Source organism: Ochotona princeps, chromosome 27 (genome assembly GCF_030435755.1).
Source record: "Ochotona princeps isolate mOchPri1 chromosome 27, mOchPri1.hap1, whole genome shotgun sequence".
In the NCBI taxonomy this organism is placed as follows: Eukaryota; Metazoa; Chordata; class Mammalia; order Lagomorpha; family Ochotonidae; genus Ochotona; species Ochotona princeps.
Genome location: NC_080858.1, coordinates 4,167,325 through 4,237,646, shown reverse-complemented (window position 1 = coordinate 4,237,646; position 70,322 = coordinate 4,167,325). Strand labels below are relative to the sequence as shown.

The 70,322-nt window shown below is 52.7% G+C and overlaps 1 protein-coding gene across 2 annotated transcripts; it reads left to right on the top strand.

Annotated features, from left to right (window-relative positions):
- Positions 1-37,402: 37,402 nt before the first annotated feature.
- IQSEC3 (IQ motif and Sec7 domain ArfGEF 3) lies at positions 37,403-65,912 on the top strand. Of its 2 annotated transcripts, none has more exons than XM_058655833.1 (11): positions 37,403-38,592; positions 40,237-40,398; positions 50,843-50,965; positions 51,251-51,417; positions 54,808-54,947; positions 56,105-56,230; positions 57,259-57,358; positions 57,529-57,690; positions 59,641-59,733; positions 61,910-61,959; positions 65,012-65,912. In XM_058655833.1, exons 1-11 carry the CDS (start codon positions 37,418-37,420, stop codon positions 65,477-65,479), a joined length of 2,766 nt encoding a protein of 921 aa, XP_058511816.1. In that variant the 5' UTR covers positions 37,403-37,417; the 3' UTR covers positions 65,480-65,912. The 2 variants fall into 2 exon arrangements, with proteins under 2 accessions (XP_058511816.1, XP_058511817.1); XM_058655834.1 differs by lacking the exon at positions 65,012-65,912 and adding an exon at positions 62,043-62,196.
- Positions 65,913-70,322: the final 4,410 nt, after the last annotated feature.

Genomic DNA, 70,322 nt, shown 5'->3' with positions numbered 1-70,322 from the left:
TGGGACCTTGGCCTAAGCATGGCCAAGTCTCCGGAAATGCCAGGTCAACCCAGCTGTCTGCTTGCCCCCAGCCAGGGATACTTCCCATCCCAGGCAGGTGCAAAGGAATCTTCCATTTCTTAATGATAAGCAGTACCACAGTCTATCATTCAACGCTTCTTCACGCGACCATTACTTCGCAAAAAGGAAACAAAATTCTGTAAAAGCAATTGTCCAAGCCGAGCTTGGGGGCTTAGCTCAGCAGCGTTTCCTGTCGTGGCCTGGGGGGCGATGGCGCTCCCACACATGCTCAGCTGGCACCCTCCTCCATTCTTGAAGCTAATCAATGCGCACAGCCCGAAAAGGGGAGGCCAGAGGACTTTTCAGGAGAGCTGCCACCCTCTGCATCAGCCACACAGGAGCTCTGGTACAGTGCCCACCCTCGCAAGCCCCTCTCCCTCTTCTGGGGCCACGGTGTCCCCTCCCCTCCAACAGCCCGGCTGGGAGGGAGCCCCTGCGGCCTGGAAGGATGTGGCTTAGCAGTGAGAAAGGCTGAGTCGGAGCAGAGAATCTCGGGAGGGGGGCGGGGACACGGCAGGAGTGTCTCAAAGTCTTCTCGCTTTCCAGAACAACTCGAGGCAGACCCTGTGGGCCCTTATGCAGAAGCAGGTGGATTCACGTATTTCCAGTTTCCAGAGACCCAGTTTCCATAGACCCTCCCTCTGGCCATGATTACCTAAAACCAGGAAGCAGCACAAGGGGAGCGCGGAGCGCCCCTCGGCCCCCCAAGCGCGAACGCGCCCCCGCGTGCCCTCCCCGCGCGCAAGGGCCAGGCCAACCTGGGAAAAGTCCTGGCTTCCCAGCCGGCCCCTCGCATCCGCCCCGGCGCCCGCTCCGCGCTTCCACGCAGGGGCGGACACTGCTGGCGCAGGGAAGCCGTGAGCCCCTGCGCGCGCCTCCGCCCCCGCGCCGGCTCGCCGCCTGCCTCCCTGCTCAGCTCCAGAGGCCCGGCTCGGTGCCTCCCGGCTTCCCGCCTCCTCCTCCCGCCCCGCACGGAGCGCGCCGCCGCTGCTGCTGTCGTCGCCCGCCCACGGCGTCTGGGAGCACAGCCCTCCCGCAGCTGCGCCCGCAACTCCCAGGAACTGAGGAACACCGGAGGGGTTCCGTGCTGCGTCACCTAAGCATTGATTGCAAAAGCGGTAGCTCCAAGGGTGATCCTGGGGTTGAATCTTCGCTAGGTCCACTGCGGTGATGGGCTGTGTTAATGGGGGGGGGGGGGGGCGCTAGGAATAGCACATGCCTCCTTGGGATATGCTGCTGTGAACTGTTGGAGATCACGCAAGCCAGGCGCCGGTCAGGGCCCAAACCATGATTGTTGCTGTGTTTTGGGGACCCTCCCAGAAAGAGAATAATTGGGCCAGAAAGCACTTGTTAAAGCTGGGGAGCTCTTACTCCCTGCCTATGGCTCCCGGGTGCCCCCTGATTGGACGGCCTTCACCTATTTGCAGAGGGTGCTGCACCCAGCGTGGCCTTGTGGGACACTCAGCTGGAACAGAGGAAGGGGTGAACCTGCAGCTAAACCAGTGTGGGCACAAGGAGGCCCTGCCTTACTCCGTGGCCACCCTGGCTCAAACCTGCGTGTCTGGCCTGCCTTGCTTCTTTCTGATAGCACCTGAATTCCGGCTGGCCAAAGCAGAACCCACACAGCCCCAGGTCAACCCAAATCAGGACTGCTTCTGTTGAATCATGGAGGCACTGACCTCTGGACACTTCTGCAGCGGGGCTTATGCTTTTATACCAGAAATGCATTAAGCCTTCACATAGCCTTGTCTGTGGATTTTGACAGTCCCATTGTATTTCTTACCGGCTGTGTTTACTTTTTCCCAATAGATCACATGTTGACCTGATCCCAGATTTAAAAATGCAGGAAATGAGAATAAAGAATTCCGCTCCCGTTAGCTGACCACACCGCAGCAGCCACTGCTAGCATTTTTTCTTGCAGCTTTGCAGGAGTGGTCTGTGTACATGTCCAGTTGTATGTGTGCACACACAGGGAAAGAGGGGATGATGGGAGGGGAAATTCCTGAGCCTATGGACGTATCATGAACAATCAAAATTTAAAAACAACAACGAAAAAACAAAAAGAGCTGCCCCAGGAGTTGGTTGCTGTACTGGTATTGAATGGGCAAGAGGCACCAGGCAGCTAGATAAGGACCAGAGTTTAGACTGCCCCAGGAAGCAGGCTGAGGAAAGACCACCATCATCAGCCTTAGCAACATTCAGGCCATTGGTGACCCCAGAAAGCACAGTTTTAGTCAAGCAATACGGTGGAAGCTTGGCTGTGTGGCTTTAACAAAGAGAAAGGCTGGTGTTTTGGCACAGCCAGACTGAAACCATTGCCTGAGCTGGCATCCCATAACAAGTCCACTGCTGCGCTTCTGCTCTGATTCCCTGCTAACACACCTGGGAATGCCCAAGAACGTGGCCCACTGCCACCCGTGTGGGAGACCCAATGGAGCTCAAGGCTTCTGACTTTGGCCAGGCTCAGCCATGGCTGTTGTGGCTGGGGAGGGAACCAGTAGATGGAAGTCAGTCTCTCTCTCTCTTTCTCTCCCCACCACTCATCACTCTGCTTTTCAAATAAATAAAATTACCTGCTGGGGGAGGTAAAAACAAATTTGTACCTTTCAAATGTATAATCTAACTGAAATTATAGCATTTCCAGAGTTTGTTTTAACCTGCCCCAGCAAATCAAATTAGGAGGTAGATGATTAGCAAACTGTTTGAAGTTTCCTCAGAGGAGAATGTCAGAAGTGATAGAATGAGGAGAAATGTAGAACAGGAATGTAGCAGTGGCTCTGCTAGGTTTTGTTAGGAAAGGAGGTAAAGAAATCGGGTGATGGGTGGAGGCGAGGGGAGTTCCAGGTGGGGGCAATGAAATTGAGAAAAATCACATCCCAAGGGAAAGTCATGATCTTATGAAGGCTGGTATACTGTGCCCTCACATGGGCTGGGCATTGGACTCGGTGCCTACGTGCTGCTTTGTTTTAAAAGATTTATTTATTCGAGGGCCTGGCACAGTAGTCTAGTGGCTTAAGTTTTTGCCTTGCACATGTCGGGATCCCATATGGGTGACGGTTCATGTCTTGGATGCCCCACTTCCCATTCAACTCTCTGTGTGTAGCCTGGGAAAGCAGTCGAGGATGGCCCAAAGCCTTGGGACCCTGCACCTGAGTGGGAGACCTGGAAGAAGCTCCTGGCTTTGGATCAACTCAGCTCTGGCCATTGCAGCCACTAAGGGAGTGAATCATTAGACGGAAGATCTTCCCCTCTGTCTCTCCTCCTCTCTGTATATCTAACCTTGCAATAAAAATAAATCTTTTAAAAAATATTTTTAAAAGATTTATTTATTTTAGAGAGAGTGACAGAGGGAGAAAGAGAAGAGAGAAATATTTTATCCACTAGCTTACTCCCCAAATAGCTGCAACAATCACTGCTGGGCCAAGTACAACCCAAGAGCCCAAAACCTTACCTGGGTATCCCATATAGGTAACAGGGGCCCAAGCACTTGGACTATTTTCTTCTGCTTTTCCCAGGCTATTATCAGGGAACTGCATCAGAAGTGAAGCAGCTGGGACTTGAACCAGTGCCCAAAGCCAGCTCCCAGAAATTCTCAATATGTCCTAATAAGGCTTCCTGTGTTCAGCTCCATTCTGTATGCTGGGATGCAGGCGATTGCTCATCAACGGATCTGAATCCAGGCAGTACGATTCAGGCAGTTGGTGCTTGGGGCCTCTGCTCTCCACTGCCTTGCTGCAGACAACTGCATTAACACACATGCAGATGCCTAAGACAAATTTGTTCAAAGCGCATTTGTCTGGCTCTCAGCCCTGGAGACTGTCAGGCAGTGGGGGAGTTTGGGGAGGAAAATGACGTGTGCTTTAAATGTGCTCTCGGGGGCTTCTGACGCCACTTGCCTGCTTAAAAATCCATTAGGATGGATCAGCCTGAACCCACTCGTTCATCACAGGCACACAGACGTTGGCATCAGTGCTGTATGCAGTGAGGCCAGTTGGGGCGGCTGGGGGTGGGGATTAGAATAAGGTGAGCCTTGAGGCACAGGAGAAAGAGAAGAGAAGAGGGCGACCTCGGTGCACCACTGTTATGTAAAGCTAGTTCGGTAGGCAGGGGCCACCTGTGTGTATTTAGGTAAGAAGTGTGCACTGGGCACTTGCACAGGAAAGACTCTACAGTAGGTCCTGGGGACTCAGAACAAGTCAGAGACCTGGTTGTGACGTTGCTCAGGTGCAAGAGAAGACAGCGAGTAAGGGCTTCTGACATGCGTGGTGTCAGTGCCTAAGGACAGAAAGTCCTCTGTGAGGGCAACAGCCTTGACCTCCAAGACCCACTCAGGGGAAAGATGAAATAGAACAGAGCCCTGGAGACCATGGGAAAAGCATTCCACACACCCAAGGTCCTGGGACTGGGAGAGCAGAGGACGAAAAGTAATTCAGAGGGGAACGTGAGAGGAGAGGTCATGGGCGTGGGCCGGCCCTCCTGGAGGAGTCTCTGGGGTGGACGGCACAAGGGGACTTCTGCTGAGGAATGACGGGGTCCAGGAACCCAGCAAAGCAGGCTGGGGCACAGAGAAAGCCCAGGAGAGCAATTTGCAACCCCTCCACGTTGTCTCTCTCACTTGTTCAGCCTTCCTTTCAACATCCAGAAATGTTCATTCCTGCAAGCGCTGGGCATTTGTACCAATGTATTATCTCCTACAGTCTCGCCACCCTGAAGCAATCCCTGAGGCTCACCAAGGTCACATGGTTACAGTGGCATCTTGAGGTCCCACGGGCGAGCCTGCATCTTCCACATCACAACACAGCTGTCCCCACTCTCAGGAGACTCCCCTATGGTATGGAAGTTCTTTGCCCCTGGCAAAGCCTTATCCTGGACCAAAGCTAGAGTGTCCATATGACAATTGTTTCCCGAGTTGCAACTCTGAACTTGACACCTGGCCCACCCACCTCTACTGTGTCACGGGGGCCATGCAGCCCTGTGGAGAGCAAGACCGGGAGTTTATTCAAATTCTTGTGCGTTTTGACAAGAGCTCTGAACATGTGCAGGAAATGAAGTATGTGTGTTCAGCCACGTGTGCATGGGTCTGTAGGTGCATGAATTTGTGAAGATTCTTGTCCTGTGTACAAATGTTGCATAACCACACAGGTGGATGTAAGTTTTTAGAGCTTAATCAAGTCCACTACGAGAAGACAGGTGTCTCTACAGGGAGTCAGGTTGCAGAGGGTGGGCGGAAGGGATACCTTGAAGCAGTACTGGTGCTTGGAAGTCAGTTAAAGCTGTTGGCTTTGGGCATTGACCCGGTGAGATTTTGTTTCTCTCTAGCTTCAAGAGTCTGGCGGTGCTGCAAAGATTCTATTCTCAACAGAGGCTACCTTCCCCGTGGGCTACTGGCGTCGAACAATGCAGTGAGAGTGGGCACCAGGGGCAGGTGTGCAACAGAGAAGGGACATGAGGTGAGAGTCTTTCTCAGGAGGGCATCACACCTCTGCTAGCCTTTGCTCCCTCATCAAACGGCACCAATGATAATAACACAGCATCCACTATAGAACTATTAGAGCGTTCCAGCATGTTTTCTAAAGTCAGAAGCACTACAGTTATCACCGATCGGAACATATCTTCTTCCAAGCCTAAAAGAACAATGCATGACTGGCCACAGTTGACTAAGGATAGGAGGCAGGACTTGGGAGGACCCCAAGGCTGGCAGAGGTCTGAGGGCTTGACCCATCCTCACGGGCCAGCGCTGCCTAGGCACATGCCTGCCAGATAGTCATGAGAGCTCTTGAGAGGAAAACTGCCAAGAGGCAGCCATCAGCCCCTCAGTTATACCCTGCTGCCCAGCTTGGAAACCTTCCTGGCTCTGTGCAGGAGGTCAGACAAACAGGCTTCCTGCCAAGCACCTGGATGGGCTTCTGGGGTTGCTGGCAGTTGCCACTCAGCTGGGCTGAAGGGAGGGAGAGAGGGCAGCATGAAGCTTGAGGACTAAAAGGAAGACTTTTTCTGGATCTGGCCTGGGATGGTGAGGCTGGGGCCTCCTGTTATACTCCTGCCCCATGTGGATTCCTGCTCTGAGTCAAGCTTCTGCAAGAGTGCCTGGTAGAAGTGAAGACTGTGTAGTATGAGCAAGTCTCTCGGTCTCTGGGAGACTTCCCTTCCATAAGACAAGGGTCATAACAAGGGGATGCATGAGGAATGCTGGTATCTACGTGTGACATGTAGGACCAGCAGTTCTGTGTCTCCCGGGCTTGGACCTGTGCTTGTGCTTCCATACATGGTCATGCTTCTTGTATATGTGGGTTCCACACTTATGCCTGCTTCATGCCTGTCCCCACTTCATGCAAATGCAGACTCCACTCGTGTGAATACTCCATATATGTGCATACTTCATGCATGTACAACTTCATCACCTATTTCTCTCCAGCATCCTCAGGAACAGGGACGTAGCATTCAGGTGACAGACAGCATGTAGCAGATACGATGGACCAGGCCATGTCCTGTAGTGGATGTGGAGATGAACTGTTCAGATGTGGCTCTGAAAAACCCAGCTGTATAGGGAGACACAGCATTCCTACAAGCTTCAGTGATGCCTGGTAGAAAGTATTAATGTAGCAGCCTGCTAACCTCTTAGGGCAGTTTCTGAGATGAGAACCTGTGGCCTTAGCAGGGCAGAGGGCAGCAAGGTCGGGAATCAGAAAAGACTGTGGAATTAGTGTAGTGTGGGCACTGGGTCCCATAGCGTGGGCAGAGTTTGGCGAGTGGGAACTGAAGGGAGTTTCAGGTCATCTCTGTCAAAAGCTCACATCCCATTTTGTCCACTCCCTAATTGTGAAATGGGGATAGTGATAACAGCCTAAGCTGTATCCACAGTCTTACCGGGTGACTTCTTAATCTGTAGCCCCAAGACTGTGGGAGAGGCCATACAGTGTTGGGGCCTTGAGGGTATGTTAACTGAACCAGACATAGCTCCAAACACATTTATTCATCATAGCAGCCTTCTGAAGTATATTCTGTTGGTATTCTGTATTGCAGGTGAGGACACCAAGGCTTAGATAGATCAAGCTATTCGCTGGGAAGTGGCATAGATGAAACTGTGACCTCTGGGCAGCTCCAGGCCCTCAGTGCCACTCTAGATACAGACACTGCCCCTGGTGCCTGCTGTATGCTAGGCATTGCACTAAACATGACATGAGTTATCTTATTCAACCTACACGACAGCCTCAGGAGAGCACTTCTTTTATGACTTCCCCCCTACAGCTGAGTAGAATGAAACGGAAGATGGTCAAATTATCTGCCTGTGACGTTGCTGCCATCCTAATGGGAATACAAGGGTTGAGTGCAGGTCTTCCCAGGTGGACAGCTGCCAGCTTTGCTTGGAACCACGCTGTTGCCTGGGCTTTGAGAAGGAGGCTCAACGCAGTGCCTTCCTCAGAGTACCTGTGGCTCCCACGCAGCTCCACCTCCCTGCAGTCCTGTTGCAAGAACATAATGCAAACACCACAACACACTCAAAGAGCTCTCAACATCTAGCCCAAATCACAGAGTCTAAAACCATACAGAACTCCAAATAGGAGTACAAGGCTGTTTGCTTAGAAACATGCCATGTGGACAAGGATTTATGGGGGCAGCGCCTTCCTTAATCTATCCCAGGCAGCATCAGCCAGGAGAACCTGACAACAGCTGGAAGATTGTCTTTTAGGGTAATAATCAAATGACTGAAAAGGTGGCATTTGCTTCCTTTTATGCAGGCCTCTCCTTAGTGTCATCCTTTCATTATCGGGAAATACGAGGAGGGTAGAGGGAGAAGACAACATCACTGACCACTTCCCAGGAAACCAGTGGCAGAGACTATTTCAAGAAACGTTTATGTGGTTTGGGTCCAGAAATGCTGCTTCCAGGTCAAGTAGGTCAGGAGCTGATGGGGTTCCTGTTGGAGTTAGCAACCTGGAGATCATTGGGACCTCCCCCTGGGTAAGGGTCTACTAGGGCTGTGGAGGATGAGCCCTGGAAACCAGTTGACAGCAAATTAAGATACAAGGAATCCCATGCAAGTAAATGTGTGTGTGGTTCTGGGAGAAGGTAGACTTGTAACTAGGGGAGAAGGGTTGTAGAGGAAAATAAGGTTTCTAGGGTGAGAGATTTGAGGCTACTTTTTTTGTGCTGTGAGCAAGCAGCTGTGAAAATAAGACCATTGAAGATCAACAGAGGAAGAGAGACCAAATAGGACTTGGAGAGGCAGTGAACATCTTTTACTTGAGATCAAAGGAAGAAAGCCAGGGTTAGTCTGATGTGTGCCATGCTAGCTACTGCTAGTAGTCATTAAGCCAGGTTATACTGGGAGTTTTTTAGGTGTTTTGATCCATTTCCCCTTCATGCAACCCTTACAAATTGTTCTGCTAGTACTATGTTTTGAGTGTGGTGTGTTCCAATCAAAACTCATGCTGAAGCTGAATCCTTGAGTAGTAAGTAGTACTGGAAATGGTGGGAGTGGAAGTATAAGAGGTGGGGCCCAATGGGAGGGGAGGGATGGGGCCACAGCCAGCCTCCTGCAAGGACCCCTGCTGGTCTTGTGCAGTGGATCTAGTCTGACAGAGTGGATTAGTTCCTCCCAAAAGAAGATTAGAGCTTGACACCTTCCTCACCATCTTACTTCCTGTCTTGGCATGTGAGCCATATAGCACACAGTCCCATCATGAATACTGTTTCAGGGAAACTGACACAAAGGATAGAGGCAGCCACTATTCTTGTCTCACATGAAGGAAGAACTTTCATGTGAACAAATCAGTGAGCAAAGCAAAATTTATCAAACTAGAAACCTCCTGCCACAGCATCAGGAGGGGGCATCCAAGAAAGGAAAGATCTGAGAACGTGGTGGAAGTGGTCCCTTGTAAGTACAGTTTGGGTGAGAGTAACAACTAACAATCAATCAAAAGATGGAGACACAAAGTCCCAGAATCCTATCTAGCTTGCTCAAAGTAAAAAACGCTCAGCAGGGTGTGGTTGGCAACTTCTTGCTATTGCCATGATACGCTACAAACTCAATAAGGTGGGATCACTGCTTCCTTGCTAGTCTCATGATAACATTAAAAACTCAGGCGTGGGAATAGTATGCTGCCTTGCTAAATGCAGCTTTGGGAGAGAAACACGAATCTTGTACATGTTTGAAGGAACTGCCACCTCCCTTTTTCATTCCACCAGGAATGTTACTCTAGTACCTATTATCCCATCTAATTCCTGACAATGCCATGTGCTGAGTGAGATGCAGCCTGGGGAGGTGGGTGCCCCTGGACAATTCCACCAGAATCAGGGGTCAAATAAGCTTCTTGTCTTCATCCACTACCTACCCGGCACCAGATATTTTGATTTGCAATACAAAACAGACTAAGAGACAGTAGTCAACGCCATTTTTCAAATAAGCAAACAGGCAGGGTTTGTGCACAGAAGGCATCTAGAAAAGGAAGGATGAGAAGGGTCATTGCCAGTGGCTCTTCTCCAAGATAAGAATGACTCGGCAAAGTAATAGGAGTGGGAGGGTTGGATTAGGTAAAGGTTTCTTCCACAGTTAGTCAATTTTTTTTTTAAAGATTTATTTTATTACAGAGTCAGATATACAGAGAGGAGGAGAGACAGTGAGGAAGATCTTCCATCCGATGTTTCACTCCCCAAGTGAGCCGCAATGGCCGGTACGCACCGATCCGAAGCCAGGAACCTGAAACCTTCTCCAGGTCTCCCACGCGGGTGCAGGGTCCCAAAGCTTTGGGCCATCCTCGACTGCTTTCCCAGGCCACAAACAGGGAGCTGGATGGGAAGTGGAGCTGCCGGGATTAGAACCGGCGCCCATATGGGATCCCGGGGCGTTCAAGGTGAGGACTTTAGCCGCTAGGCCACGCCGCCGGGCCCGTCAATTTTTTTTTTTTTTTTTGCACAATTAATCTGATGGGTATTTGCTAATACATAGAAGGGCCCAAGCCAGAGTTTCATTAGTTGAAGTGGACACTTCCATGTTTGGCCTTCTGCACTGTTCCCTTGCCATTAATGTGGTCCCCAGGGCAGCTAGTTGGTGGAGTCCTAGGAGTCTTTAGAGCATGAGAGAAGCAGACTGGGCCTCTGCAAAACTTGTCATCCCTGCGTGAGCATCAGAAGAAGTTTCGGCATGTTTACAGGAAAACTCTCCCTGGAAAGTACAGGCAGACCTCCCTGGCCTAGGACTTGGCCATCCTTTTTTTTCCCTTGACAGTAGGGCCATGGGCTAGAAGACACACCCCATCACCAAAGCATTCCCAAGGGAAAGTATACAGCAGACTGTAGCTGAGCCGATGGAGATTTGGGTTTTGGGGAGGCTTGGGACAGGACATTGAATCTGGCTGGCTATCCTGAGTGTGCATACCAGCAGGGCGACTCCACCCCGGCTGCTGGGACAGAGGCAGTCATTGGCCTCATTATGCTCTTTCTGAAGCTTTCTGCGTAGGAGATTGTGTGAGAGTGCTCCTGCTCCACAGACCCTTAGCCTGGCTCCAGGAGAAGTCCAGGGGCACTCCTGGGAGGGCGGTTTTGTAGCCAGGCTGCCCTGTTGAGTTCCTAGAAAGTTGTCATTGTAAGGTGGTGCATCCATTTTGCATGGTTTATTGGTTTTTCCCCAAGGACATTCAAATCCCCACCGTTCTGTAAGACAGGCAGAGCAAGTAAAGGAGCTTCATCCACCTTGAGCCATCGTCTTCCCAGGGGCCAGCAGGAGGGTCAGGGGATGGAGGGTGTCAAGGCCATTTTCCCACAGCTCTCATTCGCTACTCCCAGGTCTCAAGGTTCCCCCATTCATCCATTCCTCCATTTTCCCAGTTTATGACTCACTGATGAGCCATCTAGTTTCAGAAAATGTAGTGTAGCAGTGGGTGAAAGGAAAAATACAGTGTCTTCTGCTGCTTCTGAGAGAAGCTAAAAACCAGGCAATTTGGGGGGTGGGTTTCTAGACGGGCATTAGAAATCTTTCTAAAACCCCTTGATGAAGTAGCAAGAAAGGAAAAGATGGATACAAGGATTTGTGGTTTTTTCTTGTTAAAAATAATTCAAAATAGTTTAAAATAGTTTATTATTATTATTATTACTATTATTATTTTATGATACAGTTCCATAGGCTCTTGGATTTCCCTTCTCCCCTCTTCTCAATAGTATAATCCTTCATAAACAATCATAAGTCCAGCATTCTGCCACTTAAGTGTATGCTGACATTGTAGGGTTGGACAAAGGCAGAGGGTGCAGCATCCTATTAAGATATATTTAAGAGTTCCAGCAGGAGATCATCTTTGATTTGGAAATAAAGATGCATACTGCGTTGTATCTTCACATCTGGATTTGATAGTCTCCATTGAACAGTTACTATACATTCCCTTTAAATGAAAAGCCATAAACAAAATCAACAATAGAAATACAAAATAGAAAATTTACAACAAAATGAAAATAACATGCTACTGAATGACAAATCTGTCCCTGAAGAAATGAAAAAGAAGATCAAAGCCATTCTTGAAGGAAATGATGTTGCCATATGACCTACATGTCACTGAAGAAATGAGTAAGAAAAAGAAACTTTTTTGAAGAAATGAAAATAAAGACAAAAATATCAAAACCCATGAGATGTAGCAAAAACAGTATTGAAAGGGACATTTATAACATCAGATACTTACAAACAATAGAAATATCTCAAATAAATGATCTAATAATGCATCTCAAAAACTTACTGGAGAAGAAAAAAAATGACAGGAAACAAGAAATGCTAAAAAAAAAAAAATCACAGCAAAAATAAATGGGGAATGGGGGCCCAGCAGGGTGGCCTACAGGCTAAAGTCCTTGCCTTGATCACTCCGGGATCCCATATGGTGCCGGTTTTAATCCCGGCAGCCGTACTTCCCATCCAGCTTCCTGCTTATGGCCTGGGAAAGCAGTCGGGGATGGCCCAAAGACTTGAGACCCTGCACCCGCGTGAGAGACTCAGAGAAAGTTCCTGGCTCCTGGCTTCAGATCAGCACAGTGCCGGCCATTGAGGTCACTTGGGGAGTGAATCATCTCTCCTCTCTGTATATTTGACTTTGCAATAAAAACAAAATAAATCTTTAAAAATAAATAAATAAATGGAATGGAAACTAAAAACTGCAAATGGCAACAAGAAAGAGCCAGCATGACCTCCATAGCCACAGCTCTCCGCTGACCCCTCTCTACGCCCCCCGTGGTCCTGTACTGTTTCTGTACCATTGTCTTCACAGCCTTGCTCCCACTCCTGGTTCAAGCAGTGTCGAGGATTAGGGAGACACCAGCTCTCCTAAATCACTGGGTTGTCAGCAGTGCTGGCTATTAGGTCTGAGGAGCAGTTAGATCTATTTTTGGTAGAACCCGTAGGATGCCAAGACCACACTGTTTTTCCTGTGGGACCAGTCCAATGCGTTGAGCATTGAAGTGAGTTCTCTCCCAGCTTAGTGCAATGGAGCTCACTGTTGTTCCTCCAGCCCTCCCTTCCCCTCAGGCCTTTGCTCACTACACAAAATGGTACCCAACGTGGCACTGGTGGAAGTCTGGGTCTGCTGGCCATTAGGCCAAGGGGCCACCCAGACCTATCTTGGGTGGAACCTACAGGATGTCAAATCGATACTGTTTTCCCTGTGGGACCAGTGCAATGAGACAAGAGGAAATGAGTTCACTCCTGGCTTAGTGCATACATAGCTTGCTATTGCTCATCCAGCCTTCTATAGCCTTTTCCTCAGTGCACAAAAATGTCACCTGATGTGACCCTGGTAGGGGTCTGAGCCATGAAATCTACCCTGTCCCCGCACCCGCCTGCTTGGGCTCTGCCACACTGCTTCTGCCCATGGTCCAGTCGAGAAAATCAGCAAGATGGTCAGCTCCAGGCCTGAGTTCACCTCCCGAGCTCCCAGTGAACTCCCCTTCCCAGCTGGCTGTGGGTGGAGCTCTGATCAGTAACTGCAGTTGCCGACCACCACTAGGGTATCTGGTCACTGCAACCCTGCTCCGCTGTCTCTGCTGCTTCTCTGTATCTATGGGTCTCCAGGTGTCCCTCTGCCATCAGCCTGTCCTCTCCTGTTTCCTGGGATCACACCCTCTCTCCTTCACCCTGGTTAATGATTCTCTAAATGTGTCCTTACTGTATTCTGCGGAGTCTAATTTGGCAATTTTTTTTCTTTATGTATTTCTGGGTCCATCTAATAGATCTGTGTTTACTCTGAAGTCACTGGTATCTTCTAAATACTCTTTGAGAAGCTGTCCAGTTTGCTATGTGATGTGAGGCACACACTACTGCATAGCATTTCAACTTTTGTACATGGTACAAAGCATAGATTGAACTCGATAGTCAACTGTCTCAGCACCATCTACCAAAAAGGTGATCATTTCTTCTGAGTTGTCTCGATACTTTGGCCAAGAAACAGTTGCCAACCTATGCCTGGGTCTGTTCCTAGCCTCTCTGTTTGGTTCAGTCTGTATGTTAATTCTTATGACAGCACCACAACACTTCAGGTAGCTTTATTTAAAGTATTGAAATCATGCAGCATACAGCTTGTTCTTATCTTTGCAAATTTGTTCTGACTTGGCAACCTGGTCCACACTGGGGACTAGAAGAGGCTTTTGAGAAAGTATGAGTACCTTCTTTCCATCATTGTACTGAGGCAAAGAAGGCTTCCTGGAGGAAGTAGATAATAAAGTGGGGAAAAAAAACAAGCACTTAGGTTCTACCAGCGTTAGTGATGGTAACACTAAGATGGTTGGGGGTGTGGGCGTGGAGGTTGCAAAAGACTTGATGATCCCTCTCTTTTCCTGGAGCTCAGGACGGTCCCTTCCCAAGGCTCCCAGAGAGTTCCCTCCAAAACCCGGAGCAGTAAATATGCTGTCTTCTGCTTGGTGTACTGGTGGGCGAGGGCTCCTCCTGTTTAAAAAGGAAGAAGAACTGCCTCCCCTTCCCCTGCACCCCTAGTGTTTTCCTGCTGGGAGACCCCTTCCCCATCCCTCCACCCACGTCACTCGCCACAGCACTGCGCACATCATCAGTATTATTTTTACCATAGGGCACAGGAATTCTGAGTCTAAATATAGATGTGAGACGTTATAGGTGCGCAGCCTCTCAGGATGCTGAGAGCCTGGCCCTGTCTTATGCGTTGCACCTGATGTTTCTTCTCCTTCCAGCCTGCCCCTCCCTGCTGTTTCTCCCCTGGCACCTCTACATGCTCTCCTTTTCCCAACTCTTTAAGAAGTAGGACCCTTTTCTGGCTCAACCTTAGCACCCCCCATTTCTACTGGTGCACACTATCTTTCCTACAGAGTCTTCCTCCTGTCTTGCTTGAATGAATTCTATGAACTCCCTGGTGAGCTATTGCTCTTTGGACAAGAAGCCCAGACTATCAGTGCACTTGTCTTGCATTCCCCAAGTCCCTGCACGTCTTCCCACGTCATCCTCCTGGCAGAAGCAGGGATATGCACGAAGCATGGTTCTGAGTGCATCAACTGCCTCCCATGCAGGTTCTATTGCCTCATTCACAACCCACCAACAGCCATCCATCCCAGTCAGCTTTTCAGGAGTAAAACATATGTGGAAACCTCACTTTGGAAAGGAAAGGAGTCATTGAGCTCACAGTGTATGAGGCTGAAAGCTCACACAGCATGGTGCAGGCTTTGGCTGCAGCAACAGGACACAGGGCAGATGGCAGAGACTTGTGGAGCAAGGAGCACCTGCCAATCCAGAAGTAGTGGGAGAAGACCTTGCCCCGTCCCCAGCTCAGGCTTCTATAATAACCCTGTCAAGGGAAGACCTTCAAGGGCACGTCCTGGTGATCTAATGGTCTCTCACTTGCTCACTTGCATGAATTTGGCCTAACATTATAGGCAAATGCTAGTCCCAACCATCTCAGAGATGGGACTGTTAAAGCCAGAAAAAGATGAATCCCAACTACAGCCACAGATCCTACAAATCAGGGTTCACAAGGGCAGCTTTTGGCCAGGATACCACAAGTTCTCTCTCACTGGGAATTCCAAGAGTGAAGGGCTGGGCTTAATGTGGTAGCCTAGCAGCTAAAGTCCTCACCTTGCATGTGCCAGGATCCCATATGGCAACCAGCTCTTATCCTGGCAATCCCACTTCCCATCCAGCTCCCTGCTTGTGGCTTGGGAAAGCAGTCGAGGATGGCCCAAAGACTTGGGACCCTACACCTGCGTGGGAGACCCAAAAGAAGCTCCTGGGTCCTGGCTTTGGATCGGCTCAGCTCCAGCCATTGTGGTCACTTGGGGAGTCTTTCTCTCTGTCTCTCCTTCCCTCTGTAGACCTGACTTTCCAACTAAATCTTTAAACAAAAGAGTGAAGGGCTAAGAATGGGTCATGTCCCTTCCATTGCCACTTTCCTCAAGTCTTCCCCTACCCTGCAACCCCCATGCCCTGCCTCCCAGCTCCAGAATCCCTTGGACTTCAGCCTGGAGCTGCGCCCCTCACACCTCACAACCTGGTGCACTGATGCTCCATGGTGAAAGGCTGCAATGAGAACATTTGGCCCTGGGTTGGTGTCACCCCAGCAGGGACCACCACAGTTTGTGCTCATTCCAAGCCTCTGATGACAACTACTGTGGTGGCAGTGGCCCCAGGGAGGAAAAGAGAAGTGACCGAGAGAGAAGGGGCTGCAGCTTTGCCACCATGGACCAGTACAGAGGCCCAGGGGCAGCATCAGCCTGAGCCTCAGGCTTGGGCTCATCACAATGCCTTTCTAGCGTCCATCCAACAGGAACTTCCACCTGGGTTCTTGTGGCTCCCATCAGAAGTAAATGCAGCTGGATGACTGGAGTGAGGCTGCCCAGGGAGCAGCTCCAGAGACCACTTCCCAAGTTTTCTAAGTTGTAAGTTGGGTGGAGGAAGTCCTTTCAGCTTGTCCTTTAAAAATCTGACGGTAGTTGCAGCAGTTATTCACTGATGGATTATAAATGTTATGTAACCAATAATCTATTAACAAAAATCCCAGTGAAAAATGCCCATGTCCTGTCTTAAAATGAGATCGATGGTCCTGCTGGTTTCTGATGCTCTCTAGTCCTTTTCCAAAGCCAGGTTCCATTCACTTTTAGTTCTTCCTTTAACAAACAGAAAGAGAGAGAGAGAGAGAGAGAGAGAGAGAGAGAGAGAGAGAGGAGAGAATGATAGAGAAAAGGAGATGAGAGAAGGAGAGAGGAAAAGAAAGAGAGAGAAGATCTTTCATCCCACTGGTTCACTCCCCAAATGGTTGCCAATAGCCAGGGCTGAGCCAGGCTGAGGCCAGGAACCAAGAATTCCATCCTAGTCTCTCCCATGTGGGTAGCAGGGAACCAGGTACTTAGGCCATTTTCCACAGCTTTCCCAGCTGTATTAGCAGGGAGCTGGATAGAAAGAAGAGCATCTAGGACTTGAATCTATGCTCCGGTATAGGATGCCAGTGTTGCACATTGTAGTTTAACTCACTGTGCCACAACAACCCCCCCCAACACATTCCTTTTCATTTCCAAAAACAGACGTGAAAATGCACACCTGCATAGGTGATCAATGAAAACCTTCATCCTCCCATCTCCCGTCCAACACCTGTGGATCAGCGATCCTAAGATTTGCCCATGTGATAGATGAGGATTGGTGTCTCGGTGCTACTTCAATTTGTATTTTCCTGTTTAACCAGCAAGTTGGGGCATCTTACTTGCCATTGCTGGCTCCTTGGTCTCCCTCTTTTGCCTCTTCTCTTCACTTCCTAAGTCCCCCTTTTTTTCCCACTGCTTTTGTTAGTAATTTGTTGGAGCTTAGTGTAGGACATTCCCAGTCTACGCTTCCTCTTACAACATATTAGGGTATATCCCTTCATACAAAATGTTTTCATTTCATGTCAGTTAACATGTCCTTGGTGTTCCTTCATGGCTTTTCAGCTTGGTGGCTTAAATCTCCCTAACATCTAAATTAAATTCATTCCCAAGTTTCCCTCTGAGTTTTTTTTTCCAAATTTAATCAACATCTCTCTCAAATTTACTTTTGCCCTATTAAGACAGGCTCCAATGCCCACATGAGGACAGTCAGAGGGAGCAATTCTGTCCTGTGCTCTGAGCAGAAGGGCTCCCAGAGGTGCCTGGAAGGTAGCCACTGAACATGGGGCTGGAAAGTTTTTGAAGTGGGCCAGGCAGCTCATGTGCTACCACAGAGCTGACCTGCTTTTGTTGTTTACAAATCAGGCTTCCAGTCATACCTGGGTTGGAGCAAAGTGCTCTTCCACTGAAAGAAGTGTGAAAATCCTTTTTAGACCATCTCTGGGGCCAGCCCAGATCTGACACTAACTGTACAATGCCCAGAACCAAACGATAGGCTGGCATCACTGTATATGGAAGTGGTTTCAATATTCAATCCCAGGTGGCTCATGGTAGACGTCAGAATCTTGCATACTAGACATTATCATCTGGCCCGCACCCCTCAGTCCCTCTGCCTTGAGACCCTTAGCCCTGGAGCCTTGGAGCTGGGCCAGATCACATGGCTACAAACCCCTAGGGCCCAGGGCCAGGCATGGGTATTTTTGGAAATCTCCTGATGACTAATACTTAATGAGGGTTGAGAAGCACTTCTCCATAGGCCCACTGCGTGATTTCCATATTAAATGAATGGACACCCAGGAAAGGTGCCCTGGGCAGGATAAATGGTCAGTTACTGTAGGAGAGCTCCCTGCAGGAAAGAGTACAGAATGGGGGAGAGTGAGTGAGGCAGAGAAGCTCCATCCTGGAGGCTGTCCATAAATGGTGGTCATTAGCATCCATGGACAAAGTTTGAGACTTCCTTCTTCCTTGAAACAATGTTTGGCTACTCGATGGCATTTAGGGGCTCCAAAATTTAGGGGCAACAAATCACAAGGCAAAAATGACAACAATGCCTGGAAGAACCAGGGTCCAGCCTGGCTCGGCCCTACCGGACCTCCTCCATATGACTGTATTGGTCTGATCTTCTCCCTCTGCTCTGCCCACAGGAATGAGACTGTGCTGCACCAATTCTGCTGCCCAGCTGCTGACACTGAGCAGAAGCCTGCCTGCTCTGACCTGGCCTCCCAAAGGTGAGATTGGTGGACCCTCCTCCCTCCCCAACCCTACCTTCCTTTCTCTGGGACAAGGCACACAGCACTAGGGCATTTGGCTTCCTCTCCCTGAGTCTCCTGTGGGCCTGTTGGTTTGTTCCTGTCTCATTCCTTGCACCTTCATTTCTCTTCACTTCCTCTACTCTTAAGATATATTTCACCATTGAAGGTCATTATTCCATTTCATTCAACTCTCAAACACACACTTCTTTCATCCCAGAGACCATGTATGCTATGATTTTTGTCACTGTCAAGGGAGCTTCAGTTGTGTATACAAATGTCCCAATCACATGATAGGGGTTCTAGATTCAGTGGGTGCTCAACCAATTTACAGTGCCTGATCCATCCTTTTATAATCAAAGATTTACATCTTCCTTTCTAATCTTTCTCTGCCCAAAAAAAGAGCCATGGTGGCTGACTTTAATGCTAAAGATTTCTCAACCCTCACCAAGTTAGTTAAGAAAGAAAGAGAAGCATTGGGACATCAGGGTTCGATGTCGCTGTCCTGAGCTTTTTGCCTCTGTCTTTGTTTTTGTTTCCTTGGTTATTCCAACACCCCCTCTCCTCCTGGCTCTCTGCCCTTGGACTTCTCTGTTTCACTTCCTCCTTGCCTACGCCCCTTTCCCTCCCTTACACCTGGATCTGCGAGCATCTCCATCTCTGACCCTTGGTTCTTTCCACTCAGTTTCTGATCTCACCTCAGTTTTGCACATTTCTCTTTTCTTCATTTACAAATTTTTGTGGAGTTCCGGTCTAAATTTTTCAATGTCTCCATTCTCCTGAGTAGCAATGAAATTGGGGCAAGTGTCAGAGCTCCAGGGGCCTCAGTTTCCCTCTGTGTGTGATGAAGGAGTAGGCGTCTCCAGAAAGTATACACACTCCAGAAAGTGTACACACTCCAGGAAGTGTACACACTCCAGAAAGTGTAGACACTCCCTGAGCCTCAGAGCAACAGACTGTGACTGGCAGGTATCTATCTACTACCCCTGCTTCTTGGGGGTGAGGTTGGGGGTGGGGTGGTCAGGAGAGTTGAAGGGCTTGCCCACAATCACATCATATGTACTAGTCCCTGCATTTGAACATCAAACAGTGGTTAACTCCCACTCTTCACCATTGGCAGGCTTAAGAAAGGGGTCATTCTGTGACCATTTTCCTTGCAGGTCCTTAAACCCTCTAAGGAAGTAGTTCCTTAGGTAGTTCTTGAGGCTGGTCAGGGTGGAGGGCAGGCAGCAGAAAGGAAGCACCAAGACAAAGCTGATACCCTGGCTGGTTTCTGCCACATTTAATGAGAAAGGCCCACCTGGGCCCATAAGACACTCTTCATCCACTGGGCGCTGCTGCGAAGACACTCCACCACCAAAATGTTAAGTGGCTCACCTGGAAATGAGAAGGAAGAGGGAAACCATGGGAGAGCTGGAGAGAGGTAAAGGGCAGCTGTAGGAGGGACAAGCGTGTGGAATAAGATGCTCAAGGACCCTGGCTTCCCTCTATGGTGGTCCTGGTTCCAACACACATCCTGAGACCCCAGCCTGAAAAATGCCCTTTTCCAGCTTCTAGTCTGCCTCCCACCCATGAGTTCAGCCCAATTCAATGAACGCACTGGAGAGGGGAAGCAGCTCTAAACAGGCAGGAGCACATGGGGGCAGGGGAAGCTGCTGCCTGGCCTAGGCCAGGAGCTCCAGAGGAAGAAGTTGGATGCTAGGAAATCCAACGCCTTAGTTCCTGAAAACTTTGCTTTCTACCTTTCCTTTCCTTTGTAAGTGCAAGGGCCAAAGGTGGGGGCTGGAGACTTTGTGAGAGGTAGATGTGAGTGGGACAGAGAGCATTTCTTGAACGTGGGTCTGTGGAGAGGCCAGCAAGCCCCACCTACTGCAGCCCTCTATGTGGGACAGCGAGACTCAGCCAGACACAAATCAGGGCTCCAGCCACTGCCTCTAGATCCCAATTGTTCCTTGATGTCCTGTGTGACTGGTTTATAGATTCCTGGAGCCTGTTTTGTCTGCCTGTATGTCTGGTGATGTCAAGCCTGTGGCTTCTTCTGGAAGGAGGCCTTGTGGGTGTGTCAATCCATCTATCTGTCTGCTGTGGGCTTTTCAGCGAATTCCATCCTAAACTCACTCTGCCACCATTAGACCCTCAACAACCTGCTCCTAACCCTGTGGACGATAGCCTCTGACTCCTTCCCCCACGCCTCCATGCCTTCCCCTAGCACAGAGTCCCCACATGCAGAATGCCCAGACCACTCTGTCCTAGAAAGCCAAAACCTCCCAAAGAACCAAGATTGCCTTCCCAGCCTCCCACATGGTAGCAGAAGGGCCTGCCTGGAATCAGGGGCAGGTCTATCTTGGGATCTGTAAGGGAGAGAAGTTCCCTAGAGCAGGTTGGGATCGTGGGGGACTGGCAAGGGGAGCCCACTGCTGGGCAATAGGGAGCTGGGTACAGCTGGGAAGTTTCATGGCTAGCCTGGCTCCCCAAACAACCTGTGCTGCTGGGGAAGGAGGCCTGGGGCTGGGACTACAGGCAGCGGAGCTGGTCCCTGCGTGGGCCTTCCTCATTGCCTCCCTGCCAAGCACTCCTGCTCCAGCTCTCTGCTCTTGGGAGGAGACAGGACTGAGAACTGCCCTGCATTCCTCCCGACAGCCCCCCTCTCCCTGCCAGATTTTCAGGGACACTTGGCACAGTGACCTGAACTGGCCACAGCCTCCCAGCACCCAGCAGGACTGCAGTCCTGTTGTCCCCATGGGTGCTCATGGCACTGCCAAGCAGCTTCTGTTAGAGAAATAGAAGAAGCATTGCTAGGAAGGAAAAAAGAACAGCCCAGAGCCAGAGGACCTGAGGGTTGGGAGCCGCTCTGGACCCCAGCAAACAGAACTTACTCAGTCACAATCTTTGCTCTTTCTTTCTCACCCACTCCACCCTCTCTCCACAATGGGAGACACAAGGTCTGGACTGGATGTTTGGTGTGGCAGCCGAAATGCTGCTGGACCCAGACCATATCAGAGTGCCAACTCTGCACATGAGTCCCGCTTCATGCTGACAGGTACCCGGGGAGCAGTAGTGATGGCTCAAGCTGTCACCCATGCAGGTAACCTGACTGGTTCCTAACTTCTGGCTTTGGCTGACACAACCCAGCCAGTATAGACATATCTGGAGTGAGTCAGTGCATGGGCTCTCCAACTCTCTCTTCCTCACTCTCACTTGCTCCTCCATCCCGCTCAAATAAATAAATGAAATTGGCAAATATATTCTAGAAACTTGCCAGGGACCCTGCATTAAGTGCACTCAATATTTCCTCTTGCTTAATTATGTGAGAAGGATGCCTCTCCCATATGCAGATGAGGGATCCGGGATGGGGAAATGCCAGGCTTGATGGGAGATCCCACTATCCGGGATGAAGAGACAGCAGGCTTGATGGGGGACCCCACTGCCTATCAGATCTGGAGCTGTGGGCAGAGCCCAAGTGCACCCCAAAAACAACCTCATCTCATATACTTGCTTCTGGACACATTTTTTTTAAGAGAGCAGGAGAGAAATCTCCCAACCATTTCACTGGATCTGAAATAGCATCCTTTTCCTCTAATTATAAAGAGTGTGTGTGTGTGTGTGTGTGTGTGTGTGTGTGTGTGTGTGCGCGCGCGCGCATGCGCACTTGCCAGTCCTTGGGAATGTGGAAAATACAGAAATGTGAAGAAGATAAGAAAGTGGATTCAGTCATATAGAATTTACCACAGTTAGCATTTAGTGGACAACCTCGTGATGTTTTATTCATCTCCACATTTCTCCTCCTGGCTTGGTGGCTTGCAATTCCCTCTTCGTATCCTCTGCTCCAGGTCCACCCCACCCTGGGGGGCACACATAGCACCCCGTCTGCCACAGGAAGCTGCTAGGACTCTACCACTCACCCTGGCGCCTCTGTCGGGGTCTCCACCCCTTCTGCCCTGGGGGACAGGGTTTCTTTCCTTCAGCCTGACCTGCCCGCTGGCCCTGAGCCTGGTCCAGCTCTGTCTGGGGGAGGCCCTGGGAGGTTCTCAGCATTTCCTCAATGGCCTAGGAGGAGTTGAGAGCAGCAGTTCAGAGGATGAGATGGTGAGCTTGTAGAGAGGTTTTCAGACAGAAACACAGGACACTGGGGCTTTTATCAGGAAGCAACCTAGTGTGCGTAGCCATGCAACCCCGTAAATTCACATCCAACGACTGAACCCCAGGTGAGGCAGGCCATTGCCTTAATGTCCTGTCTGGCTCCCTTCAGCCAGGTACTCTAAGGATAGAAGGGTGTTGTACGGTTGCACATACGCATGTATTTACTGATTAGGCTACATTGCTTTCTTCGTTCTAGGAGGGTCCTTGACCTGACCTTTGAAAGCCCCAACCTCAGGACCCCACACAATGGCTCTATGGCTAAATCCTCGCCTTGCACATGCTGGGATTCCATATGGGCACTGATTTGTGTCCCTGCTGCTCCACTTTCCATCTGGCTCCCTGTTTGTGGTCTGGGAAAGCAATTGAGGATGACCCAAAGCCTTGGAACCCTGCACCCATGTGGGAGACTCAGAGGAGGCTCCTGGCTCCTGGCTTCAGATCAGCTCAGCTCCAGCCATTGTGGTCACTTGGGGAATAAACTTACAGACAGAAGATCTTTCTCTCTGTCTCTGGCCCCTTGTGGGAATCAGGTGTGACCCCAATAGGACAAAACCCACAGGCACAGGAGGGAAGAGTGTTGTGCACTGGGGCTGCTGGGGGCTGGCTCCGTGCCTGGGGCAACCCCCACTGAGGAGTGCCAATGAACACTGTCTACTGTTTGCTCTGTTCCCTGTCTGTAGCCTCCTTGCCAGACTTGAGACTCAAACAGCAAAATCCGTATCCAGAGACCTTGGCACTAAGGGAGAGAGGCTAGTAAATGACTTGAGAAAATGTTAGGAATGTTCCACTTGTCAAGGCTTTTGTTTTTCAGGATTTGCTTATTTTTGTTTCAACAGTAGATATTACGGAGACAGAGGGAGACACAGAGACAGGGTTCTTCCGTTCACTGGTTCACTCCCCAAATGGTTCCAATGACCAGTGCTGAATCAATTGGAAGCCAGGAGCTTTTCTTCCGGTCTCCCACATGTACACAGGTGCCCAGGCACTTGGGCTATTCTCTGCTGATTTCCCAGGACAGAGGCAGAAAACTGGACCAGAAGTGGAGTAGCCAAGGACATAAAGCCAGCGCACCCAAATAGGATGCTGATGTTGCAGGTAGAGGATTGGCTTGATGTGCCACCACCCTGGCCCCAGTCTTTGTTTTTTCCTTTTGTTCTGTTTTTGTTTGTTTGTTTGTTTGCTTAAGATTTACTTATTTACTTGAAAGACAGTTACAAAGAAGAGACAGAGTGAGATTTTCCATTCCCTGGTTCACTCCCCAAGTGACCAGAACAGTTAGAGATGGACCAGTTGGAAGCCGGGAGCCAGGAGCTACCTTGGGGTCTCCAATGTGAGTACAGGGGCCCAAGAATCTGTGCTTTCCAAGGCACATTAGCAACGAGTTGAGTTGGAAGTGGAGCAGCTGGAACTCAAACCAGCACCCATGCAGGATGCCAATGCCACAGGCAAGGCTGTATCTGCTTCCGGACAGTGTTTCTTCCCTTGTCATGAACTTTTGCTCTCTTGTGTAGGTGGCTGACCACTTGGGATGGGAAATTCACCTGTCTGCCCAATTCCCTTCAGTGATTTTTCCCTCCCAGATCTTCTGCTATTGTTGTACTTGAAGATTTATTTTTATTTGTGTGGAAGACAGAGTGACAAAGAGAGAGAGACCAAACAAAAAATGATCTTCTATCTGTGATTGGCCCCCCAAATGGCTGCAACAGCCAGGAATGAGCCAACCCAAAGTCAAGAGACCAGCACCTGGGGTTCACCTACCATCTTCCACTAGCTTCCCAGGCTCATTATTAGGGGGCTGGATTGGAAGTGGAGCAGCCAGGAGTTGAGCTGGAGCTTGAGGAGGAGATGCTGGCAATGCAGGTGTCTCCTCTCCCAGGTCTTGAGCCACCCTCTAAGCTGGCCTGGCTTGTGACCAGATGGCATGTAAGGGACTCCTTTCCACACTGTGGGCTGTGCAGTGTTCAGACAGCATACTTTGTGCGAGCTGCATATTTAGAGGAGTCCTCCCAATGCTGTTTCTATGTTGGGTTTCCTAGCAGTGAGGGAGGGAAAGAGAAATCCAGGTTTTATGTATGGAACTCTTCCTCTGGGCTATGCAAATGTGATCTTATTTCATTCTCAGGAGAAGCTTGTGAAAGATTATGGCTCCATTATACAGCCAGAGAAGTTGAGGCAAGGGAGACAGTGAATGCCAAGGATCAGAGAGCAGGTGACAGCAAGAGCTGGGATTGGAAGCAAATGTCTGTCGTGCCCTCTCACCCCTCTCAGCTAACAACAGAGGACAGTGTCATGGGACCCACACGACCGTGGGGCAATGCACCACTCAGGGTCAGTACCCCCAGAAGGCCTGGTGTGTGACTCAAGGGGAAAATGAGGGCTGCAACCACCCAGGAAGACCTCCCAGAGGAGGTGGCTGAGCTCTGGGTCTTGAGGGGAGGGTCACAACTCCGAAGTGGATGGTGACAGAAGTGTTTGAGTGAGCTCCTTCCCTAGAGCACGCCGGCCTGTGGCTGTTGTTGCAGCCAGCAAGAGGTCTTCTTGGTATAGCAGGAAAGCAGAGCCCTAACTCACCGGCCGGTGACCCTGTGGGAGGAGAAGAGGGGCCGGAGAGGGACAGGTGCGTCCCTCAGTCCAGCAGGGCATGGAGGCTTCTCTTCCCTAAATCCCAACCCTCACCCTGCCACAACTCTTCCGAGAATCCACAAGTCCCAGGCGGCTTATCCCAAGCCAGACTTGTTTCACTCCTTCTCCCAGACTCACTGGGTCAGTCTAAAGATGGGACGGGTTCAGTGGGGAGTCAGCTCCCTCCCAGCTGAGCCAGCAGTCTTGGAACCGGACTATAGATAATTGCAACAGAGCAAGCAAGGCCATGAGCCAGGCCCAGTGGAAAGTGGCTGAGTCTCCCAACTGTCCTGTAAGACAGGTGCTGTTGATATGCTCACCTTACAAATGGGGAAGAGGTGTCATGAGGTCATACAGCCAGCAGGATGCTGGGCCCCAATGGGAGCCCAGAGGATCACTCCCTCATGGCTCTGCTTTAAGCAGGGGTTCATGAGCCCCCACCGGAGCCGCTCCTCCCCTCTACCTGGGGTGTTGTGCCCAGTTCAGCTTCTCCACGCTCTTCCCACTTGCTCAGGGCTCTCCCCTGACATGACAGCCCCTCCCAAGAAGGGACAGCCCCTACAACCTGGGGGGCTACCCCCACCCTGCACCCACAGGCACTCTCACCCCTCTCCCCCAACCGAGCACCGTTGCCTTTTGTTCACAGTGATGGCTCCTGTGCCCAGGCCGGTGGGGGCATGGAGGACTCCGTGGTGGCAGCGGCAGCGGTGGCAGCCGGCAGACCCAGTGCCCATGCCCCGAAGGCTCAAGCCCAGGAGCTACAGGAGGAGGAGGAGGAAGAGCAGCCAGGGGCAGGGGGTGCCTCCCCCAGGGCCGGCCCCCAGCACGTGGGCTCCCCTGGTCAGCAGCAGCCTGCCCAGGCGACGGCGCTCTGCTCCCACGCCCCTGCCGCCTCCGATTACGAGCTCTCCCTTGACCTAAAGAATAAACAGGTACCCAGGGCCTCCCAGGGGGGTGGGGCGGGTGGTGCCGGGGCCCTGACCTAGGGGCTGTCCAGGGCTCCAGGGGTCTCCTCATCCAGGCCTGCCTTTGCTGCAGACACAGTTTTGCCCTGTGCAGCTCCCTCATCTGCCTTTCCCTGGAGTCCAGGTCCTCAGGGAACTAGCCCCCAGCCACCGCCTAGCTCACCACCAGGGACCTGACAGTGCAGGCTCCGACTGCTGCAGTACCAGGCCCATGGCAGTGGACCAGGAGCTCTGTGACTCTCACCATGTGCAGGGAGCCCAAAGTGCCCTGTAAGGCACAGTGGAGGCTGCCTGCGGCTCTGTGCAAAAAGTCCCACCTCCACTCACTGCTTAGGAGAAAGAGCCCAGCTTCATACCCACATGTAAGCTCAGTGCCTGGGACACACAGTCCCACATGGTACAGAGATAGGGGTCTCCTCCAGAAAGACTAAGGATTCCTGAGGTTAATCTGGACTGGGGATAGGAAGCGCTGAATCTCCTGGATTGGGGGACAAGTCCCCCTCGTATTCTAGTAGTCCATTCTGCAAAACATGAAATGAGAGGAATCAGTCATGGGACTGATTCTCACTGAATTACCCTCTTCTCCACCCTCCAAAAAAAGATAAAGTCATGGTGTGTCTTAGTGGATGGTTATGAGACCCAAAGATCAGCCCACTCATGTTGTATGCGTGTGTGCATGCGTGCGCGCCTGCTCAAAAAAAGATGTGAACACGTGGTACTTTAACCGGGAAAAAAAAAAAAAAAAAAAGCTTTGACTTTGGAGATCTGGGAGTGGAATCCAAGCATTGTTCTTCAGCCCTGTGACTTTGGGAATGCCAGTTCAGCACTCTAGATGATGGTTTCTTCATTAGTAAAATTGGGAATTAGACCTTGAACCACCTCCAAGGTGCATCTGGCTCTAAGCTCAGCAGGTCCTAAACAGCCCCTCCCTAGCCCAATGGACAAGGTGAAGAACAGGAAACAAAGAGAGTGGGAGGTCACTAGGACTGAGTCAAACTAACCTCCTTGCTTTCTGCATCGCTGCCAGACCTTATCCTGAAAAGGCAGCTGGAGGCAGTGCACCTGGCTTCCTGTGAAGCATTTGGCAAAATTCCCCAGGATATCTACGTGGGCAAGATAGGAGTGTGTGGATTAAGTGTCAATGTGGTTAGATGGATTGTTCTCAAACAGAATTTCTCTCTCAGAGCCAGTCTCCCGGGTAGGTGAGTAAGGCACTCTCCTTGGTCCTGTCTGGATCCATCCTTTAGATAAATCCTGGAGGAGAGGCATAAACGCAGCTAATACCTTGATGAGAGCATCCAAGATTTTTTGGTTTTAAAAAATCCGTCAGAACACAAAGTGCTTTAAGTGACAAAAGTCCATTGAAATAGAGTAAGTCTAAAGTTTTGCTCTTAACTTCAGAAAGCCCCCAGGACTTATGTTAAATGGGCAGGCTGGGTCCTGGGAGGAAAACTTGAGAGCTTCAGCTACTTGGAAGCCCCAGCAGTCACCAGCAAGTGAAGGGGCTGCCAAGGCAGAAGCACAGCCTTCAGCAGCTTTCAGCAGATTTCAGGCAGCTAAAGAAAGCTCCAGAATAACACTGAACACCAATGGTCAGGCATTGTCTGGAACCTATTTAATTCCAAGGATGCACTGAACAGGACAAGTGTTTTAAGGCTTCTAAAGGAGAACAGAATGGACTGAGGTCGTGTGGGAAAAACTACAGATGGGAAAACCCATTTTAAGCTTTGAAAGGCTAACTGTGGCATGTGCATTAAGCTGCCCCGGCAATGCTAGTATCCCATGTAGATGCCGGTTCATGTCCCGACTGCTTCCCTTCCAATCCAGCTTCCTATTAATTTGCCTGGGAAAGTAGCAGACAATGGCCCAAGTGCTTGGGCCCCTGCACTCACTTGGGAAATATGGAAGAAGCTCCTGATTCCTGGCTTTGGCCCAACCTGGCCATTGTGCTTATCTGAGGGGTAAACCAGTGTGATGATGGTCTCTCTCTCTCTCTCTCTCTCTCTCTCTCTCTCTCTCTCTCTCTCTCTCCTATTCCATTCTCTCCTCTCTCTCTTTCTTTCTCTGCAACTATCAAACAAACAAATAATTTTTTTAATAAAAACATAAGGGCTGGTGGAGGAAATGAGAACTAGATGTATTTTTAATTGACTTATTTTCCTTTTATTTGAAAGGGAGAAACAGGGAGAGCTTCCATCCAACTAGTTCACCCCTTGAATGTCTGTAACACCTGGGACTGGATCAGGCCAAAGCCAGGATCTTAGACCTTAATTTGGTTCTCCCACATGAGTGGCAGGGTCACAAATCCCTAACGTATCATCATATTCATTCAAGCATGCGTATTAGCAAGAAGCTGGACTCAGAAATGGAGCCAGCCCTTAAAGCCATTCATTCTAATACGAGATGCAGGCATCCCAAATTTAACCTCTGGGCTAAATGCCCACCCCTAATGTATTTTCTGTCATTCCAAGTGAAAACAGTGGTACCAAGATGCGAAAGCTATAGACAAGAGGGTGCTAGCTGAATCAACTCTCCGAGTTGTTGGACATACAAAAAGCCCTGCCTGTGAGGGAGTGACTGGCCTGTGGCTGGGAGTGCCCAGTGGGAGCTGGCTCAGGACCCCACAGGAAAGCTACAGGGTGATCTGGTTGGTCATTCCATGCAGGTGATGGAGTTCTCCAAATTCTACAGCTCCCCCAGCACGTTAAGAGAGTACCTTGCATGGATTTTTGTGTCCTTCCCCAGCACCTGGCAGAGTGTCTTGGACAGGGTTAAAATCTCCCTGAGTGGTTTTGCAACCATGATGCACAAAGCAACAAGGGGGAAGAGCACCAGGAAATGATACAGGTGCTCCTGACCTGCTTCCCAAAGAGGTCATGGCTTCATTCCTGGAACATACAGACAGTGACACTAAAGAAAAGGTGTGCTTGGCCCGAGGCAGGACAAGTCCTTCAGGATGGACTGGCTGGGTGAGGCAACGCACTAATTTGGGTCACAGGCTATTTAGGAATGTCACTGCCATGGACATCTGTGCTTATCAAGTCGATAGAATCAGGTCAGGAAAGTGAGAATGGGTAGAGTATACACAAGTCCAATGGTGGTGGGGAAGGGTATACAGCTTGGCTCTTTTGTCTGGACCAACAGTGGGTCGGAGTGGGAAGGAGAGGTTAGAAGAGGTTTGAGGAGCTATAGCAAGACCATGGACAGCATGGGACACATGTTTGCAAGAGACTGACTTCTGTTCCCTTCTCTTCTGACCTCAGCCAATTTGCCACCGTGTCCCTTTGGGACCTTGCATCCTATTCCCTTTGCCTCTATCTCTGAAATCGCTGCTCCCCTCAACACCCTTGCCTTCTCTTGCTTTTGGAGCTTCTGTCTCTTCCTCTCTGGCAGCCCTCATGCTCTCCCCAGGCTGTACAAGTGCTCTCAGCCAGACCCCCTGGTCCCTTATATTGCACTGTTCCTTGAAGGCAGGGTTTATTACCAAGCGACCCCCATTTCCCTAGTGCCTGACTCAACACCTGACACCAAGAAGATTCCCGAAGGCTGGAAAGAGCACAGCTAAGTCACAGAAATGGGGCAAGGGGCAGGCATGCAGCTTGGGACCAGAGTGGGAGTCTTCCAGTCATTCAGAGGTCTTAGATTTAGAATTCTAACCCTAAGACAACCCCTCCCTGACAACACACACACACACACACACACACACACACACACACACACACACGAGGACCCTAAAATCCTGAGCTACAAAGGGTCTTGGGTAGCATCTTCATCCACCAACCCACCAGGGCTCGTCTGCCAACCAGTCCAGAACCCAGGAGTGGTCTCCTTGGCTATGCCCCCAGTCCCTGTTGTGGTCATCTTTGACCACCTTCCCAGTTGCACTGTGTCTTGTTGCCTTCACAGCCTGTGCTCCCCGGGAGGGGGGAGAGGTATCCCCTGAGGTTCCCCTGCTTTGAGTGGCATCTCTCACAGCCCCATGTGCACAGAGCGCTGAGTCATCTTTGCAGAGCACACAGCTGATCGTGCAGCTCCCAGGAGCCAATGCAGGCCTCACTGTGTGCCTGCCTCCCCTGCCTGCTGATTCTCATCAGGATTCCAGATGCTTTCTGTTCTGGCCTTCCACAGCTTTTTCGCTTCTCATCCAGGAGCATTTCCCACCTATCCCCCGAGTCCCACTTGGCCTGAGCGGTCTCCACTCCTACTCAGGTGTCTGCACAGGTGTCCCTGTGACCTGTGGCTGCTTACTCGATGCTGTTCAGTGTTGTTTCTGGGGTTGGTGACAAGCTGAACAGACATCTGTTGCATACCTGCAGGAGCACCACTGGGGGCGGGTCAAAGGGGCTCCAGAGTGGTCTGTTGTGTTCAATGTTGGCAATGCTGTGCTCTTTATGGATTTTTGGTGATGGGCAGGTGGTGGTGACTTTCATTAGAGCCCAGGGGTCCCTGGCAAAGAAACCCATCAACACAAGACAAACTATCAGGATGTCATTGCTAGAGGAGTTCGGTGACCTCATGAGTTATACGCCCAGAGACCCTATAGGGTCGGATGCACCACTCTTGATTGATTGAGTTAATTTTAGTAAGAGCAAGGCAAGGACACTTGAAGCTACAAGCAGGAGGCTGGGAGATGGTGGGAGACCAGGACCTGACAACATCTAATATCTACATCAGAGGCCAAAAGAAGGGACTCAGTTCTACCCCCTTGCTTGCTCTGCCCTTGACTCTCTTCCCTCCTTGAACTCTGGTCCTGGGGGATACAACCCAGAGAGGCAGGGAGGGAGCAGCCAGTCACCATGGGCACTTCAGGAAGTGACCCACACAGAACCCAGGTTTTGCTTCCAAATAAGTTCAAGTTCTCCAGGGAGTCTGAGTCCTTGTCACCACCACTGAGAGACTCTTGGCACTCATCTGGGCTGTTTCAACTCCAGAACTGTCTCTGTTGCCCCAGCCACGGGGCCATAATGCTGGAGTCAGTAACATCGAGGCATGATTGCTGAGCCACAGTAGTCACCCTAAGTCTCAGGGTCCAAGGAGCAGTGCAGTGACTTCAGGCTGCTTCTCTCTGGGTAGGTGAGATTTCAACCATGGGCATAGACAGCTCCAGGCACTTTTCTGCAGTGAATGAGCTGAAGGTGCAGGAGGCATGACAGGAACCCAAAGAGCAGTGTCACCAGCGACTCTTTCCCCAGCCCTGTGCTGGGCCTATGGACAGCCCCATGCCAAAGCCCCAGTACTCAAAGTATCTGCACACCTCTCCAGAACAGATGGATCAGGCACAGTGTCCAACCTCTCCCCCATGCCAGCTCATGGAATCCCTGGGAGGTGGGCTCTGCTGCCCCACCGCCCCTCAGGGAGAAGACTGAGACACAGCTGCAGCACTGCTCGGGACGGACCAGGAGGCTCTGGCTGCCTCCTGCCATCACTGGTCATGACAGCATGGGCCATAAGCCCACAGGAGCAGCCAGAACAGCCTGAGCTGCGGACTCCCAGACCCACTCTGTCAAAAGCAGTTTCTGTGTCCCGCGGCATCATAGGTTCCTCCCACCCCCATCCCTACCTGCAAAGGCACCCAAGGGCAGCCTGCTCCCAGAGTACCGTGCACTCTTAATAACTTAACCATGCATGCATCAAATAGTGGACTGGGAGGTGGGCGCATGGGAGCAGGCATGGCCCAGCAGCCCTCCAGGAGCTCCCAGCCCTGTCCATGCAGGCCCCCTCTTCTAGGGGACCCTGAAGCCCACCCAGACTCCTCTGCTTCTCCAGACCCCCTGCTGCTCAGTTTCTTGGGAAGAGTTGTCCTGTCTGGTTCTGGAGACCCTGGAGCAAACAATGATCCACTGCCTTCCGGGGAGAAACCTCAACTTGGAGAGCCCCACGCAGCCTGGCCCCCATTCCCACAGGGCCCATCCCCAACCAACTTCTGTGCCCCAAGACCTCCACCATGTCCAGGCCTGCTGCATCTCTCTGCATTCTTCATTAGGGCCAGCTGCCACAGCCACCTGAAAAGGTGCCGGTGCTAATGAGTTCTGAGAGGCGCATTAGGGAAACTGAGCCCCTGCCCCCTTCTGCTGTGGCTCCTGGCAGAAGCTGAGAGATTGTTCGTTTGAAAGAAGACAAGGCAGCAATTACCCACGATTTGTGATCTGCTCCTTGGCTTAGAGATGTCTCCCTGCCCAAGGCCAACACCCTCTCCACTCGGTCTGCCTCACTCACTGACCTGGCCCTGCTTAATACCAACAGGACTGGGAGACATGGAAAGGGCTTGCTAGGAATGAGGCAGTGACCTGGGTCCTCATGTCCTATGAGAGTGGGGTGCCATATGGAGAGGTAGGAGGGATGGAGAATCCAAGCCAAGATCAAGAAGAGTCGGGATTTTTATTTCTCCTGCAGCTTAGGACAGTTAATGTCCACAAATAGCTGTGCAGGTCCAGTCCTGAGTCTGGAACAGCACTGGACATGAAGGATATAGATACCAGTGTAGAGCCGGGGGGGCCACCAGGGAAGCAGCAACAACAGCTAAGGGTGAGAGTTGCAAAGGCTGGGAAAGAAGCAGTGAGCTGCAGTGCTAGCTGGGGGTGCAGCAGGCCCAAGGCTGCATGGTAGAATCCACCTGATAGGAAGGAATGGTGATGAGCTGATACCTAGGTTGAAACTCTTCTGTAAGTCCCATGCCAGGCACCTGCTGGGTGCTGCTCCTGGATGCCATGACAACTAGAACAGGTATGGCAACCACTATTGATGTGTAGTTTTTTCATGATATGTATCTTTTATAAACCTCTGGAAGACCTCTCATATATATGAATTTCAATTGTTTTAGAACTAGAATAAACTCTTTTTTAAGATTTTTACTTTATTTTTATTTGAAAAGCAGATTTTTACAGAGAGAGGAGGAGGAGAGTTAGAAAGAAGGTCTTCTATCCACTGGTTCACTCCCTAAATGGCTGCAATGGCCACAGCTGGGCCAGTCTGTAGCCAGTAGTCAGGAGCTTCCTCCAGGTCTCCCATGTGGGTGCAGGGACCCAAAGACTTGAGCCATAATCCGCTGCCTTCCCGGACATAACCAAGGCACTGAATTGTAAGTGGAGTAGCCAGGACTAGAACCAGTGCCCATATGAGATGCTGGTACTACTGGCATCACAGACAAAGGCTTAGCCTACTATGCTATGGTGCCAGCCCCCAGAATAAATTTTTCATTAGATTCTATTTGCCAGAAACTCCTTGAAGTATCCTCTTATTTTGAGCAATGCCTCGGGGGGGGGGGGAGGGGGGATGGAAGCCTGATGGTGTCAGGTGAATTGTAGGAGTGAGAAGCAAGCAGGAGACAGGCAGGGAACTGACAGCTATGCCAGCAAACAACAAACTTTCTGATACAAAGATCAAGGATAATTGCCAAAAGTACTGGGAGTGGGGGACTATGGGGCTTTGAGGGTAACAAACACAAGTTTCCCAGATGGTGGTGGAAGAGCCAAGGCAGATAAAAATGCCAACAAGGACTGATTTATGCAAGGTGGAAAAAGCATAATGCTTGCACAGAGATGGGTCCATGAGATCAGAAAGGTAGGTCTGAGAACAAGGCTAGAAATGGAAATTTGAGAGTGACTCGCATCATCGCTGTCAGCATCAAGTAGCCACCATTTACCGAACACCTGCTGTGTGCAGGGTGCTACATGCTTTGTGATGTGATCTCATCCTTTGCACTCACTAGAGTCAGCAGGCGTCCCATCACGTAGCAAATGAGGAAAGTGAGAACCAGAGACATCAACACACGGGGCCAAGTTCAGCCAACCAGAAAGGAGCTGGATATTTTTCCATCTTAATGCCCATTCAAGCTGGGGGAAATTTTGATCACAGAGGGGTTCTTGAGGTGGAAAGACAACTGGCCTGTAAAATGTATTCAGAGTCATCACAAAGGCTCTGCTCTTAATTAGTTATCACTGACTTACTACAGGGGCTCCCTTAGTGGCTTCCAACAGGGAAGTCAGGGAAGCCACCAGAAGTATATGGGGAAATAATTAAACTGTATATGGAGAATGGGAGGTGACTCATGTATGACCTGTCACCAGCACACATTCTGCAGCTGGAATACAGGATTAAGTTGCTGCATAGAGCCAGGAAAAAAACAAGACAGACAAGGTCATGAGTGCTGCTGGCAGAAAGATCAACAATTACAGAGAAGGGAGAGGTTGAGGATGGGCCGTTGGAACTGGCGAGCAGAAGGTTGCTGCTGACCAGTGTAAAAGCCATTTCAGAAGCCTTGTGGTAGCAGGAGCTGGAAGGGGTTAGGGGTTAGGCCATCTGGGACTAGGTCAGGGCCGTGGCATCTCTCGGGTAAGACGGGATAGATAGGAGCTAGAAGGAGACTACGTTATGCAGCAGAGACTGGGGAGTCCAACAGAGTTGTGGTATGGCCTAGGGAGATCTTTATGACTGGCAGGTGGCAAGGGCCTAGTTTGGAAATGAACTCTCTAGTTTATTCTATATATACACACTAAAGAGCTACTTAGTACCAGCCATTGTTTACACATGTGGGATAAAGCAGTGAACCAATGTCGAGCAAAGTCTCTCGGCCTCTTTGTGCTTTCAAGTCTAGTGGCAGAGTTGATTTGAAGAATTTAACCTCTGGCTTCCCACAGCAGGTGAAGAAATAGACACTGAGTGTAGCAGGAGACTCCTGTGATGCCCAGGCATTCAGCCTCCAAGTGGTACCCCACCAGGCCAAAGGGATGAACCCCTTTACTTTGCCATTCACACCTCAAGCACTTTGTTCCCAGTAACATCCCTTAAGAAAAAAAAAAAAGAAGTAGTTGGTCCTAAATTTCCCTTGAGGGACACATAGGCAGGGCGAGAAAGAGGCATAGAGTCCAGTTTCTCATGGTGCCTGTGGAAGCTACCAGTTGAAGGAGACAGGAACTGAGATAGAAGGAAGCAGATAAATGATCAATTCCTACCCAGTCTCTACACTTCTGCTTGGAGGACAGATCTGCATTGTAGGCCTCCAAGAACATTCTAGAATTCAGCAGAGGACATGAACTCTAATATTGTCTTCTTTTGGCTATGATTTCTACTTGAGCAAGATCAGAACGCCTCTGAGGCAAGTATCCATGAGGGCACTTCAAATAGTTTGTGGGGAAAAAAAATGGAACTAGGTTGGTGCAAAAACAAACAAAATGGAGAAAGACAGAGACCTGTGTCTAGTTTCCTCATTTTTGAAAGTTCGTGGAAGACACAGATCGCAAACTAAAGCTATGCATGGATTTCTAAATCATTTTCCATAAAAATAAATGCATCTTTTAACTCTGGGTTGTTAGTTTTTTTTTTTTTTCCCATGAGCTTTTGGAACACCCTTGGATGTTCCTTATGAGCATTTGAGGTCAGACTTGCACAAATAAGAAACTAACAACTGACCAATTGCTATGGCAGAAAGCGTTTTTAAGACAGCCCCCAATGTTGCTATTCCAGGTGGACATGTCCTGCGTAAGCCACTCCCTATGAGTGTAAACAGAACTAGTGGGCATCATGGCTATCACTCCTCGAATAAGGTGACCAATTGGATGACTTTGAGGTCATCCTGGTGGATGTGGCCTCATCAAGTGAATCCTCTAGGTGCAGTCTTTGGGCACAGCAGTTAACAAGATGCTCAGGATACTCACAACCCATGTTTTCGTGCATGGTTCGAGGTCTGGGTCCTCCACTTTTTTTTTTCTTGTAACATTTCTTTATTTTTATTGGAAATTCAAAGAGAAGGAGAAACAGAGAGGAAGATCTTCTATCCACTGGTTCACTCCCCCAAGTAGCCCAAACAGCCGGCACCTAGCCAAGAACCAGGAGCTTCTTTCAGGTCTCCCACACAGGTGCAGGGTCCCAAGACTTTGAGCTGTTCTCGACTGCTTTCCAAGGTCACAAGCAGGAAGCTGGATGGAAAGCGGGGCCATCGGGATACGAACTGGTGACCGTATGGGATCCTGGTGCATGCAAGGCAAGGACATTAGCCACTAGGCTACTGCACCAGGGGTCCTCCACTTCTAATGCAGCTTCCTGCTTCTGCGTGACCTTGGGAGACAGTAAAGAATGCCTCAAGTACTAGTGTTGTTGTCTCCTTAGAAGGAAACCTGGACTGGGTTCTAGGTTCCTAGCTTCATTCAGCCTAAGTCAGCCTGGTTACTGAGGGCATTTGAAGAATGAACATCAGACGGAAACTCTGTGTGTCTTTTTCTGCCCTTCCAATAAAATGAAAATAAATACTTTACAGAGGTTTTAAATGAACCTTTTTAAGATGTAAAGGGAGCAGGTGATTGGCCTAGCAGTTGATACACTCAGAGCTTGTGGCAGCGTGCCTGGGTGCAATTCAGGCAGCATGACATGCTACTACTGGCCATTCATTCATCCTGGAAGAGGGTTGCAGCCCTTCGCTGAGAGGACTTGATGAAGAGGTAGCTACTCAAGGGGAGAAGAGATCACAGGCCTAAGAGTTAGTAAGGAAGGGCCCAAGGACAAACTCAGCCCATGCCAAAAGCTTTACCAGGCTCTGACCTGCCTGGGTGAAGTGGCACCACCCAGCTGGCCCGCACTCTGCCCTGCTCGACCAGTTCCCATCATGAACAAAGGTGACCAGAATCCTGTAACGGCAGGTCCAGGGGGCCTGTAGGAACTCCTCCTCCTTGGACACATGCACCCATCTTTCCACTAAATTCACGTATATTAAGATGGCAGAGGTGTTCAAAGCACAGCACTAATCCTTATCCTGCTCCCCCTGGGGAAAAGGAAGGACCCCAGAGTGGGTCAGGGGATCAGCTGTACTGAAGGGCCAGCGTTTCTGTGTACTTGTTCCTTATCGCTTTAAAGGTTGTGAGGAAGCAGAAACAGCAGTCACACACTTCCACAGAGCCATCACCCAGCTCCAGCCATTTTTATTCATATTATTATAGCACCATCTAACTTATTCACTTCTTTTGGTAAGGTATTTTAATGCAAAGAGCCACATAACATCTATAAATACTTCTGTGTGTAATACTGATGCGAGCATTTTATTTATCTAGTTTCGTTTAAATTGAAAGACAGAAACACACACACACACACAGATTGACTCTTCATGCCGATTCAATCCTCAAATGCCCATTAACAGTTCAGGACTGAGCCAAGCTGAGGTAGGGCGCCCCTAGCGCTCCACCCAGGTCTCGCCACAAGGCTGGCAATGATCTAAGCACGCGGATCCTTACCACTTGATTCCAGGGTGTGCCTTAGCAGGAAGCTGGACTCAGAAGTGCAGTCAAAACTCAAACCGTGTGCTGGGATATGGGCTGTAGGCCTCCCAGGTAGCAGCTGGACTGCTGAACCAAGCAGCTGCCTGAGATAGAAACATTTCAAAGTAACCACCCCAGCAGCCATATCCAGGAACCGTCAGCAGCTCCTCTGTCCCAGCCCAGGCCTCTGGCGTCCGAGAGCCCAGGTGTGTGCTCCTGGGCCCGGCGGAGTGGGAGGAAAGGCGTTTATACGGTACCACCTCTTCTCTGTCTCTGTTCCCTGCTGCAGGTTGAAATGCTAGAACACAAGTACGGGGGTCACTTGGTGTCCCGGCGCGCCGCCTGCACCATCCAAACCGCCTTCCGCCAATACCAGCTCAGCAAGAACTTCGAGAAGATCCGCAACTCGCTCCTGGAGAGCCGCCTGCCGCGGCGCATCTCCCTGCGCAAGGTGCGGGCGCCCACGGCAGAGAGCCTGGCTGCTGAGAAGGCGCTCATGGAGGGCTGCGGCCTCATGGGGCTGCAGCTGGGACGCGCGCCCTCTCTGCCGCCCGGCCTGGCGGGCGCGCTCACCGAGCTGGAGGACTCCTTCAGCGAACAGGTGCAGTCCCTGGCCAAGTCCATTGATGATGCGCTCAGCACCTGGAGCCTCAAGACTATGTGCTCTCTGCAGGAGAGCGGCGCCTATCAGATCCACCAGGCTCTGCGTGCTGGCGGGGGTCCTCCTGGCCTGGAAGCGGAGACCCGGGAGCTCTCAGGAGCCAGCCCAGGGCCCGGGGAGGAGGCCTCTGAGCCTGGGGGCCTGTCCCAGGGCCACAGCAGCACCCTCATGATGGCGTTCCGGGACGTCACGGTGCAGATCGCCAGCCAGAACATCTCTGTCTCCTCGTCCACAGCCCTGTCGGTGGCCAACTGCCTGGGCACGCAAGCTGCCCCTACTGCCGCAGAATCCGCAGAGAGGGCAGCCGAGCAGGACGAGGTAGTTGGGCAGGAAGCCCCTGAGGTCCCCCCTGCGGGCCAGGGGGACGCGGGGGAAGCACCCATAGAGGATCTGGGTGCAGATGCAGGGACCAGCGAAGCCCTGGGCGTCAACCAACCGGGGACCGCAGAGGAGACAGTGGCTACGGCAGAGGTCGAGGCCCAGGAGTTAGAGGAGGAGGAGGAGGCAGAGGCCGCTGGCAGAGGCGCCACCGGGTCTGAGGCCGAGGCTGAGGCTGAAGCCGAGGCGGAGGCCGAGACAGACGTGGGAGACCCCTCGGAGCAGCTGAGCAGCTGCAGCGCGTCTACCAAATCGGCCAAGTCGGGCTCCGAAGCCTCGGAGAAGTCCACCTCCAAAGAAGCGCTCCAGGCCATGATCTTGAGCCTGCCGCGGTACCACTGCGAGAACCCCGCGAGCTGCAAGTCGCCGACGCTCTCCACTGACACCCTGCGCAAGCGGCTCTACCGCATTGGCCTCAACCTCTTCAACATGTGCGTGGGCCGAGGAAGGGCTGGGCAGGCGGAGCGCGGGCGGAGGGCGGCAGCAGGGCTCGGGAGTGGCTCTTAGGGCTGTGATCGGCCTCCCCGCCCAGCACGGTCAGCTGGTTGACCAAGTTATCCCAGCACTCCACAGCCCTCAGGAGCAGTCCCCACCCCAAAAGGAAAAAGTCTTTATTTTTCACCATTTTAAGTTGCTTTGGAGAAGAGTTAGCCAGGAAATCAACACATCCAACACAGATTTTCACAACTACCCGGGTGCTCCAAAAAGTCTGTGGAAAAGTGTAATGAAAAGAGAATTTCATTTGGCTGCCAAGAAAACCTTTGAACTCCGTGTGTGCGTGTGTGGAATGCATTTCCTGTAGCCTTTTGAATACCCCTCAGATACACAGATTTCTTTCAAGATTTTTGGCACCAAAATCAACTTCTCTTTCGTTTCATTTCTCCATGAACTTATTAAAATAACCTGGGACCACTTTGAAGACTGGTATTTGAAAAGCAAAAGAAAAGAAAACCCATGGCTAAGTAAACGCAAGTACAGACAGTGTGAGCACCCAGCAGAAATCAACACTGAGGGGGCCTGCAAAGATGCGGAAGCAGAATTATCTCCGGGGTGGGTGGGATGGGGCACACAGTGCAGGAGAGGTGCAAGACCCTGGTGAAGAACATGGCGTGAGGGCAGAACAGAGGGAGCGACAGAGGAAGGAGAGTGGAGGGGGCGGGCAGGCAGAGGTAGAGAAAGCGTAGAAGCTAAAGGTGGGAGATCAGAGACTGCCAGGGCTCAAGACCCCCAAACAGACCATTCTGCCACCAGAATGTATACAGCCAGTACCAAGCATGGTGTTTTCCAGGCAAGAAAACAGGCTCACACAGGTGAGCAGGAAACCAGATCTGTCTGGCTCCATCTGTGGTTTTATTCTTCCACCTCACTCTGGGAGCAAGCCCCTATCCACAGAATCCACTACTACATCTCCCAGAAAGCTCACCTGGACCCTCACACTCCCCCCAGCAGTGACTTTCAAACTTTGGGTAGCAAAGAAACAGTTTGGTAAAACTTCCCTCCACCCGCAACATGTTGTGGCTGATACTTCCGTAAAATACAGTAACAACAACTTTTCCTGAAAAGAACAAAGTGCCATCAAAGGGTTCCCAATACTCACCCTGTATTTCCAGCCTTACCTTCTCCCAAGTGGGTGAGACACAGCTCAGCAAACAGCAGGGATCTGCAGAGGCACTGTGCGCAATCACCTCATGACACAGCCCCACAGGGTGGAAGAACAAGGATAAAAGGAGGGCATGGTGGTGGGAGACAGGGATGCCAGGTGGGGGAGGGGTCACTGGGACGGGTGATGGGAGATGGCAGAGACAGAGCAGGGCCCTCCTGCACCTGACAAGTTCACCCTGAGAGATGACCCCTCCTCCCCTCTCCCCCACCTCAATCCCCCCACCGTCCTTGGGGACGGAGCCCTGCAGGTGGCCGTCAGGGAGAGATGCTTGCCTGGGAGACACCCATGCTGCGGGCAGGATCCTGACAATTCCTGCCAACTTAGCTTGCAAGCATCTGCAGGCACTTTTTCTGGTGAGAAAACCTAGGCTGCTCATTGTCTACTGTTTCTGCCCATCCCGATCCCACTCCAGAAACCCGGACAAGGGCATCCAGTTCCTGATCTCCCGTGGCTTCATCCCTGACACCCCCATCGGTGTGGCCCACTTCCTCCTACAGCGTAAGGGCCTCAGCCGCCAGATGATTGGAGAGTTCCTGGGCAACAACAAGAAGCAGTTCAACCGCGACGTGCTGGAGTAAGTGCCCTGCGCCCCTCAGTAACTCCCACCCTATCGCACCTGGCACGCAGTCACTTCTGCCTCCAGTCCTAGCAGCTTCCTGATGGGCCATGGGGCTAGAATCACGTGGTCTTCAACCAGTCACACCCACAAGATGAGCCTCTGAGGGCATTGATTGAGTTGTGCTAGGACCCAGCATCATGGAGGTACCAAGGAGATTTTATCGCAAAGGAAAAGACACCGGAAGGCACTCAGAAAGAACAGCACCAAGCCCAACTGCCTGGGAAACGTATCTGTATCCCTCCAACCCACCTACCCATTGGCTGCCATGCAGCTACCCCACAGAACACTCGCCTTCCCACAAGACCCATTTTCATATGCCCCTGGAAGTCGAACAGAATCAGGAAAAAGAAGGGGCTAGCCAGAGAGGTGTTGGGCCAAGAAAACTTGGTGATTTCATAAAGATAAGTTAACCAGCGAAATCAGAACCACCAAAGAAAATTCTTGTAAAGCCAATTAGAGGGAGGGAGTGTATATGTGAGAGGCAGACCCAGTGCCCCCAAGCAGTGCCCATCACAGCCCTGAATTCACTGATAGGACTGTGTGATGGAGTGCATTTAGGAAGTGAGGGCTTGGGGTGGTCTGAGGGTCCTTGAAGCCCTGGGTGACCTCAGTTGGACAGAATAAGGTCCTGCATCTGAAATCCTGTCTTCCCCAGAGCTGGTGGCCAAGATGCCTGCACAAGGAAAGTAACCAACCAAATGCAATGTGTCACTCTCACCCTCGGGCCCCCTGTCCCTTCGCCACCATCCTGCCATGGGGGGAGTTCCCTTGGGGTTTTCCAAGGAAACATTGCCAGGGTTCCAGGCATTCGGGGATGCATTCAGGGAGGCAGAGAGGGTTCCATGCATTCAAGGTTCCAGGCATTCAGGAAGGCAGAAAGAGAGAGAGAGAGAGAGAGCAGCTTGCTCCATTTCTTTCCCTCCCCTCTCTTCCTGCATGGAGCTCATCCCACTGGCCTCTCCACCTGCCTTTGTCCCTTTCCACACCTTCCCCTGGGAACACACTGAGCCCTCTCTGCCGCAGCTCACCAATGGTGTCCCCACTTCGACCCTACTTCCAGACTAGAGTGAGTCTGCTCCCTTCCCCCTGCCACTTCTCCAGTGTTCCATGGCCAGCCCTGGAACTCTAACCTGCCAGGTGCACATTGATCTGGGTGCTGGAAACAGAGATTTTCTGCAGCTCAGGTTCGACTGAGCAGCATGGTGAGAACTAATTAACATCCTCCCCGAGAGACTGAGCACAGCCTGAGCTGGCCACATGGTAGAGGGAAGCATAGCTGGGAATGAGACCATCAATTGATTCAGGGATAGGGGATCAGCTTGGGGTGAGCATCCCAGCAAGCTCTTCCAGGCAGGTGAGGCAGTGAGAGGTGAATAGGAGAATGATTGTATCCAAGCAAGAAGGCCCAGATTGGAACCTCATCTCTGCAGCTTTGGTGAGTCACATCTCTTCAAGATCTCGGTCGTCTCATTGATAACCTGAGAGAGTTGGGCGGTGTGATCACAAAGATATCCCCTAAGTCCCGTGAATCTGTCATCCTTTCTATTCCCTATGCACTTTCAAAATTTGAGAGACAATAAGGCAAGCGTGGGGTAAGGACTCTTCTCTGCTCATTCACTCCATGAATGCCTGCAACAGCTCAGGCTGGTCCACGCTGACAGCCCATTTCTCCCCCTGTGACTGGTAGGTCCCCCAGCAGCTCTGCTGCTGCCTCCCATGGTGTGCGTTAGCAGGAGATTGGAGCCAGGAGTGCAACAGGGGGCCACAGGCATCTGAACCACGAGGCCAAAGGCCTACTGCTCCTTGGTAGAGGCATGAGTGGGTACCGTGGAGGTGCCTGTGCCCTAAACATTGGTGCCACACTGCACCATTCTGCTGGAGCACCCCAGAGCAGCCCTCGAGCTCCAGGGCAGGGGTGGGTGCCCGGTTCACAGGAGGATGAAATGACCTTTCACAATTCATTCATACTGAGTGCTTGTCATGTGTGGCCAGTGGGGCTGGGCTGGGTGCCCTGTGGTGTGTACGTGGGGATAGGCACGACCAGTGGTCTCCTGGAACATGTAGCATCTACAGGGTCTCCAGTTCCATCGTGAATTTGGAAGGGGTCTAGTGCAGAACTGAGCCCCACAGCTGTCCCTGGGAGAGACTCCAGCCTTCATGCTTTGTTCTGCAACCACAAAGACTGCCACCCCCAATCCTCTCCTCTCTCCAGGCCCTGGCAGGCTCAGCCTCCGCACACTGACTCAGCTCCACAGGAAGACACACCTCCCCCAGCCCTGACTGGGTTTACTGTCCACTGACCGCCTTTGTCTTAGGCTTGTCCTGCAGAGGTGCCAGGGGAAGATGGAGATACAGCAAGAGGCAAACTCCGGCAGGGCAGCCAGAACCCCGGGGATGCAGGCTTTGCCCTTCCCTCCACCAGCTCGCTGCTCCCTCCTCCCAGCAGAGCAAACACACGCATGCAATCACAGAGCCGCCCACTGCCAATTTCCTGGACCTGGAGGGCTTCATTGGGATTCTGCATGGCTTCCCTGGCACACCATTCCGCACCCCCTGGAGGTGGGAAGCTGGTGATATTGGGCAAAGCCGCTTCTGTCCTGTACAAAGCTGTTTGCTGAATAGCAGGACATCACTTGCTTATCCCTCATACCACTGCCAAGACAGGGCAGCACTCTCCAGGAAAGGAGGAAGACAGGAAGGGTGCTCCCACCCCAACTTTGGCGGTGGGGGAAGAAGGAACAGGGGCAGGATCTGCCTTGGCTACTGGGGAGACTGACACCTGTAACATCTGCCTTCAGAGTCAGGCACGTTTTGCCCAAGGGAGCCATGGGTTCTCAAATCTCTGGGTTGCACAAGACTGGTTGCAGAGACAATGGCGCCCTGCCATGCGTTCTCAGAGCTCTGAGCTCTGGGCTCCCTGAGCCACACCATGCTTTCCTGCAGAGGTCTGCTGCTAGGCCACCCCAGTCTCCTCCTCATTGGCAAAAGGTGATGGTGGTACCCACCACAGGTGAATCAAATGTTGAAAATGCAGGTGAAAGACTTAGCTCAGGGCTGGTGCTTAGTAAGTCACCATCCTCATCAACTATTCCTAGAACCTTTTTAACCATTTGAAGATACAAGGCATAGAGGCCCCTGCAGCCCATACTTGAGCACACACATACACACCCGAGACTTGGACTTCCCAGTCTACTTTGAGACCCTGGTGGGGCATCCTTGGAGGTCCCACACTAAATGGGATGTTTGATCCCTCTAGTGCCAAGGGGAGAGGATCAGGCAACCATGGTTGGAGATCCAGGCAGCAACCAGCTTATCTGGGGCTTGGAAGCTTTCCTCTCAGCTCTCATGCAGCTGGGAAATTTGGCCCTGCTCTATTTCCCCTCTGAAATGGCTGCTTCAGCAGGTTGGAGGGCCGGTGGCCAGGCAGATGTTCCTGTGGACCTCAGTGTGTCTTGCCCACATGAGTTACATTCACAGAAAGAACGCCAGTGTCTCCCATGTCCACCATGGAAATACACTCAGGGCAGCTCCCAGCCAGAGCAGCCAGGAGGATGCTTCCCAGGGATCCCTCCTCCCACCTCACTTACTCCCTCTTTGTTCAAGTTCCAGTCCTGGTATAGCCTGACCTTTGGTTCAGGATTGTATTCCCATGGAAATGTCATGGCCAGAATGGAACATATCTGCTCTTCTCAGGGGACACTGAGAGATGCAGACTGTCTCAGCAGTTTGGAAGGTTCTGGCTTTTCTCCATTAGGGAGAGATGGTTGGAGCCTGTCTTGTTTGTGGTACCAGTGGGATCTCAGGGGGATCCCAAGCCATAATCATATGGACTTGTCCCAAGGAAGAGCAGAGCAGGTGGGCTCATGGGCTGCAGGAGTCTGCGGATGAGAAAGGAGGCAGGCCAAAGTTGACAAGTGTCTCCACTGCCGTCAAAACTTTACACTGCCACGGCTTGCAGCAATGTAGAAGGAGAGGCTCTCCTCTAAAAGTGGTGTCTTCGGGATTATGGCCTTAGCCCTTCACCCCTCTGGTGCCCCATTCTCTCCCACTCCACTACCATAGATCAATGAGAGACTCTACCAACAGTGAGCTGTCACGAGGGCCAAACATTTGCTTATCTTTACCTGGATATGGATATCTTGGGACCCCACAGAGGAGCTGCTTGCAAACATGCAGACTACAGATACACCAGTGGCGTCTCGCACCTGCTAAACACCTGAACCTGGCACCCAACTCGGAGCAGGCAGGGGGCCACTCATTCCAGCCTTATAGCCAGAGGACGGTGCTGTTGCTCTGAGCCAAAAGAAGGAACAGAGAGGTTAGGCAGCTTGCCCGTGGTCACAGAGATCATCAGAGGCTAAACCTGGGAGCCCATTCCACCCCCGCCAATGTCTGTGCTTCAGCCAAGAGCAGAAGTCTTCGTGCATTTACAGTCCTTGTCCGTCCTCACTTGGCAAATGACAGCCCTAGGAGACCCCATGACCATCAGCTAGGCTAGTTCTCTCGTATCTGCTTCCCCGCCCTGGGGAAGAAACCAAGACCCAGAGGGAGAAAATGAACGAGTTCCTACCAGTGCAGAGAAGCTGGGCAGAATCAGGTACCACCCCATCCTGTGGCTACACTTTGCTGGTCATGCTCTGACCCTCTCAGCTAGGAAGAAAGCTGAGCCAAGACGCCAGTGCATGCATCTCGGGAGGTGTGCGCTAAATTCTCTTTTCTCTTTCCAGTGTGTGTGTGTGTGTGTTTAGACAGTGGGTGGCTGTCTAAAGATGTCATTTCAAGCAGAGCTAAGTGGTGGTGAAGGAAAAAGGTGTGGGGTGGGGAGACTAAGAAGTCCCTCACCTACCCGCTGTTGCCAGCCCAGACTTGGCATAACAAAAGCCTTCACTTGCTCAGCCCTGTCACATCCCAGAAACTACATGCATGATGCCTTTTACAACAGTTGGGCGGTTTGTTCATTTGCTCTTGCTTCTTGGTGACATAGCATGCCAAGACAAAGAGTGGAGGGAGGGGAGAGGCAGGAGAGACAGATCTCCCCAGATTATCTGTCTTCACCCCCAATCCATTCCTCTGCCTTCCAGACATGGTCTTCCTTGTTTTGTTTTAAAGATGAGATGACAAAATCCTGTTTTTGAGTATTTCTATATTTTATTTTAATATTGATTACAAAGGTGAGAGGTCTATGGACCCAAGTGGGCTTCCAATTAAGATGAGGGGGTGGGAGGGGAATAAGATAAATGTTTTAGTTTTCCCTGCTACGTCCTGAGGTAGGGGGGAAGGGAGGGGAAAGGGAAGGGAACATCACTTCTTGCTTTCAGACTACATTAGTGCCTGGAAACAAAGATGGTCATTTGATGTGGCCTCAAAGACCCCGATGAGGGGAAGAGTGTTCCAAGGGTGTTACTTGCTTGGGCTTGGTTATTCTGAGAAGTTTATTTCATTGCACCAAAGGTGATAAATTCTTTCTAAGACTGTTGGCTGTTCTTGTCTACTTAAATGTGCCCATGGTGTTTGCGTAAAGGCCTGGCCCTAAGTGGTGTTCAAACTGTTCTTCTGTACATCTTTGGATGAAGTACTTGAAGTCTTCTGTTGGCTGGGATGAGCTGGCTGTTTTATCTTTCATGTGAAATTGGGTATGCACTCTATTCTTACATAGGAGTCAGCAACTGAGATGGCCCAGTTCTGCAACATGTGCTCCAGGGACAGACCACATGTCTATGTGACTTTTTCCTGAGGTTAGGGATCAAATGCAGCTGTCTGCTTGGAGAGTTCCCCTAAGAAATCTCACCTGGAAGGTTTTCTGACCTTGCTCTCCTGTATACCAGCTTACGTAGGATCAGGCTCAGTCCACTCCCTGCATGAACCAATGCATGTACTAGTGGATGCAATTACCTACTCAGTCCTCCCCCAGCCCTGGCTCTCACAAAATGGGCATCACAGGCTAGCCCAGCCCGGCCCAACCCAACCCACCCCCAGGCCCAGTTCTTGCACAAACCAATGGGTGCTACAGCCTAGTCAGAGCAACCCCTAAGAATCCCCACCCAGCCCTCCCCCAGTCCCAATTTTTGTGCTATTGGTCTAGCATGGCCCAATCCACTCCAACACCCAATTTTCATGTGCACCATCAGTGCTGCAGCCTAGTCAGGTCAACCCTATGAACCCCTACAATTCTTGTGTCCAGCACATTTCTCACATGTGCCAGCAGGAACTGTAGTCTACACCATGGGGGGAAGGTATGGGGAGGGTTTGGGGGAATCCCACAGCCTATGAGACAGTGTCACATAATGCAATGTAATCAATAAAAAATAATATAACAAACAAACAAATAAAGGAATTGCAGTCTAGTCTGGCATGGCCTACCCCGCAACACTGGCTCTAATATGTGCCAGTAGGTGCTGTAACCTAGCAGGGCCATCCTCAGAAATCCCCTATGAGGTCCATCCTCAGCCCTGGTTCTCACACATACTAACAGGTGCTGTGGTCTAGACCAGTATTGCTCACTCCTAGACCCTCGCCAAAGGGTGCTGCAGCCTAGTCCAATCTGGCCCACACCTAGTCCCAGCTCTTGCCAATGGGTGTTATAGTCTAGCTTAGCCCGACCTGCCCCTAGCCCTGGTGTTTCTATGTGTTGGTAGGTGCTACAGCCTAATCAGGGCAATCCAAATGAACCCCTAACCAGAGATACTCCCAAACATGGCTTTCCTGACTGCCCCTAGGTACTGTAACCTAGTCTGAGCCAATCCACCCCCAGCCTCATGCAGGAGGTGTTTGATCTGACCCAGGGAGGCCCTCCAGAGTCCTCCTTCTGATTTACCCTGTCTCAGCTTCCTTATCTGCAGGTGCAATGGTCTGGTCTGTGGAAACCCCCATAAATCATCTTATACATGTCAAACAAGCCCTCTGCGGCCCTCATTCTGACCTGTCCCCAGTCCCCTGGCTGTAAGCAATCTATGATCCCACCGCATATACATATGTTGGTGGCAATGGCTATGGGGCAGCCCTGGCCACGGTGCTCCTGCAGTGGCACAGTGGATGCTCCAATCCCATCCCCACAAATCCTTAAAAAGAAAAAAATTATAAATAGATATGTAACTATGCTGTCACCATATAGTTAATACAGAGTTGTTCAGGCCCGGAATGTTCACAGCTATTGGCTGCTTTTGTCCCAACATCATGAACACTTGCCTAGGTACAAGGTAACCTAAGCAACTGCCTACATCTGGGCACAAAATTCGTCTTTGATCATAGTCATGTAGGACTCTCATTTCCCTGCACCAGAAACCAAAGCCATGTACCACCAATATGAACAAGCAATTTTATGCAAGGCCGTGCCTGTTTACACAGGGAACATCTGTGCTGCTGGCTCCTTGTCCTAAGGTTTCTGCTGCAACCAGCCCCTGCAGAGATCCACAGGCCAGTGGGAAGTCCAGGCAACCCGGCAACCCTCACTCTTCACTTGCAGAGCCAGGCAGCTTCTGAGCCAGAGTCCTCAATGTCAGTCACTCACACAAGCCGCTGAGGACAGGGATGCACACTGTCTGTGGTTGGGCCTTAGGCCATTTCCCTGGCAACCACCTGCATATCTCAGGCTCAGTGCCAGTGCATCTTGGACAGACCTTGTGGGTGGAGCAATCCTGGCCCTTGGAGCAGAGCTTGCAGAGGTACTGGCATAGGCTGGCAGGGCCTAATCTCCAGCCAACAAGGTGCACCAGGTCCTGCTCACTGATCCAGTGGTTCACTTGCTCACTCATTCTGGCAAGGAATGAGTGGGGAATTTGGTCAGGTGAAACATCGACCAAGTCCAGCACACACTAGGGAAGCAGAGAGAGAAAGAGCCGCCCTCTTCCAAATGAGCTCTTGGGCTAATGGGGAGACCAAGCAAGGTAAGCCTGTCTAGCATACAGTGGAGATGTAGGATGACTCCCAAAGGGCTCCTTAGCCAAACCTGCAAGGCTGAGATGGGCAACAGCAAAAAGGCCAGCATGTGCCCAGTGTTCAGGCCTGGGGGCAAAACGTGAAGGGGGTAGGCAGCCTATGCTTCATCAAGTGGGAGAAGCTGGGAAACCCACCAGAATTGGCTTGCTCTGTGGAGGATGAACTTGACCTCCACATCAGGGAAGCCCCTGAAGGCGAGCATAAGCCAGGCAGTGGGCCAGGGGCCCTTTGAGGGTCCTAGAGGAGCTCTCTGGATGGTGGGGTGGAGTAGAGAAGCTGGTTAGGAGGCTGCTGCCAGAGCAGAACTAATAGAACAAACAAGGTCGTGAACCACAGCTGTGGCCACGGCAAAGACAGCAGCAGGCAGAGCCCAGAGGCTGTGATAACAGTGGGAGGGAGCCAGGGCCCCAGCTAATGAGAACTGGGGACACTGGGTCTCTGTGTAACAGACATGCTGTGTGGGTGTCACCTCTGCCCAGAGCCAATGCATGTAGTTCTAGTCTAAGAGGAAGGGAGATGTGGGCTTTGGGGATGAAGAATATATCAAGCCTATCATTGTACAATATTTACTCAGGCAAGTTAAGTAGGTACAGCCCAATTTGCCTGCAAGAGGTGCTGGCACAACCCAAGAGCTTGGGAACCTTACGTAATGGCTCGCAGCCACATCACAGCACCCTTGGCACCTTCTGCCAGCCAGCTTCTGCTCAGGAGCCCAGAGCTCATGGTACACACTAGCCCTCCACACTCAGTGGCACCACAGCCCGGAGCTGCCTTTTGCATATCATGGAAAGCAAACAGATAGAAACATTATCTAGCAGGTAATCCAAGATTAGTGAATGTGAACTGTGGCATTTAGAGCCTTGGGAATGGGTGAGGTCACTTAGAGAGCTGGAGGGAGGGGGAAGGTCTGAGCTGCCCCGAGTCAGAGCTCAGGCAGAGGGGGCCATGGTGATGTGGGGTATTTTGAACGAGGGCCCTTCCACTGAGGAAGTGAGCTTAGAAGGGAGCGATCAGTCCCATTGACAGTGCTGAGGGAATCTTGGGAGGTCATCCAACCTGACAATGTGGCAGTCAATGGCAGCCTTAACATGGGACCTTCCTGCGGTGTGGTGGAGCAGTAGGTGTCTGGCTGGAGCAGGCTACCGTGTGAATGGAAATGAGGCCTTGGGGACAAGCCCCAGGAAGACAGACTTCAGATGGTGGTGGCTAGAGAGCCATAAGGGCTCAAGGCAGGCTTTTAACTTGTAAAGTTAAAGAAGATAACAGCCTCCAGGGGCCATGCCCCTCCCACTCAGTTCAGCCCCTGGTGTTCATATTATAAGAATCCCCCTGGAAAGCAAGGAAAGAATGTGGGTTCCCAGGTCCCCCTCCACCCCGCCCCAGTATTCTGAGGTGGGCTCCAGGGATCCACATTTCAGTAACCTGCCTTAGACCTCGGGCTCCTGGGCCCAGGTCTGCCCCGGGTAGCCCCCTTGCCGTAGACTGTGGGTGCTGATCTCAATAAGGCTGGCAGTCCGTCCCACCTAGGCTACGCCTCAGGGTGAGCCAGTGCATGAGTGAGCGAGAACTGGCGGGCTGCTGCTAAGTGAAGTGCTGGAAACTGGGCCACCGCGCTTGGCTGAGCAAGTCCGCCCTCGCCAGCTGCTGCCTCCCGGGTGCCCCACCACTGTGGTCCGAGGAAGGAGAAAGCCAGAGGCCAGGACCGTGGAGTCAGGAGCCCACAGGAGCTGAAGTGATGGCAGTGGGTCCTGGGGATCAGTCAAGCACCAGGCCAGAGAGGCCACCGGCCAGGCAGGACCTTCCGGGGAACCAGACCTGGAAGTCAGAGGAAGAGCCTGGAGTGAAAGGATACAGTGTGTGCCCTCCCTATGCCACACCCACTCCCCAGCCACCTGCTCTTTGCCCATTCCCACCCACCCTCTGTTCCACACCTGGCACCCACCCTGTCTCCCAGGTCTTCTTATCTCCTTATATCTCTCTCTCTCCTCCCCATTTTTCCTAACCCCATTTGTTTTCCTATTTCCTCCCTTCCTCCAACCCCTCTCTCTTTTCACTATTTCTGTCACTCTCTCCCTCCTTTTCTCTTTGTCCTCCTTTGCCTCTTTGTCTCTCTCCTCCTGTGTCTTCTCCCTGCCTACATCACCCTCCTCCACCCCACAATGGCTGACAGCCCCTTAACTGGTTCCTTCTCCAGGAACTATGCCCCAGTCACCAACAGGTGTCTCAAGCACCAGCCGCAGCCTGCATCACTGTGGCCGCAGCTGACTCTGTGGCCTTGCAGTGGCCTGGGGCTTTCGGTGTGGTGATAAAACACATGCATCCCCTTGAACAAGGTCGCCTCCTGGCCAGTGACAGGGATAGAGTGCCTCCCGTAGGCCCTCTCCCAGGGGTACCCTGTGGCTAGCCAGTGGGAAGAAGGGACTGCAGATGCCCCCTGGTGACCCTTCCTCACACCTGTCCCCAGCTGCGTAGTGGACGAGATGGACTTCTCCAGCATGGAGCTGGACGAGGCCCTGCGGAAGTTCCAGGCTCACATCCGTGTGCAAGGAGAGGCCCAGAAGGTGGAGCGGCTCATCGAGGCCTTCAGGTAAGGCCTCTCTCCTGGGCCCACGCTGGGAGGTGCTGGGGAGACAACCCCTCTGAGACAAGCAGAGAACAAAAGGACCGGAGTACCCAGAGCTTCCTCGTCACCCTCACATCTTCACAGAGCATCCATGCAAGGTGGAGCCCCAGGGAGGGCAGAGGGCAGAGGGCCAGGGCACAGAGCAGGGAGTTGGGATGCCCCCTCCCCGGCCACACAGCCCCAACTCTGGCTACCTGGCTTGGGGTGGGACGAGGGCTCACCGTCTTCTCTCTACGTGTGTCTCCTCAGCCAGCGCTACTGCATGTGCAACCCCGAGGTGGTGCAGCAGTTCCACAACCCTGACACCATCTTCATCCTGGCCTTTGCCATCATCCTCCTCAACACCGATATGTACAGCCCCAACATCAAGCCCGACCGTAAGATGATGCTAGAGGACTTCATCCGGAACCTGCGAGGTGAGGAGGCCAACCATCCTCACCCCTACCTTATATCCCTCCTTGGTCACCACACCTGGGACCTAATTGCCCTGTGTGTGCGCCAGGGAGTTTGAGCATTTAAAAACGTAAGGCCATACACACATCACTTCATGCAGTGGAGCCATTCCCCAAGCTCAACCAAGAAGTGAGCGGCGGTCCCTCTGCTCTCTTCCGCAGAGCACCACCAGATGCAGCCTTTGCAATTGGTCTCTGATCACAGCTAATACGTGCTTCAGCTGCTTCCCTCCATCTATTGCTTTGGTTTACTAGTGTCTGATACACACGAGGGCACTTCAAAAATAAAAAGCTTTGTGGAAAATGACAGTGTAAGATCAGTTTTGCTGCAAAAATAGTTTTCAATCTTTATAGACATATCCATGAACTTTAAAAAAAAATGATCTCTGAATGGCAGAATGACAGAAAGAGAAATCTTCAACCCTGATCGACTATGTAAACATCATCTAAAATTTTTTAAAAGTTAAATAGAATTTAAAAGAAAGAAATCTTTGATCTACTCTTTCACTTCCCAAATGATTGCAGCAGCCAGACTGAAGCCAGGAGCCAGGAATTCTGTCTGGGTCTCCCACGTGGGTGGCAGGGGCCCAAGCACTCGGGCCGTCCTCTGCTGCTTTCCCAGGTGTATTAGCAGGGAGCTGGATCAGAAACAGAGCAGGCATTCCGTGACGGGATGCCTGCATCACAAGCAGTGGCTTACTTTGCTTCACCAGGACACCAACCACCTTTCACTTTTTGAAGACCCTTGGGATATGGCCTTAAGTATTTCTTGTATATGCTGCTCTCATTCTGTTTTGTTTTGTCGTCATCATTACCTATTAACACTCCATTCTAGAACATAAAGCTTCAGCTCTTTTCCGTGCGTCTCCCCACAGCTATCCACTAAGATGTGTGGTTGGAGCCAGGGAAGCTCCGTCCACAGCTGAGTCCCCAAGCACATGGTAATCACACTTCCTTCCTATTCCTGTTTCCCAGGGAATTAATATTTGTGCTCTCTTTCCATTGGCCTACCACTCTGTGTGCCCGCCACTAATTATCCCCACCATTCCCACCTTAAGTATCAACTTCCCTCCATCCTACAGGGGCTCTGTGTTCTTGCAACTGGGTCTCCTAGAGCCCCTGGTTCAGCTTCTGTCTACACAGGCAGCTGGGCAAGCCAGACAGCCGGTGTGTTTGTCAGCATCGTCCATATCACCCGAATACCCCAGGCAGCTTGTCTACATGAAGAATGGAGATTTACAGCCCAAGTCCTCAGCCTCTGGAGATGGTGGTCTGGCTGGCCAATGTCCATATGGTCTCTTGGAAAGCCACCAAGCCTCTGCCAAAGGCGTGCCAGAAGCTTTCCAACCCCTGAGATCATTGCAGAAGACACATTCCTGGCACTGCAGCTGTCATCCTGGGATCTTCCCCACCTCCCTCCTTCCAGAGTGGATTTCTTGGTTCCTGGATTTCAGGGTACCCCTCCTGGGCTTCCTGCCAGGGGAACGGCACATTCAAAGCAAACTGCTTGAGAACCTGGGTCCTGTGACCTTTTACTTTACTTTACTTTCTTTTACTTTACTTCTTCTGATGAGGAGTTTGCTGGGGGTAGAATTACAGACCAGAAGCCTGGCAGGGGTCACTTGGCCACTTTGGTTGCCTTCCCAGGGGCGTTATCAAGGAGGAAACAGGATTGGAAGTGGAGCAGTACCCATATGGGTGCCAGCTTTACCAGTGCGCCACCCCCAGATCTGGTTTTACTTCAGTTGTTTGAATTTCCTCTGGGCCAGCTTTGCCTCCTTCCTTGGATGAGGTCCAGACAGCCTCCTCCCACCTTTTCCACTCCTGCCAACGTATTTTTCATCTTCAGCAGTTCGCCCTTTTCTTCCTACATTCCTTATTCATAGTGGTTTATTCTTATCTTCTAGATGCAGCTCTTTGCTCTGTCTGTTTGAAGAGATGATGACATTTTTATGTTTGCATCTCTCCCTGCTTGCCTCTTTCTTCTGTATCCTTCTATTCTTCTCCATGTTACCAACTGTCTGAACACAGTTGGGGAAACGCGCTCACCCATTTGGTTGTAAACATGAGCCGCTAGAAGGCTGGATACAAGTGCTGTGGCCTGGGTACTCAGTCGTTGATGGCCGAGTTGTCCGTAAGGGTCTTGTGGTCAGGTTACTTCACTGGGGGCCCTGTGCTTCTTTGGTGCTTAACAAGAACAGCACCCAGTCTGTTGCCCACACAGTCTGATTCTGGCTTCTAGCATTCTTAGAGCCCCATAGGAGCCAGGTTTGGGAGGTCCCCCAATATGCAAGCACTCACTCTCCTCATCCCCACCTTGCCAACACAGACTCCCCCTGGCCAGTTATGGGGTTCTCAGTTCAAAGTTTCTGACTTACACAGTGAGGAGAGAATAAGGACTTCTAACCACTTTTTCACTATCTCCCACCTGTTTTCCTATTTTCATCCTCTCCCCTGCCCCCAGGGATGCTCACTGCCACCACCGCTAAGCCCCTGGGGTCTATAACATGTTGAGTGCCAGCCTGGCTTTCAGCTGCTTCTGCTTTGCATCCGCATGCTCATCTGTCCACTGCCCACGTCCCACGGTGCCATTCTGTCTTAAGCTGTTCTCTTTGTGGGTTGCCGCCTTCCCAAGAAATCCCATTTCCCAGAGTCATGCCAGCTGCCGTGCTTAGCCAGGGGCCTCTGAATGGTCACTCCTCCCTGCTCTTTTCGGGAGCCCCCAAGATGCTCTTTAGCTCATTTGTCTGAGTTGAACCATGATCCAACTTGGAAGCAGCAAAAACTAGACAGGGAGTTGTTCGTGGAAGGCACCAGATTCTCACCATAAATGGAAATGCTTGCCCAAGCTGTCGTAGTTGTAATCATTTTGCTTTCTTCTATAGGATGCTTCTAGTCATCAAAGAAAAAATGTGGGAAAGTGGAAGGGAGAAATATTTTATTTCCTCTGTTTTGCTTCCCTAAGAATGTTTGTTCCCATGTTGCTACGCAAGAGTATGTCAGAAAGTTGATGGACAAAATAGGCTTGAAAGATGCATTCATTTGGGGGAGGCGGGATTTGAAAGCCGTTCATACTATTTCATGGGGTGCATTTTGATGTACAAATGTTTTTAAATGTGTGCATATTTTTCTGCATATTATGTATTCTCTGTGAGCTGTTTGAAGCACCCTCCCATTCCCCACAGTGTTTTCCTGTTGCTAGGGTGTCCGCCTTCCTAGCAAGTAGCAGCAGAGGACACAGCGTCTCCTCCCTGCACCACGCTGTGGGGGCTCAAGCATGGCCCCAAGTCCTCAGGGACTCCTGCTGCGGGGAGGGGCACTTGCTCACTCCTCGCTCTCCCTTCACACTGGCAGGTGTGGATGACGGTGCTGACATCCCCAGGGAGCTGGTGGTGGGCATCTACGAAAGGATACAGCAGAAAGAGCTTAAGTCCAATGAAGATCATGTCACGTATGTCACCAAGGTGGAGAAGTCCATTGTGGGCATGAAGACAGTAAGTTCCCCCACCAAGGCGGGCCAGCTTCCTCTCCCACCTCCTGCCCTTCCTTTCCTCCCAGCCTTCCCTTTTTCATTCGGACCTGTGTTTCTGCTCTGCACACACCAAGTGGTTGCCAAATGCCTCCTGTATACTGGGCACCACCACCTGCCCTCCCTCCAAGCCCAGCTTCCATATCGTCTCTCAGCCTTCAACTGCTATAGCAGCTGAGGAGAGATGAGATATCAGGAAGGACTTCAGCCTGTGGCCTAGGGCTGAAGCCTCTGGGTGGCCAGACGGGAAGACTGTGGACCCTGCCCTGGCATGGGGGCTGGGGAGGCCTAAAAAGCAGAAGGCAGCCAATGGGCTCCACACTACCTGTTACCTGTCACAAGCAACGTGTGGCAAGTGTGCTTGGACTTGGAAAGTGAGCTGGTCCCCCAGGGCTCATGGACCCATACCCTCCCATCCCTAACACAGGCGGGTTCCCACAGGACCCTCCGCCCCTGAGGTTCACGGATCCAACACCCACCACACAGGTAGGCCACAGACCCAAGCCAGGCAATCCGGGTCCTGCCGGAGGCTAGATTTCTTTGTATCATCTGATGGTCTGAGATAGAAAGGCAGACAAGCAGTTCTGTCTCCCCCAAACAAGTTCACTCCCCTGAAGACACACAACTGCCATGGGTGGGCCAGGCTAAAGCCACCAGCAGAGTCTCCATCTGGGTCTTCTGTGTGAGTGGCAAGGACCCAACACTTGCCCCATCACTCCTGCCCCTTCAGGGTCCACAGGCACAGGGACATGTTGAAGCTGGGAACCCAGAACCCAATCCAGGTGTCTCCCGGTGGTTACAGGGACCCAAGCCATGTCTGTTTCATTCCAGGGTGCACATTGGCAGAGAGCTAGATCCAAAGTGCAGAAATGGGACCTAAACTAGGCCCATGGAGCCAACCATCCCCCTCACCCCCCGGAAATGATTTCACATTCCACATGCGTTTGTCTCTTCACTACCTCCAGTATAATGAAGCCCTCTGGTTGGTTCTGTCCTGTTCCCAAGAAGCAGATGAAGGGGAAAAGGTCCTCGGTTGGAAGGGCAAAGGGGGCAGGGGACAGAGTAGAAGCCGTGTCCCCTCCCCGCTCCGGTCCACTAGGCTGAGCTACGCCTCCCTCCCAGGTGCTGTCTGTGCCACACCGCCGCCTGGTCTGCTGCAGTCGCCTCTTTGAGGTGACCGACGTGAACAAGCTGCAGAAGCAGGCTGCGCATCAGAGAGAAGTCTTCCTCTTCAACGACCTGCTGGTGGTGAGTGCAGCTCCCAGGAGAGAGCTCAGCCTGCTGGCTTCCCCCAGCTGCCTCTGTTCCTGAGCAGCTCCTGTGGGCCTCGGCCAGCCTGGCCCTTCCTCCCCACGATCTCCTCCCGGCTTGGCTCAGGTCTCAAATCAAACATCACCTCCCAGAGGGCCCTCCCTGCCCACTGAGCAAGGCCTCCTGGGCGGTCCCTTTCTCCTCTGACCCTGTTTTCATCTGCTTCAAGTCCCTTGCACGACGCCAGAGGCAGCCTGTGCATCACTTCCAGCTCCCGATCAGTGCAGCGATGGATGCATGGTAGTCCTCTGACGTCACCACAGAACCACCTGAGGGGCGAGGCTCAGCCCAGCTCACTGACACGCTCATACCCACTCACTGAGGGGCAAGGCTCAGCCCAGCTCGCTGTCACACTCACACCCACTCACTGAGGGGCGAGGCTCAGTCCAGCTCCCTGACACACTATAAAAGATATAGATAGATAGATAGATAGATAGAAGATAGATAGATCTTTTTTTATATGAACCTGAGATAGAATGAATCAGATCACAGAGATGAGGCTAGCCGATCTACTGTCTTCCTTACCAAATGCTGCAATAGCCAAGCTGGCTGGTTCAAGAGCTTGGGCCAGGTTCAAGTGGAAGCCAGAGCTCTTCCAGGTTGAGGATGCAGGCGCCCAAGCACTTGAACCATCCTAAGCTACTTTCCAAGGCCATCAGGCAGGGAGCTGAATTGGAAGTGGAGCAGCTGGGATTTGAACTAGTGACCTTATGGGATACTGGCACTGCAGGCAGAGGATTAGCTTTCCTACCGCCATGTCAGTTGCCAGTGAGTGCTTTTCATTCCATTTGTTTATAAGCTGTTTTAAGTATCTTCACATGTGGGTGGGCAGAAGGATGTGTGTGTGTGTGTGTGTGCAGAAACACCTTTGTATGTCCCTACATGTCTTTTGGGGTTCCTGCATCCATGTGTACATACACGTATTGGCATGAATATGTACCCGTTTGTCACCATCTCTCGGACAGATACTCAAACTCTGCCCCAAGAAAAAGAGCTCCTCCACGTACACTTTCTGCAAGGCAGTCGGCCTACTGGGCGTGCAGTTTCACCTGTTTGAGAACGAGTGTAAGTCCTCGAGAGTGAATGAGTGACCCCAAGGCTTGGCAGGCTGTGGCTGGGGGAAGCAGGGAGGGAGGCTGGGAGGTGACGGTGGTGGAGGGGCAGGTACCCCTGTCCACTTTCACCTGGCCTCAGTCCTGATTCACTAGGGGGGGACCCGGGGTCTTGGCTTCTAGATTATTCTCATGGCATCACCCTGGTGACCCCACTGTCGGGCTCAGAGAAGAAACAGATGCTGCATTTCTGTGCCCTGGGTTCCGATGAGATGCAGAAGTTCGTGGAGGACCTGAAGGAGTCCATTGCCGAGGTGACGGAGCTGGAGCAGGTCCGGATAGAGTGTAAGGGAACATGGTACCCCCAGGCACCCCCTCTGCAGCGGGGCAGGGGTCCCCCGAGGGCTCTGGGTAGTTAAGCAGACAAGGGGATCGGTGGATTGAGAAGAAAGGGGGGGATGAAGCCGGGGCAGCCTGCTCTTCTGGGGACCCTTGTGGCTTCTCCAAGTATTCCATGAGGCCACACTGCTTTTCACCTGCTCAGCATTAGTGAGGCACACATGTGGGTGCAGCTCACCTGGCACTGGGGTGCATGCAGGTCCTTAGATATCCAGGCAAACTCAGCCTTGCCCTTGGGCCTGTGCAAGCACTGTCCTTTGTTCACTGAGAGCCCCACCCTCCATTTTATTTCCTGATTGTGCTGTCCCTGTCCCTTCCAACGGGCCAGGCTATGTCTGTCACTACCCTTCATTTTGGCACCATCTTTCTGTTCCTCTAGGGAATAAATGCAAAGATTCCCAACTGTCCAGATTCGGGCGTTTTAGTGAGTGGTGATGGCCCACCCAAGGAGCACAGCCTGAATTCCCAGATCTAAGAGTAAAATCAAAAGCAAGCAGATGAGGCTACAGGGCTCCCGCAAGGGCAGGACGTGTGCCTACTATCCTGTGCCATGCCTGTCAGCTTTCCTACTGTCCAGGGTGAGACAGCTTGTTTTGAAGGACCTGTCTACAGATCCATGGGAGCTGCTATCACAATTATTCCAGAACCTTCTCAAGGATCCACCTGGAAATGACTTGGCTTCTGTTGTAGTCAGGGTGTCATTGATGGCTCCCCACTGTCCTGTGGGAATCCCAAAACCCAGACTGCCCCCCGCACTGTAGCAGGAGGCAGAACAGGCGCTCACTTCCTTCCCCCAGTGACCAGGGAACAGCAGCTGTGAGAACCTATTCCATCAGGAGGTGGACTCTTCATTCTCTGCCTAGAGGACAGGGAGCCCAAAAGTAGGACTAGGGCTGGGCTCTTGGTCTTCAGACCCGAGAACAAGGGCAGGGTCATCATGAGGCACTGGCCAGGGAGGCAGGGAGCAGGGGAGATCAAGAGAGGGAAATCCCTCCTTCACGGAGCACCCACTGTGTACCAAAGCCTGCGCTGACTGCTAAGCCTGTCATTGAATGGCTGCCACTTTCCGTGACTGGAAAGTCAGAGTCCCAGATCACAAATCAGGAAGCTGAGACTGATGGAGCTCAAGGGAATGGGCCCAGCTCACACGGCCTACCACCAAGCAACAGGTGCATCCAGGGACCTGGAGCTCCTGGCTCATCAATATGGCGCTGATTTCTCAGCAGGTCCTAGAAGGAGCCACTGCAAAAAGGGGCAAGCCACAGCTCAAAGCCCCAGGGCAGGGACAGGGGGTGCAATTTGGAAGTTCGCATCCCTGGATCAGGCCCCCATGGGCGGTGACAGAGCAGTCCTTGCCACTGCAACAACACACAGGGTCATTCTCCAGTGCAGCGAGGGAGCCAAGCTGAGAGCTGAGGGAGATGTCCTGGGGCCTGGGGCACACCCTCCCTGGGAGGGCTTGGAGACTGGAACAGCCAGAGACAGACTCCACACCCCTCCTTGTGTGACCAAAGCTACTGTGCCATGTGCTTCTCGCACATCGTGATCAAAACTGGAAGGTGTGGAGGCCTTGCCCTACACCCGGATATACTCCTCCTCCTGCCAGCCTCTCAGGGCACCACTGTAGGCAACACGCCGGCATATAGTGTCACATGCAGGGGTTTTCAACCCTCCAACATCGCTAATGTCCATGCAGGTTTCATGGTCCCCACATGCAGGAGAAGGAACTGCAGATCTGAGCTGGGCTCTGTGAAGTGCTGGAGGCAGCTGTGTGGTGTAGCCCATAGCAGGAACGGGACAGGGGTGGGCCGTCCCAGCCTCCTCTGCCGCTCTCCTGCTCTGCAATGACTGAACCCAGGGTTTCTCTCTGGTCACCCTGGCCTCTCCCTTCCTCAGGGGAGCTGGAGAAGCAGCGAGGAGCAAAGACACTCTCCTTCAGGTCTGGGGAAGCCCAGGTGGACCCACAGTCAAAGCAAGGATCGCCTACAGGTGAGCCTGCACCTGGGACCTGGGGCTTGGCGTGGGACAGCTGCCTGCCGCTTCTGTGGCTACTTCTTTCTGCTGAGGAGCTCCAGGCTTCCTTTCTTTGCTTTTTCATTTTTTCTTTTTCTACCATCTGAGAGGGCAGAAAGGAGGGAATTCTCCATCCACTGGCTCACTCCCACCCACAAATGTCTGGCGCTCCAGGTCAGAAGCCAGAAGACAGGAACTCTGTCCATGCTTCCCACATGGGTGTTAGGAATCCCAACGACCTGGGCCATCCTTGCTGCCTGCCAAGGCCACACACTAGCAGGAAGCTGGAGTCAGGAGCCTGAGCCAGGAATTGAACCCTGATCCTCCAGCTTGGGACATGGGTGTCTTAAACGGCCTCTGAACTAGGCCAGGTGCCTACCCCTTTACTTCCTTTGTGTTGTTCATGGGCATCAATGGTGGAAGAGAGGAGGGAGGTTAGAAACAGGTACATTTTGCCAGTTGCACCAGCATTCCTGGTGTGAGCCTGTGTGAAATGTCTCCATTTACCCCCTAAAGAAACAGGCCAAGACACCCTGACGTGCTGGCTTCAGGCAGGAGCATGGTGCCAGAAGGACCTGAGATGTCTGCTCTGCCCTGCCCTGCCCTTGACAATCCTTTCCCCAGGAGCACTCTCTAACACCAGGTCCCCCAGGGCTGCCCTCCCCAAGTTCAGATGAGCCCCCAAACTCAGTTTCTCAGACGAGGGAGTAGATCACTGCAGACCGGGAAGGTCAGCCCCGGACTTTGCGTCTCCCTGGCCACTCTGCCGACTGCCCACTGCCCCACCTGCTGGTCTCCACCAGCCTCAAAGGAGAAGGAGAGATGGGGCAAGAAAGCCACCCAGGACTGTTAGCTCGTGGAGTCACCCAGTCACATCTCACCGTGCTGTAGAAACGTGGGAAAGCCAGGGTCACCGCAAGACGCCAACTTGAGCTGAGTAGTTCCAGAAGGATCCCCCGGCCTGAAATTCTCTGCAGAGGACCCTGACATCAGGCGTGGGGCAGACAGCGGCCCAGAGATGGTGCCAGCTGAGACACACAGGGCCATTTTCTTTTTTTCTTTTCTTTTTTTTATTTGTTTATTTTTATTTAAAAAGCAGAGTTATCTAGAAAGAAGGAGAAAGGGAGAAAGAAAGATCTTCCATCAGTTGGTTCATTCTCTAAGTGGCCATTACAGCCAGAGCTGTGCTGGTCCAAAGCCAGAAACCAGAAGCTTCCACTGTGTCACCCACATGGGTGCCAGGGTCCAAATGCTTAGACCATCCCCGCTGCCTTCCCAGGCACATTAGCAGGGAGCTGAATAGGAAGGGGAGCAGCCAGAACTTGAACCAATGCCAACATGGAGTGCCAGTGCCACAGGCAACGGCTTAGCCTCATGTGCCATGGTGTCAGACCCACGACCCATATTCTAAGCAATCCAAAGCCTTCTATGCCAGGCAGGAATTCTTGGTGTAGGGACGTCTTCCCAGACCCAGAGGGCAATCACCTGCCACAGGTGCCCATAGTCCCAACCTTCCCTGATGTCCCTTTATTTCTATACCTGGGGTGCCTGGGGCGAAGCTGCTTTTCACAGCTGCCGAAGCCCCGCAGCCAATCCCCAGCATTCCCAGGCTACTCTTGCAGGAAGCCACAGCCTGGTCAGGCTGGCCTGTGCTCGGAGCCTGCACATCCTCCCACAGGTGGGATGTTTTGAGCCAGGCTCTCTCGTGGGCACCTGAACAACATCAGGGGAACTCAGGCATGAAAAAAAAAAAAAAAAACAGGAAGCATCTGCGCGGTGTGGGGGTGGATGCTAGGACCAACTTAGCCAGGGAGAGCCCAGCAGGGTGTCCCTGCTGTCACTCCAGGCCAGTCAGAAGGCCCTGGCAAGCCCTGGCAGAGCCTTTGTCAGCTCTTCTATGTGATGCTGCAGTGGATTGCGGTGCAGTCGCCGGGGTAGGAGGCTGCCCATGAGCCCTTCCTCCACCACCCCGGCCACCTTGCAGTCCACAAAGGGAACCCTTGCTGGAGACCCAGAGAGCGGCAGTATTATACCCCAGGTTGCATGACAACAAAGGAGGTCTCGCTGTCCAAGCTGGCAAGGCTGTGAGGGAGGGTGGCAGGGCTGCCCACGGGCTGGTGGAGAATGAGCACTGTGCTCTTTGCATTCAAAGCCAAGAGGGAAGCGGCTCCGGGGGAGAAGCCGGCAGAGAGCACCGTGGAGGTAAGTGGAGGCCTGGTCGGCCAGGTGAGTGCTCCCAGCCCACTCGACCCTCTTCTCATCATCTCTATTGTTTCTCTTCTCAGGTATTAATCAATGCCTCCCCAGCCCGACTCACCATTTTACCAATTTCAAGAGACACAATTAACACTTACTGCTAGCATGAGTCTTGCCACCGCTCCAGTGCCCAGTCCAGTTGCAAGCACTCTACCCCCTCACCTCACCCCTGAGCCTGCTGCCCTCTGGGACTCCGCTCCCACTGTGACATCACAGGGTCAGGATGGCGAGGGGGGCCTGTGAAGCCCATGTGGCCACACACCCCCCCACACACACACACACCCACACACAGTGCTCCCCAGTACTTGTTAATTCACAGAATACCATAGCCCTTCTTCAAGTCACCCCATCTCAGAGTTACCCCTCAAATCAAGTCCCCAGGTGGGCACACGCTGCACTTTTGGGCATGTCTCCAGGAAGTTGGAGACTTGAGAGTGCGGATACAGGAGCAGACAGGCCTCTGGACCGGGAGGTGTGCTGGTGGGGAGGAGGAAGTAAGAGCTCTCTTGAGGGCTTCTGTGCCAATTGCTGCTGCATCGGAACACATTCATGTTGGAGAGACAGGGTGCCCATCCCAAGCCACACTGAAGGCTTCCGGGTGGCAGTGGGGATGGCCAGCCCCCCCACCGGCCCCCAGGGGTCCCCCCACCTCAGCAGAACCTCGTGTACCCCTGTGAACGCTACCCCCTGCTCTTTCCTGGCCAGGTGTGGGTGGTGGGTGCACCAGCTACTCACACAGAGGTGCTTCAAGCTGGAGCCCCCCACCCCATATAGGTATCCCCGGGAAGAAGCAGCACCTCCCCTACCCCCCACCACAGTCTAAACCCTGGGAAGCAGCAGGAAGCCCCATCCCAGGGCAGGAGGAGCTCTGCTTCTCTCTCCCCATGCCCCACACAGCCGTGTTTGGAGGAGGCACCTTGACACAGAGGAGCTTCCTGCCCCAGCAGCTGACCGGCCCCCCCCAGGGTGGGTATTCCAGCCCTGCCCCCTCCCCATCCTCCCACCGCTGTCTGCCTCCACTGCCCATGCTCTAGCCTTGCAGTAAACGCGCCAAGTTGCCAGCTGTCCAGCTTGTTCTGCCCACCCTGCCCATGCCTCGGCCTGGGCTGCCCATCCTCCCACCCCTGCCCCAAAGGCCCTTGTGACTCTCTACAAGGCTGCCACCCCTCAGCTAGCTCCAGGCCCACAGGGTCCCTGCTCGCCCACCCCTGGGCCTCCCAGCTGGACCTGAGCTCCCTCGGCCTCTGCCCTCTCTTCATTATTGCCTGGCCACACCCCTCTGGCAGGTGCTTCTCCATCTTCTCTAAGCTGTTGTGCCCATGTCCCATCTCCTCTCTTTCTCTCTCTTTTTCTCTCCCTTTCCTTCATGAACAGGGAGTTGAAAAGGGAGTTCGAATGAGAGGCATTTGCTGGCCCTTCCTGCTAGCCACTTACCGATCTTGGGAAACAAATGGTCCATGTGAGGGGTGGGGCCTGCAGGTGCAGGGAGGGTCGGGGAGGGGCTGGGAAGTGCTACAAAGATGTAGGACAAGACAGAGAGCCTGGACCACGGGAAGGAGGAGTAGGACAGCTCGGGCATCCCTGGGCCCAGCAGCCAGGCTGTGCCTAGAGAGGGAAGTCAATGGGGCACAAGCCTGGCCTGCTGCCTCCTGGGGAAGAACCAAGGATGCCAGCAGGTGAGCAGTGGAGTCTCACCCCCTGTAGCAGTGGCCACAGAGGTCTGCCCAGTGGGGACCACAGAGGGCAACCCTAGGCAGATATGGCCCCCAGCCTGCTCCCTGGCCTTCTGTGTGTGTGTGTGCGCACGCGCACATGCACACGCATGTGTGCTCTGTGATGGAAAGACAGCCAGGGGCTCTGTGGACTCTGCCTTTGCTTAGGAAGCTTCAGCCCTAGGGAATGCTGCTGAGCCTGGAGGCTGAGAAGGAAGGACAAAGCCCACAGGTGCTGTCCACAGCTGTGGGTGGCTTGTGACTGTCACGGGATAGATGAGGCCACAGGAAGCCTTGAGAGGGGCACAGCCTAGCCAGTCCCCAAGTCTGGAGATCACTTTGGACTGGGTCATCCTGGTCCATTTCCCCAGGTGCTCTGAGCAACCAGCGCCAGGTGGCCCAGACAGTCCTTGATGAGGAGCAATCTGCAAGAAGCAAGTATCTGGCAGATTGCAATATGCCCTAGACACAGTGCTGGGAGCTGGGAATTGAGGGAGGGAAAGGGGCAAAAAATCAAATCCTGCACCTTCGAGGGTGTCCATCCTTCCTGTCTGCCCACTGCTGGCCCAAGTAGGCCAACCTGATTGGCTCTGACCCATCTGAGGGGAGGACACACAGCTCGGTCTCGGCCATTCCCTCCTGCTGCACCCCAGGAGACAAACTAGGGCCCTCTCTGCTGACTGAACCAGGACCCAGCTTGGGTGAGAGAGGCAGCTAGGGCCCTGACTCTGCCCCCCGACTCTCTGGGCTGCTATAAAATGCACAGGTCTGGCCTTGGGTTCAACCCAGAGGATGAACTGAGTAGGTCCTGGTCTTTGGGGTCCCTGGTCTTCTGAGGTTCGGATGCCTTTGTGATGGCAGCTGGGACCATGAGGCTTCCAGATTAACAAAGCTGGCTTTGAAAGGCTCAAAAATGCACAATTGTCCCTGTGTCCACACTGCCCCTCCCCACCCCCATTCCCCAGCTAGCTGGCGGAAAGGGGCAGGCCCAGTAATCCGGTTCCCAAGCTACAGTTCAGTGAGAATGAAGCAGGGAAAGTTTCACTGCAAGTCCAGACTGCTGAGCTGTGTGGAGGCCTGTTCCACAGATGAGGAGGCTGTCAGAACCCAGTTTCACTCTGGGTGGATGGTCAGGGAGAGAGGATCCCAGCAGGGGCTCTAACACCTGGTGGGCAGAAGGAGCCGGGAGATGGAGGGAGGCAGAGGGAGGCTTAGGGTAGCCAGAGTCGGCAGCTTGGGAAGTAGTCTTGTAACATTTCATGCTTCTCTGGCTGTTTCTAAACTAGGTGTCAATTCACAACAGGCTTCAATCGTCCCAGCACAGCTCCGGGCTGGGGGTCGAGAGGGGCGCACCGGGGCCACCACAGCCAGACCTGCAGCCTAGCCCCGCCAGAGAGCAGCCCCCGCCACCCACACCACTGATGCTGCCACTGCCGCCACCACCGCCCACTCCCCCAGGCACCCTGGTGCAGTGCCAGCAAATCGTCAAGGTCATTGTCCTGGACAAACCCTGCTTGGCCCGCATGGAGCCCCTGCTGAGCCAGGCCCTCTCCTGCTACACCTCGTCCTCCTCCGACTCCTGTGGTGGTGGCTCCACACCCCTGGGCGGCTCAGGATCCCCGGTCAAGGTCATCCACCAGCCTCCGCTGCCCCCGCCCCCACCGCCCTACAACCACCCTCACCAGTTCTGCCCACCTGGCAGCTCGCTGCTACACCGGCGCCGCTACTCCAGTGGCTCCAGGAGCCTGGTGTAGACCCTGGTCCAGACTGCGGGTTGTTCTAGGAAAGCCAGGGAGAGAGAGGAGAGGATGGGCAGGGCATCTGTTGCCCCTCCATACCCGGGCACCACGCATTCCGGAGGCACCACATGTTCTGGATCACTGATCACTGTTGTTTTTTTGGGAAAAAGAACCCCACCCCCACCCATCCCCAGCCCTGGTTTTGTCTGGTCTCACTGTCCTTCTCTTACACAGCTCAATGCACACACACACACACACCAGTTCACATTCCTGGGCTCTACACAGCCAGACAGGACACAGCCTCCTCGTGCTCTCCCCCTTGGACTATGGATCGAGGAGGAGTAAGGTTTTGTATCCTCCGTACCCAGCAGCCGCAGGCTAGTGGGCAGGAGCAGGGAGCCTGGTGGCCCAGCAGCAGTGCGCAGCGTGGGCAGGGCAGGCATGGCTGAGCCCCACCAGCAGCTGCACCTTCACCTGTCCCAGGAGGAGGGGCCAGTCCAGTCTTAGGACACACTCTCCTGCAGGGCATCTTTTCCTCCCCCCACCTCTCATCCCTGTTTCTTCTCCTGACTTCTCAGGAGCTGCCCGCCAGATCCCAGGAAAACCTTTGAGAAGGGGAGAGGGTTGGAGAGAGTGCTAGTCTCTGTGTGGTCCCTTTCCGGGGTTCCTGGCCCCAGAAACCACGCCCAGCCCATGTCAGGAGCACGCAGGGGAGCCAGGCTTACGCCGGGCTGCCCACTGTGGAGCAGAAACTGGGGATGGGAAGAGCAACGGGCCCCGTGGAGGTGAGATTCTGCCTGGGCTGGGCCTCCTTTCCATGGCCCCCAGGAATGACCTGTGTGCGGACTTGGGTAGAGAAGCAGGACACTCTCTAAGGCACCTGCTTCTCCCCTACCGCCCCTTGAGTCTCCCTCCGTCTGGAAGGTCCCAAGAACCCCCACAGCAGAGGCCCCAGCACCCTCAAAACTGCAGTGTCTGGTAGGGTGGGGGATACATGCCCCCACACGGGGGCCAGATGAGGGGCAGCCACCCTCAAAGACCCCCATAAGCAGGACTGCTACCTGTGCCCAGCATGGGCCCCTCAGCAGGTCTAAACTCCCAGCACATGTGCCAGCAGCTGGCACTGGCTTCTCTTGCTAAGACTCCCCGCTTCTGCCCCGACTGGTAAGGCCCCTTGAGGGCTGCAGTGAAGATCGCCCTAGTCCAAAGCAGATAATGCTTCCCCCAGTCCCTGCCCGCCCCCAGCCCCCAGCACCCTGGGCCACATACGTAGGAGGCACAGATAACTCCCAGAGGTTCCAGATGACCTAGTTCTGTGTGTGTATGTCTGTATGGTCACCCAGACGTCAGTATGATGTCACCCTGCGGGTCTATTTCTGGCTCCGTCTCTGTCAGCCCAGTTTCCTTAACCTTCAGCCAATTTGCTGTCATGCCCCCATTCCCCCACCCCATCTGGCCCTCCCTGCCCTGGTTCTCCTCGCTGACCCCTTTGGGGTCTTGTCTGTCACAGGGAGATGCTGGTGATAAGCAGGAACAGAGCATCCTACAGATGGGGCAGAGAGGGGCAGGAGGCAATACGGGCCAGGGAGAAAGGCGAGGTGTGGGGTAGGAGGAAATGAGTAGAAGGAATTGCATACAGGACTGAAAGTCCTGCAGAGGGAGGGACCCATTTCAGCGAGCCCAGGACCTCATCAGTCAGCAGCCCTGCCTGCTTCAGGCTTACCGAGTGCCCATGTCCCACCTTGTCCCTCTCTGGTGAGGAACAGCACAAATCTTAGGGCGGACACACATGGGGGCCTCTTCCCCCGCCCTCTCTCAGCACCTGACCCTCAGAATCCTCAGTGCCCCATCCCCTAGGGAGAGACACACACACACACCTCTCCCAGGCCGCCACTGGCCATACGGGGAGCCCAGCAGGGTGCTGGGCAGCCTGGCATCCGCAGCTGCTCCCACACACTGTGCTGAAGATGGTGTCTGCTTCCCAGTGGCCTGAAAGGGGGATGTAGCTGACCTCCCAGCCGTCAGGGGAGCCCAGAGCCCCTACATGCCACCCTGCCCATCCATAGCCCACAGCGCTCTGCGCAGCCCAGTGGGTCCCTGCCTCTCGGCCCACCCCCCTCTGCTGACCACAGCTGTATTTGGGAGGGCCCAACAGAGGGTGCTCATGGACCCTCCAGCCACGGGGTGGAGTGGCCGAGGGGTGCTGATCAAATCCAAACCCCCCAGCCTTATTCTGGAATACCCCAGTCCTGCTCCCTCCCGGCCTAGCCATGTGGTCCAGCTCCAGAAGCAAGAGTGGGAGATGAAGTGAGCTTCTGCTGCCTGCCTTGAGCCCTGAAGGCCTTGCCCTGGCAGCCTGCCTGTCTGTCTATCTTCCTGTCTGTGTGTCTGTCCCCAAAGATGTTTGCTCCCACACACATGTACTGGCCCTGGACCTTTGATTCCTCACCCAACTGTGCCCCCCAGAGCCTGCAGGCTGTCTCTGATGCCCGAGGCGGCTTCCCAAACATCCATCCATCTATCTGTCTATCTGTCCATCCATCCCCTGTCTGCTGTACAGACCTCTTGCTGCTCTCTTCCCATACGCACCCCCTCCCCAAAGGAGAGAAGCCTCTTTAGGGGAAGATGGGGTGTCTGCCCCCAGCGACAAATCCAAATGGCAAATATTTTGTAACAAAATAGCCCAGAGGTATTTTATCTGTTCAATTCCTAGAGTTTTAGAGACTATATTGAATTATGTCACTTGAGCCAACTGTGTCCTGAGTGTCTTTCATGCCATCAGGGGAGGGGCTACCTGAGCCCAGAGCCTATCAGTGCTGAGCATACAGGAGACAGGTGGGCAGGTGCTTGCTACACTCCTCCAGCTGGAATGGCGTTATCCGTTGCCCTGGCAGGCACAGCTGCACCCTGAGTAGGAGCCTGTCTAACTAAGGTAGGCCTGGCTGTTGGTGGACAGAGCTGGCGGAGCAGCATCCCGAAATGGATCCCAAGTGAATCCTGCCCCATCCTCACCAACAGGCCCAGCGGCCTGCACACTGGCAGAAGCAGCCAGGAGAGACTTGCCAGCCAAGATGCCTGCTGGCAGCAGTGGAGCCCCTGCAGACCCCTCCAGGCTGTCTCCCTGATCAGTAGCCTCAGGCGATTTCTTCAGGGTCCCTCCCAAGGTGCTAAAAGGAATCTGCCAGCCCCTGCCCCCTAGCTGCAAAGGAGGGGTGAGGATGGGAGGGGAGCGTGGCTAAGAAAAGGCCTGGAGTCACACAGGGCAATTCAGCAGACTACCGCCCCCACACCAGGGCCCCTGCTGTGTGTGAGGTCTTCTGCTGGGGCAGCAGGGGCTGAGAGCATGCACTGCGGTGACGGTGACGGTGCAGGAGGGAGGATGAGAGACCCCAGGGCTGCGACAGGTGGCACTTTCTGCACTCACAGAAGCTAGCCGCACAGTGAGTGTCCGCAGCCAGGAGGCAGGCAGCTGGGCCTTCTAACAATCGTATATCATCAAGGGCCCTGCACCTGGCCAGGACACTGGGCATGGGACACCTGCACCAAGAGGTCCCACAGCCCTGCTGAGCAGAACTCACAGCATTGAGAACCCAAACACACACACACACACACAGGTCCCCTTGTACCCTGATCAAGGAAACGGGGAGGGATCATGACCTCCTCCTCTTCCCAGGAAATAAGAAATTCCAGAGGAAACTGGAGGTCAGCTAGGACCCATCCCATCCTGAGAATTCTCTGACCCAGGGAGCTGAAGACTGGCCCTGTCAGAGAACCCAGCTCCATCCAAGCCTGGGCAAGGGGCCTGGGACCAGGCCGCCTGCTGTCTGGATCCCTGGTGGGGAAGGATGTGAGGTAGTGGGTACTGCTTTCCAAACCTTCCAGTCTTGCAGTCGAGGGAGGAAGGCGTCCTGCAGGGGTCCAGGCCCCTGCCTGGGGACAGAGCTGGGGTCAGCACATCTCCCTTTGCTAAGGGGGGCATCAATGACCAAAGGCATTCACCGGGATATGCTGGGTTACAGCCAGGAGCAACGGGCCAGGTGGCAGCAGCTAATGAATGCTTGCCATGCACCAGGGCTCTGAACTTGGTGCAGGGGCTTCCCTGGGAATGAGGCGATGGAGGAGTGGGCCAGGGGAGAGGGTTAGGAGGCAGAAGAGGCAGGGCAGATTGCATCCTCACAGGATGTTCAGGGCAGGTCTCCACAAGGTGCGGGGCAGGTGTGAGAGTAGATGGACAGGTCAGGGCCACGTCGGCATCATTGCGGCATGGGACAAGCCAGCATTTTGAGGCAGGAGTCAGGGCAATCTGCCAATGGTGTGTGAATTTACTCACATGAAAAAAAAAAAAAAAACCTTTATGCAAGAAGTCTTGCAATCAGTCTTCTAGAAAACACGGGACAGTCTTCTAGAAAACACAGACCAAGCCAAGAAGAGGGTTGCAAGGACACAGCCAGGAAAGGGGTCGAGGAGGAAGCAGGTGGCAGAATAGACAGTGGTGGCAACACAGGGCCAAATTGCTGCCAGGCCTGCGGGCTGCACTCTGACTGCCTCCTTTCCTGGCTCCCCAAGCCTGATACGATGGTTACAAGGCCCCCTGGGCCTTGGGGTCAGCAGCTTTTCCCACACAAAGCTGCCACTGAACTGAATTGCAGTGCTCCACCCCGGGGGAACCCAGCCAGCGGCCAAAAGGAGGTGTCCTTCTTGGAGGAGGTGAGGCCCAGCTGCAGCCCACAGCTCCCCATCCCTAGAGAGCAGCCAGGCTCAGGGAAAGGCCCTGTTGGAAGCCTGGGAGCCCACAATCAGGAAAATTCCACTCTGGATATGGTTGGAGGGTGTGTACTGGGAGGGAGAACAGGAATGC

Bases quoted from the DNA above. Each gene is read 5' to 3' on its own strand.
- IQSEC3 (XM_058655833.1), top strand. From the start codon at position 37,418: ATGCTAGAACACAAGTACGGGGGTCACTTGGTGTCCCGGCGCGCCGCC. The intron at 51,418-54,807 runs GTGAGGAGGCCA...TCACACTGGCAG, and splicing joins CTTCATCCGGAACCTGCGAG to GTGTGGATGACGGTGCTGAC. The intron at 57,691-59,640 runs GTAAGGGAACAT...TCCCTTCCTCAG, and splicing joins GGAGCAGGTCCGGATAGAGT to GGGAGCTGGAGAAGCAGCGA.